Below are 68,607 nucleotides of genomic sequence, written 5' to 3'. Positions count from 1 at the left end.
AATCCATAACCAGTTTTCGGGATAACGGCGTAATATTGGATAATATGGTATTTACAATTACAATGGCGGTGGCCGTGGCCGATTTTTCGGTGACGGTAACTATTTTTAATACCCTCGGCGTTTCGAATATAACAATTGCGGTGCAGATTATTTATCCAAAAATTGCCCATAACCGATGGATTGGGACAAAATTCGAACTAAACGTGCTAAACGACGAAACCAATTTAAAAGGAAAAAAGGTACCCGTCCCGTTCCTTAAAACTAAAGCCCAAATTAGTAAAGCGGGAATTATATTCCGGGTCCTTTTTAAAACCGTAACGCCCCCCAAAACCAAGTATAAAACCGTAACCGCGGCCAAATAGCCCGAATTATTAGGTATTACGATAAGGCCGAAAAATTAAAATACGACGCCCAAACTAATGTAATCGCTTACGGTTCCGTTATTATAAAAGGAAAAAATATACGTCGATTTATTAATAAATACGAGGAAAAAAAGGGATATACCCTAATTTATGGCGAGGAAGGCCGCAAACGCCGACGTGCCGAAATTGCCCTTCCGGAGAATTACAAATAACCAATTCCCTTATATAATCCTACTACTCCCCCTATAGTTTTGGATATTTATAACCCTCCCACTTGTGCTTGGCCTCCTATTAACCGACGATAAGGACCTGGGATTCCACCTGTTTAAGCCCCATTTGTGGAACCTGTTCCGCGGCCGGGACAAATTTTTAAAAGGGGATTAGGTCGTTTGACGAATAAATAAATTAATAATATTATTAAAAAATTTCAAAAAAAAAGTATTAACGATCGAAATGTACAAATTATTTCGAGGAAAATAAAAAAAGCTTTTAAAAAAACCGCGTTTACAAAACAAATAAAAAATAAAGCTATTAGCGGTATTTATAACCATAAGTAAATCGATATTACTAATTTAATGAGGAATACCGAAATTAATGTCAGCATATTGAATCTGGTTAACGCTTTTCCACAAATCCAGGCCGATTTAATGGAAATAATTAAACCCAAAAAAAGGAGAGCAGAAAGGATTAATCATTTAAAGGAAAATGGTAATATATAACTGTTAGTTAAAATGTGCAAATCGTTAAACCTACTGCCTCCTAATCCCAATTTGCCTAATTTAACGCTATTTTTGGATGGAACGACAGCGGTAATAATTTTTCCTGCCGTCGAACAGGGATATAAAATCCCATTAATATTAAAGGAAACCGGATTACCCCATTTATAATATATTAAAACAGGCATTAACGGTAAAGGTCTTTTTTGGGCATTTATCGACAGCGGTTTTACTATCGACATATTCCCTCCGCCCATCGTAATATTGTTGGGATTGGATTTAAAAACAGCAAAACGACCTTGGAAAATTCGAATAGCAGATAACGGTATTGCATTAATCGATAAATTTGCATTGGTTAATGTTAATATTGGATTTTTATTTATTCCCCTCCATATATGGGTATTGGGAGGACTTTCCTCCCACTGTATCTTGCTGGGCCAAAATTGGTTTAAAAGGATTTAGGTTAAACAATTTTGGAAGGATTTAACCTTTATTTTAAATGACCGTAAGGGTAAAAAATGCCAAATAGTTCTAACTAATTTTCCTTTCGATACCCCTCCTGCTATTTTTAACGATGTGGAAACCAAATCCGATAAAAATAAAACGATTTTTAAAAAAAAAAAAATAGTGACATTTAAACAACCTGTTATTTAGGAATCGTCGTTATCCTCCACATCCTTAAAAGATTTAATTTTATTTAAGGGATATAATTCGGATACCGAAAGCCCACTTCCAAAGGGTACCAATACCCAGGTACCGAATACACCCGGACGCCAAAAATTAATGGAAACAGTTAGAAAAATTGCCCGAAATTAAAAACGGCGATTTATAATTTTAAAAGACAGCCGCCCTCCTTTTACCCCTATTGGACCAATTATAATATTGAAAAACCTTATGAGTTAACGACGAATAACCCTGCCGGCGATTTTTGCAAAAATATTACAAAATTGATAAATCGGAACGGGGATTTTGGGGAGGGCGGAAAACCAAATATATATGCAAAAAAAGGGAAGCATTCGTATTTGAGGATTTAACACCAATACCGGACTATTTAAAATATAACCCAAAATACCGATAACGAAATATTTAACCCAAAAACACCCCGAAAAAACGTATTATTATTATTACCAGGAACTGAAACACTACCCGGAATAGATTGGTATCCCAATATGCTTTTATTACCATTATAACAAAACCATTTGGCAGATATATATAATAAAATAGCTAAAAATTATATTGCCGAAGTGAAAAAAATCCCTAACGCGAGAGGAGACCCCAAAAAAGTAAAAAGAAAACTAAAAACTAGGCTTATGTTAACAGACCCCCCAGAAACCGTTAATGTTTGGTTTACCACCCGCAAAATCAAAATCGGACCTGGAGTTCGAACGGAGGAAAAACGGGCGGCCGTTAAAAAATTCTGCTATATATGGCGTAAAATGTGGGTTTAAAGTATTAAAAATATTAAAATGACCGACATCTGCTGGCATAAAATCCACCTGGACCCAACCAAAAAACAAACCAAATTTAAATAATACCGATATACCCTTAAATAAATCCGTTTTTTTACCTTTACCTTCCGAAAAATGTAAAATTTGGGATTTGTAATACCCTGTTAGGGTACGCATGCAATTCCCACCTTAATACCATTAAAGGAGGGAATATTCCTAACGGACGGGACGCAAATTTTCAAAATTGTCCATAATTACCGAGCTGTTAACGATTATACCCTGTTTTAGCAATATCCCATTTACAGTGCTGCTAAGGATATCGATAATATGGTTCGTAATGCGACCGACCGGACTATTTATTCGATATTTAATGCAAGCAATGGATATTAAGGTCTTCCTTTAAAATTAGCCGATTTTTACAAAACAGCAATAGTTGGCCCGACGGGTATATACGCATACACAATATGCCCGCAGGGTATAAAATACTTAATGCAATTATACGCTCGATATTAAAACGTTTTGTTTAAACTATTCCCAAAAACCGAATTGGAAAATATTCGATTATTTGCCTGCCCTGCATTAATGGGAAATAATGTGGCAATTGGGGATTCCTTAGCTATTTATGTGGACGATTATTGCGTCCGGAGCGAGGGTTTTATTTCCCATTTTAATTTCCTTTATTCCAATTATTTTCCCCGAATGGCGATAGGACCGTTCCCGTTATTTAATTATAAAATAAAACTTTTTTTCGATAATGTAAAAATAATAAGATTTTATATTAAATAGGGTAAAATCCAATTTATTAAAAAATTTAGAACTTTATTTGTGAATTTTTTTAATAAATGGGAACAATACCCACCCATTGCATGGGAGGAATTGAAAAAAATGTTATATTTTACGCCATTTTTAAGGGTATTTATCCCGGGCAAAGCATTATTGGTCGAAATTTTAAAAACGGCCTTTTTCCGGCTGGAAAATATTATTACCCCCAAAGGCAGGAAGTCTGTTTAACAGAAATGGGTTGCTTTTGAAAAACGGTAGTGGGAATTGAAATACATAAACGCTTTAAAGGAAATTTGTATTACAATCACCCAAAACGCAATCCACGCCATCGACTTTAAAAAACCAATTTATTTCGCCATTGACGTTTCCGAAACGGGTTTCGGCGTTATAATGTTTTAATTACCAATCGGAAAAACAATGTATTATAAAAAACTGTTTAACGAAATTAAAATTAATATATTCCTCAACTTCCTAATGCAAGGTCCTAAACGACGGTATTTAATACCCAAAACGGAAATAGCTGCAATGGTGAAAACTTTAAAAAAAATTCGTTGGGTGGTATTAAGCTCCCCATTCCCAATTTAAATTTATTTTAATTATTATTCGATCCAATAATTCCTTTCCTAATACGATAACGTGCATAAAAAACTGATAAATTGGTTTAAAAAATTATCGGAATATAATATGGTGGTGTATTACCGTTCCAGGAGTATAAAAATCTTAAATATCGCCGATGGATTATTTAGACTATTTCCTAAATTCCAACACCACCCCATTAACGAAAAAAATATTTTTAAAACTGGAAATTTCCTAATATATGCTAATGCGAAAATATATTTAATGGAAAATTTTAACGTTTACGATATTAGTTTACCGTGGGAAAATAGGCAATTTCTTTCGTTGCAAAAAATGTATACCCGTTTAAAAACCAATGCGGAAAAAAAAGATTTATGGTTTTGGGAAATTTTAAAATTTTTTCGATTGGGGACCGATTTCCTGAAAAACAAACCACCCCAAAAGGTTAAAAAAATTCGGATAAAAGCGATAAAATTTATCGTAATAAACGGAGAGCTATACAAATAAGAATCCGATGGCCGATATTTTCGTTGTATCGAAAAGCACGAAATATATAAAATCCTAAATTGGGTTTATTAGGGATATTTCGCCGTTACACCGACTATAATAAGGTTAAAAAGTTTATTCTGGTGGCCCACGAGGAATAAGGACGTCCACAGGATATATTTATAATATATTTATTATTAATATAACGCTCCAAAACAGTTTAGGCTATATTATGGGAAATTTACCATTTTAAAACCCATGGAAATATTCGGAATGGATTTTACCGGTCCCATTTTCCCGGTGGGATACAACGGGAAATAATACATTTTGGTTGGGTTTAAATATTTTACCGGATTTATTATAACGCAATGTTTTAATAAAACCGATGGCCATAGTATTGCTACCATATATTTAAACATTTTTTTTCCTGTAATTGGATAGCCTGAGGTATTTGTCACCGATAATAATTCCCATTTTGCCAATAAAAGTGTTAAAGCTTTGTTCGAACATTATAGCATTAAAATTTATTACGGTCCCGCAAATCACCCATAAATACAGGGTAAATTGGAAAGGGTGATAAAATTGATAAACAGAATGCTAAGGTAATAGGTAATGGGTGTAAACGAGGTTTGGTGGCCACGTTGGCCAAATTAAATACCTGTTTTCACCAGGCTAATTAACAGTCGATACGTCGAATCCATAAAAATGACCCCTTTTAAGGCTTTAATGGGAATTAACCCTATCCGACAAATATAAAACCTACCCGATATTCCAGACGAGTTTTTCGATTTAAATAAGCCCGAAAATATATTGTACATTTTTAATAAAGCTTAGTTAACCGTAAAAAACCAGCGGGACGAATAACGATGGGGACTGGAAAACGAAAAAATCCGTTAATATTTGAAATTTAATATAACCGATAAAAGGGATTTATATCCCCGTTTCCCAATTGGGATATTGGTAATGGAACGGAAGGACCCCCAAGGAAAAAGGAAATTAAAATTTTTTTCAAATTGGTTGTTACCGGTAGAGGTCGTAAAGCAAAATAAGTTTGGATCCCATATTTGGATCGTGGGACCCAAAAATCGCCCTGCGGGAAAAGCACGAAAGGTATATATTTACGATTTACGAATATGGAAGGAATTTGGATTGAAAATGGATCCCCACGTTAATAAATTTTTCGCCCTGCTTTTGGAAAAATATTTTGCATTTAATTTATCAATTACAAAACGTAACCCCATTATTTTAAGCCATTAAACCGGTAATTTTATAAGCTGCATTTTTCGAATTTAAAATTGTGAATAATTGCAATTATTTTTTTTCTTTTTTTTTTTACCTTTTTTTTCCTTTCAACTCCTTTATTATTTTTCGTTTTATTGAGAAAAAAAGCGGTATAAATTAGAATCCGTTATTGGGTTCCTTATTTTTAAATTATTTAATAATTAACTCAAGCTTTAATAATTTGATAAAAAAGTCGCTAAATTATCACATTTTTTCAACTTTTTTCAAAATTTTTTTCACTTTTACTTTAAATTATTAAATCCCTTTTATTACACAATATAGCGCAAAATGGAACCGCCCATTCCACCCGCTTATTCGATCCATCGAGAATAAAGCAATTATTAAAAGATTTCCAAAAAAACGATCCCATTTTGGTATGGGATTTGGACGATTAATATAATTACGGATCCAAATAACGCGGATAAGACGAATTCCAGGACCAATTTAATATAGTAATTGTTATTTTGTCCAAAATAGAACGGTATTTTCGCGGAATCCCCGGCACCGAAAACGAGGTTTAGAGCTTTAATTTAAAAGCTATAAATGGATTTTAATTTAAAAACCACGTTATAATTGTAACAAACGGAAAAAAGCCTCTACCACCCACAGAATTTTTCGATAAAAACCTCTACCTACGCCCAAAACGATACACCTATCGAAAATGGTTAACGGATATTTTGGCTAATTAAAGCCTGGATTTTTAAAACGGTATATTAAATGCCGATTTAATAATAAATTTATATATATGGAAATTTATATAGCGAAAATTTGACTTAAAAAATGACGCCAGAAAATATATTATGGGAATTTTAGGCCTGTTTTTTTGGGATTTTAATAATCGCATTAACCATCCTAATAAAACCTGGGTAAAAGTTTAACTAATTTTCGGGGAAATGGAAAAGCGTGGATTGAATATTAAATATTTGGTTCGGTTTAAAAACAGGATTATTACCTCGTTTACCGGTAATTTCGACCCCAGGGACCCCAATTTACCAATCCCATTAAAACGTTCAAAATATTTTTGCAAATTTTTACAATGGAAAAGGTATAATTAATATATACCAGGCGGAGGACCACCTATATATTTTAACGAAAAATAAAAATCGAAAAAGACAATTTTCCGGGAAAAAATAAGCGCTTAGGCTTCCGATAAAACATTTTGGGTAATGGATAAAGTCGATTGGGTTTAAAACCCAATAAACCCTTTTGGTTGGACCTGGATTTAAGCAAGCGAAAATAAATTTAAAATCCGAAGCATTTATTTCCTCGAAATTTTGGTAGGCCCCGATTTTCACCCGAATTACAAAATCTTCTTCCCGGGATGGACGGAGGACCATTTCGTTAAAAATATTCGGTAAAGTCTGCGGGATAAGATTTATTTGGATCGTTTGGAAAAAGGAAAACGCGGGAAACTAATTATCGATAAAAAATATGGATATAAAATGGTGCTAGTATTTCCTTACTATACGGATATACCTATTCCATTATTTTTCCCATTTAATCCTGCAATAGCTAATTAACCACCCACCATTTCTAAAATTTAAACCATTAAAAATAAAATCCTAATAATATTTAAAAAACCTTTTTGGGTAATTACCACTTTTAATATAAACGACGAAAACGACGGACCGAAAATTTACGTTTTTAAATTAGGATATACCAGTGAAACGATTTGGAAATAAATGCTATATATAACGAAATCGAATATTGCATTGGGGGATGCTACCAGGGGAATGTTGGAATTGGTAAAACGTCCCGACCCAAAATATAAAATTCTGAAAACAGATTCAGGACTTTTAACGGACTGGAACGTCCTCGTAAAAATTTTCCTTTAAAAGCTTGGGGAATTTAAAACTGATTTATTAGGCCCAATATTTAAACGTGATTGGAATTCCGCTTTAATTTATTTTGCCCATATTTAGAAAAAACCAACTGCCCTATTTTAGCTGGTTAAATCCAAACCTGTTACTCTTTTTAAATAATACGTATTTGAGGTTTTTACATTTAATAAAACAAAGGCGTTTTTTAAACAACTGTTCGGTTTAAAGTTTAACACCCGGTACAATAAGGTTAACCGAATTACCCGCAAACCTCAAATCTATTTTGTCGAATGGCATAAAAACCCTGACTTTATTATTATATATATAATATACATTTTTAGTGGCATTTCCAGCTTAAAAGCAATGAAATGTATTTTAAAGGGTATTCGATTTGTTAAAAACTGGAATAATAAAAATCTCAAAATTCGACCGTCTATATCCCGATATATTTATTTATAACAACTTAATTTAATTGGTACCTATTGGGGACGAATCGCCAAATGGTTCCAAAAAATTAATAAAAAAGTTGAGGAGAAAAAAGCCAAAAAAAAGGGCGATGCGAATATTATTTTTAACCGGGAATATGATGGAAAATTGTTTACAATTTACGACAAACAAATAAAAATTAATAATTATTTTTATCCGTTTTTTGAAAAAAGGTTTAACGAACTTACACTGCTTAAAGACACACTTAAAATTATTGGTATTTTTATTAGGATAATGGCAATTAAATATTTTTACCGAAAGAAACCTCCACCATAATAGGTATACATTTTAAAATTTAAAAATATATGGTTTGTTAACCCGAAATTTAAATCCAAAAACTGGTTAAGCAGATGTTTGTTGAAAAAGTTCGATAAAAAAACCGCTCGGATAATAAAGGAATACATCGCAATTTTCGCCTTTGGAAACGGACGATAATTTGCTTTACCGGAATTAATAACAAATCGTTTTAATGTTAAAAAAAAGGCCAAATTTCTGGTTTTCCCCTTTAAAACCAAGGTATATTTTAGCGAATTTTATTAAAACAAACCATGGAATGTATAAACGAAATAAGGCGTGCAAATTGATTCGGGCTACATTTTTTTACCGATAAAACCGAAAAAAATTGAAAAAACATTAGGAAATAACAAATTTGCAGGTACAGGAAATGAAAAGGTTTTTACCGGGACGGGAAAACTTTAAATATCGTTACCAGCAAATCCGGAAAATTTGGACGTAATTCCCCCCGGCGGGAATGTATAAAATTAATTTATTTTAAAGCGGAAAACTGTGAACGATAATTCGATTAATGGACCCTTTACTGAAAAAAAAGCAAAACATTTATTAAAAGTTTAAAAGATTAACCAAACCCTTTTTTCAACCACTATATAATTAAATTAAACACCCGATAAAGCTAAATTAACCCCAATTCGACAGGTTATTTTCCCATTACTCCCTAAATTTAGAAATTTTAATAAATTTGATTTAGTGTCGACATTTCGCCACGAAATGTATAACTGGTATTTTGAAATGAAAAACGCAGCTGAAATTAAAAACAGGGTTTTATTTATCGTTAGGGATAAAGTGGCACAATTGACAAAAACATTTAAAAAACGGGTGGGACAACCAAAATCCGGAATAAAAATATTGTTTTTAATGCTTTAAATAAATCGAAAAACGAATAAATTTAAACTCCTGCTGGTTAAAAAATTTGACATTAACGCGTTTAAAGATTATAACCATATATGGGACTATAATAACGAAATTGCTTTTAACAATTCCACCGATAACCGAATAAATTTTGGAAATGGATATATAAACGGAACTTTCATTTTTAAAATCCCCAAAGGATAATGGGAAATACCTTCGAAACCAATAGGAAATACATTTTTTAACGATATTAAAATAATGTTAAAATCCTTTATTTTCGAGGAATAAATTGGTTTATTCCTTAACCGATTTAACGTTTTAACCATTTTAATATATATTGCGAGGTTTTTCAATAATTTTATTATTAAATTTTACCACCACGATTAAATTTTTATTAAAAAAAATGGGAAAATATATAGTAGCCCTTTCTATTTTATTATCTTTAATATTTACGGCAAAATATGGATAATACCAGTTCGAATTAACGTTAATTTTCCTAATACAAAGGTCCGTCGTATTTACAGCTCCGATAAATTCGCAAAGGAGCTATCCACCAAAAGCGAGGTTAATATTATTATAGGTTTGGCGATTGCCTTTTCTATTTGGGAAAAGGAGCACCCTCCAATATCGCTGTTTGAAAATATTATATAATAACCCATATATAATATAGCCAATAAAGTTTATCGACGTATGGTAAAACATCGAAAGGAGGAGAATTGAGGTTTTCGGGATTTGGAAATTACCGTAATTATTTGTTTTAAGCGATGGATTTTTTTTTTTCTTTTTTTTTTGGAAAGGTATGCCATAATTTTAACGGGTCGTATTGAAAATTATGGTAGGGGATTCTGTGGGGTTATGGTTATTTTCAGAAAAGGCCACAGGGGATTACGTTTATTTTCACATAACCATTTTAAGGTTTAAAACAGAGTTAAACCTCGGCTTAGGTTCGGTAATTTACGTAGCTCCACGACACGCACTTTTTAGGTACGAATCAGAGCACGATTTACCATTTCTTCTGTGGAGTTGTTTTCCATGGTTTCAGTTTACCGTACAGGACCCACTCTGGGATGCGGCTTGATAGACTTTCATAGTAACGCTGCAAGGTACTGCGGTACGTACCTCGTCCCAATACCTTAGTCATCCTTGAGAGTTTGTTTCCGTACCAAGATTGCTTATGGCAGCTGGCAAGCAGCTGAGCATTTGTCCCACCTCCACCCTAATAGCTCTACCTACTGGAACATAGCAGGCTGCATCCTAGCCGCGTCAAGCATCAGCGCGGGCGGACATACAATCGGATTCATCATCGACAAACGAAGCTCTGAATCGACCGACATTCCACCAACTCACAACTGCAACATCTAAGATACACCCCCATCGATCCTGCATCCGCAACACATCCATACTTCTGCTTTCTCAATATTCAACTACAGCTATCCACTCTGAAATCAGATAACGTACTCTGGGTCGATCCAAACCGAACCCCACTCATCATGAGCGCCGATTCGGTCGCCGACTTCCTTGCCGACCAGCGAGATGAAGCTCCGGAGGAGCTCCAGCCGCTTATTCTCAAGTTTGAGGATTACTGGGAAAGGAAATTATGGCATCAGCTTACCGAGGCCTCCCTTGAGTTCTTCGACCATCCTATAAGCCGCCCAGCAAGGCTCCATTTCTACAAGGTCTTTGTCGCCAAGTTTGCCGATAAGATCAACCAGCTCAAGCTGGTAGACATAGCCCTCAAGGCCGCCACAGCTGCTAAAGGTAATGTGTCTGATGGAGTGAACTGCGTGTGACACAGAGTCCTTGCATCCGTTCAGTTCTGTGCGATGCCGTAGTAATGTGGCTTTGCTAACACATACTCACCTACCTTTTAACTTGCAGATCCGAAAGAGCGACTACAGTTCCTTGAGGCAGTTGCGAAGAAGGTCGACCATGAAGACTCGCAAGACGCCTACGTCTTTGCTCTGATCGCGGTGGCGAGGGTGAAGCTGGATCTCAAAGACCCTGAGGGTACACGGAAAGACCTCGACAAGGCCGAGAGGATACTGGACAGTTTTGACAGCGTCGAGACTGTCGTCAGCGCTGCCTTCTACAGCGCACAGGCCGACTACTACCAGGCTCAGGCCGATTTTGCATCATACTACCGTAATGCCCTCCTATACCTGGCCTGCATCGACGTCTCTGCCCTGACGCCAGAGGAGCGTCGCTCGCGGGCCTACGACTTGGCCATCGCCGCCCTAGCCTCCAACTCCATTTACAACTTTGGTGAGCTCCTGCTGCACCCCATCCTGGACGCCCTGACCCTGAGCGACAAGGATTCGTGGCTACGGGAGCTTCTCTTCGCCTTCAACCGCGGCGACCTGGCCGCCTACGATGTTCTCTCGGGCCACGTCGGCTCGAACCCGCTCCTGGCCAAGCACCGCGGCCAGCTGAGGCAAAAGATCTACCTGGCGGCCCTGACCGAGGCTGTCTTCCGCCGCCCGCCCCACGACCGCGCCATGACCTTCCAGACAATTGCGCGCGAGACCAAGGTGCAGCCTGACGAGATCGAGCACCTCGTCATGAAGGCCCTCAGTCTGGGTCTCCTGCGCGGCAACATCGACCAGGTCGACGAGGTCGCGCACATCAACTGGGTCCAGCCCAAGGTCCTCGACATGAAGCAGATCGACAACATGCGTCTGCGCCTGAAGGATTGGGACTCGAGCGTTAACCAGCTCGGCAACTGGATCGAGGGCGTGGGCCAGGATGTTTGGGCTGTTTGAGAGAGGTTGATATGAGAGTGTGGAGGAGAAACGAAGCTCGGCTCTGCCGGCAGAGCGTCCCAAAGGTGGAAGCGCTCTTCCGACAGGAGATGGCATTGGCGAAAGAAGACTCGCTTCACGATGTGTATCATAGCTAGACGTCATAGAGCCTGAGGATAATGGGAGACATTATGAGGGACGTCACGTCATGAGAAGAATTCAAAAAAAGAATTTCAATACTCATAACCAATAATAGAGTAAGCTCTAGATTGTTGTGGAAATTGCGTAAAATCGCGTCTACATTTACTCGAAAACACATGTACCAGATGGAAAAAAAAAACTATCGTAGCAAGATCTAGCTGCCTAGGATCGTATTATCAGTACATCAAGCCAGGCATCGAAACCAGGCATGTCCACCTTTTCCTTTTTTTTTTTTTTTTTGTTTAAGAAAAAATCTAGCTGAGGAAAGAAACATCATCCCAAACGAACAAAACCCCCACAGGTTAGGCAGTCTTGACCTTAGCAGCCGGCCTTCCAAGTACGACCAGCGAACCAGCAAGCCACGCGGGCCACCAGACGCACCAGACCACGAGGGCGGTGTACATGCCCCAGACATCCCAACCGAAAGCGGCGGCCTGCAAGACCTCGGCGACGTCCAGACGCCAGGCGGCGCAGGCGGCGGCAAAGATGGCGGGCGGCGAGGCGATGTTAAGCAGGGCGAGGTAGGCCCAGCGGAGGGCGGGCGACGTCGGAAATGGCCGGGTGAACGTCAGAGGCGTGGCGACGAGACCGATCCAAAAGGCGAGGGAGAAGTTGAGGATGGCGAGCGACGAGATGAACATGCCCAGTACCAGAAGGTAGAAGCACTTGATGAGCTGATACTGTTGGGCCGTGGGACGGTACAACGTCTCTAGGACTTGTGAGGCGATGGGCGGTAGGAAGATGTTGATTGCTGAGAAGGCGATGAAGGATGGATATAAAAGCTGGTCGGGATATATGAGGTCAGGATTAGATGTTAGGCCACTGGCAAACGAAGTGCAGTCACATCGAGATTGGGGTTGATACTTACACCTGCAGAGAGATGGTTGAAAATGTATAGAGGCACAGCACCGAGGAACAAGCATGTGCCTATCACCGACAGCGGAACCAAAAGCTCGCGCTCAACAACAGGAAGCGGTTCCGATGACACCGAGGCTCCAGTCCTATCAGCGGTCACTTGACCCTCAGACTCCTCTTCGTGTTGCCCACTCTTGAACCACATGAGAATGGACATGATGGTGAAGTTGGCACCTAGAAGCATGGCGCTGGGCAGGTATGTACCTATGCTGACAAAATGCTCCTTGTGCATTAGCAGGTAGAAAAAGAAGCTTTGGTGCAGGTGCTCGAGCAGGTTGTTGAGGCTGCGAAAGGTACCCTCGACGACGCGGCCCAGAGCCATCTCGTCCTGCCACCCGTCGCCGTACGGCACCAGCGTGACGGCATCCACGTGGTACGGCATGAAGCACGAGTGGGCGCCCGTGGCGGCCCCGAGGCCCTGCCGCATCATCCCACGCAGCATGGTCCGCAGCCGATCACGGTAGTCGTTGCGATGGTCCCACATATCTTGGATGGAGACGCCCATGCCCATCTGGCCGCCCGCGACGTGCACGAGGCTGTTGAACAGGTCCAGGTTCGGCAGCTGGCCGTTGACGCCGTCGTAGACCAGGTGCACACTCTCGTATCGGTCCTCGCGGGCGTAGTCCAGCGCCAGTGCGCCCTGTAGCGCGCCCGACTTGAGCGAGAGCGCCGCGACCTTGCGGGGGTCGTGCGCGTCGTGGTAGGCGTCGACCCAGGCCTGGGGTCCGGCCAGCGAGTCCGGCGGCAGCAGGAAGATGATGTCCTTGGACCAGAGGGACCAGCGCCGAAAGTAGCGCGCAAGCGTCAAGGCCAGGGCCACTCCATTTCGGTTCAACTCGCCCTTGGGGTTGCGCCAAGCCGCCACGAGCACGATTGCCTCGGTTGCATCACCGCGAGGCGCCTGGAGGATCGCGTAGATGTTCTCGCCGCTGTGCTGGATGCCGGACGACGAGTAAGTGAAGTTCTGCCGGCCAACCTTGAGGCCTACTCCCTTGAGGATGCTCTCCAGCTTGTCGTTGATCCTGTGGTTTGGGTAGGGGGTTTGGTCAGCGATTTGTGACCAGTTCAATAAGATACTAGGTGAGACAGTCCTAGTCGAAGAGCGAAAAAAGGCTCTGGCTTACTCGACATTGTTCTTGTCAACCAAGCTGTTGACCTCGTGTTTGTAAGCCCGAAAGACATTCTGATCGCTACCGGCAAAGTAGGTATGCACCTGGCCCGGGAGGAGCGCGTTTTCAGATATATAAGTCCTCCTTGTGAAGTTATCGAGAGGGAGAAGCAGGAGAGACACGATGCCGACGACTATGCACAGCACCGAGAGGTAAGGTGGGAGCTTGAGGATCCGGGGATCCCGCCGTAGGCTCAGGACAGTAGCTGTTACAATGTCGGAGCTAAGGGTCAGCAACAATCGGAACCCCACGCGACAGTGGACAGGGATTGCCACAAAAAGTTAAACCAAAGAAAAAAGAATTAATAAGAATGATTGCTAACTCACATAATAAGCGCGGCATTGGAAATTCCCGACGCCTACTCGGGCGTGTTGGGTTGATTCTCAAGCTCCTATCGCCGACGACCCTTTACGGAAAGCAGAGAGGTGTCTGTCTTGGTGACTGCTAGGAGATTGATGATGGCATAGCCCCGCTTTGACAAATAAAATCAGGGGTCCAAGGACCTCTGCGCCAACCCAGATGCTACTGAAGGCAGATATGTGAATTGATGATTTATGACAAAACTACACAATTTGAAAGAAAAACATCATAGATCGATATTTCCTAGAAAGCTGGATCCTCACTCATGCTCGTTGTAATTAATAACGTGTTGCAATTGGACGACCCGAGGCCAAGGTTGACAGGCCTTGGCATTCACGGTGCTGAAGGTCCAAGCAACGCAAAGCAGAAATAAAACTAAAAAAAGTATATACACACAACTGAGAAAATCTTCCCTTTGAGATCAAAGGATATCAGTCCATGATTATTACACAATGATACTTTCCAACAGCTTGCTTTTTCATTCTCTTTCACTACAGATCCTCCATTACACTCCAAGTCTCTGCGTCGACCCAACCAGCCCTATCGCAGGGCTGGCTCCGGGATTCGGACTCGCCGATGGCAGCACTCCGAACCTCCCGTATGTCTTCTGATCTATGCTGACGTAGTGGGGGAGACGGCCCAGGAGGTTGAGCTTAGTCTCGATCCACCGCAGGATCTTCTCCGGCGGCGACAAGAATTTGATGTACCCCAAGCCACCTGGTCAAAGGATTAGTGAATGCAAGCCAGGAACAGTGGGGAGTACGTAGGAGCTACATACTCAGGTAACCAACGGCCAGCCCGCACAAGTGTCCCAGCAGGGTCGTATTTGGGACCAGCGCCGAGACGACTAGGCACAACGCCAGCGGCGTAGTCCAGGTGGGCACATGATGGGTTGCGATGACCAGGTGAGGGTTCGTCTTGTACGTCCTAATGGCCTCCATTCCGAGGAGAAGAAACACCCATATGCTGTTTTTTTTTTTTTTTTTTTTGAGATGAAAAAAGCATCAGCCTGATGCTCTAACATAGACACGGCCATAGAAACAAGTGTGTGCCGTGCGCTTCTTACCTTGCTCCCATTACTGTGTTATTAGCCCGTAGTATCCCCCTCTCAATCAGAACATATGCGATTGCTGGTATGGTTGAGAACGCTACACAGTTGGAGCAAATATCTGAATTAGCACCAGAGAGAACTAATCCAAGTCCAAGGACCTCGTATAAAGCGGCAAAGGGTAGGTGGTATCTCACGGCCAAAGAAAAGCGCCAGCGACGTCAGCGTCCCATATTCTGCCTCGAACCTCTCCAGTAGCGGCACTATTGCGATGACGTTCATGAGGGCATGAAAGAAGTTCACGTGTATGAATGGGTATGTGTTCGTGCGATACACTGTTGAACGGGGGTTGAGACCCTGCATGTCAGCATTCTAAACCCTTGATTTGTTCCCATTTCTAGCAACCATTCACCCTGCTAGTTGGTCAGCCGTCCTCAAAAAGGACACTATGCAAAGGTCACCACTTACTCGTCCCAAGGTTGAGCTTATCCGGCACGAGCGCACCCCACGCCCTGAGGTCCCAAACACTCTGCACGCCCACGACCCAGGCGGCGACAATGATCACCGCCGCAAGTCTCGTGAACAGCGGGAGCCGGAAGGCGTACGACCGGGCCCGCGCTGTGCTGAAGCCAACCATGACTGTCGGCTACCGATATGTATATATCTCTTTTTTTGTTTTCTTCCCCCCGGACTAGAGAGGGTAGGACGGGTAGTCTGAGAACCCCCGCCTTATGGAACGGGACAGCGGCGTCGATACCCAGGGTGAGCAGGGATTTCGGGGCTTCCGGGTTCGAAGGTGAAATGCAGGCGGAACGCAAGGACTACGGATTGCTCCTTTGCGCTTGGGTAGGTCGCCTCGTTTTTTGTGTTGGGTGGACTGGGTGGGCTTTCTACTTGATTTTCTTCCTTCGAAGGCGTTGCGAGGGGAGGAGACCTTGTGTAGGGTACTCGAACAGACTCTGGACAATCGGTTTTCCTAGCAGACGCGCCGTGTCGGGGGCCTTTTGAGACGATCCTCTTGTTGCGACGGATTGCTTTTTGTCGGAGGCTTCGGCGACGCGAACTGGAACTTGGCGAAACCTTTTGGGCTGCGAGTGTTGGTCGAAATGCCGACGTGGCAACGCTTGCCGTCACGAATAATTCTGTTGTTACGCAGTGCAACAGCTGTAACGAGATTAGCCAGGTCGAGGGCGTCACCAGCTGTCAATATCGATAGGACTAGTATTCCAGTTTCGGAAACCTAGCTAAGGTTGGCTAAGAGGTGAGGTTGCGTAGGTAGGCGATCAATCCTTCTGCTATGTTATCTGGCCTTGGAATTCTCCTTATCCACGAACCAGCGGGTCCCGACTCAATTGTTCGGCAGTCCACTACTAAACGAGACCCCGGCCAGGCTTGGCAACAGTACTTCTAACACATCCGGTCCAAGGACGTTCTTTACTTGAACTTTCTAGATTGAATACATTCCTTATTCACACACGAATGGGAACTACTTCATCTCGTTCGGAAGGTTTGGAATATTTTTAAGGGTATTTGAATTGAAAAGTCATAACAAAGTAAAATTGGGTAAAATGCGCCAGTTTTCTTTTATACATAAAAAAAAAGCCCAGTAAAAGCCAGACCACAAAAAAAAAAAAAAACACCCCGGTACAAACGCATAAATCAGTTCTTGTTCGCCTTAGCCATCGTGTTCAATGCGCTTCCATTCTTGAACCACTCAATCTGGCCCTCATTGAAAGTGTGAGCCAAGGGGATGTCGAAGGGCTTGCCGTCCTTGGGGTGAACAGTCATGGTGATGTTCTTGCCGGGAGCGAGCTCAGTGCACTTGATGTCGACCCTGTCGTCGGGCTTGATCTTCTCATAGTCGGCAGGGTCAACAAAGGTAAGCGGGAGCATACCCTGCTTCTTCAGGTTGGTCTCGTGGATACGGGCGAAGCTGCGGGTGACGATGGCAAGGCCACCAAGGTGGCGGGGCTCAAGGGCGGCGTGCTCACGCGACGAACCCTCGCCGTAGTTCCAGTCACCGACGACAACCCACTTGATACCGTTCTTCTTGTAGTCACGAGCTACAGCGGGGACAGCGTCGAACTCGCCAGTGAGTTGGTTCTTGACCTTGTTGGCCTCGCCGTTGGCCTCGTTGATGGCACCAATCAGCATGTTGTTGGAGATGTTGTCCAGGTGTCCACGGTACTTGAGCCACGGGCCGGCCATGCTGATGTGGTCGGTGGTGGTCTTGCCCTTGGCCTTGATGAGGATGGGGAGGTCCTTGGCGTCCTTGCCATCCCAAGGCTCGAAAGGAGAGAGGACCTGGAGACGGTCCGAGGAAGGCGAGACGGCGACCGAGACGGACTCGCGATCCTTGGGGGGAGCCTGGTAAGTGTTCTCACCAGGATCGTAGCCGCGAGCGGGAAGAGCCTCGCCGGTCGGGGGCTTCAGCATGAACTCGTTGCCATCCTTGTCCTTGAGCTTGTCGGTCAAGGGGTTGAAGTGCAGAGAGCCGGCGACGGTCAAGGCGACAACGAGGTCGGGAGAAGTAACGAAGGAGTGGGTGGCAGGGTTGCCATCGTTACGTCCGGTGAAGTTACGGTTGTACGAAGAGACAATCGAGTTTGCCTCGCCCTTCTTGACGTCCTTGCGGTCCCACTGACCAATGCAAGGGCCACAGGCGTTGGCGAGGACCATGCCGCCGTACTCCTCGAAGGTCTTGAGCTGACCATCGCGGGCAATGGTAGCACGAATCTGCTCCGAGCCGGGGGTAATGGTGAAGGCAGTCTTGGACTTGAGACCGTGGTCGAGAGCGTCACGGGCAATGGAGGCACCACGAGACATGTCCTCGTAAGAGGAGTTGGTGCAAGAGCCGATGAGACCGACCTTGAGCTCCGAGGGCCAGCCGTTGGCCTTGACAGCCTCGCTGAACTTGGAGATGGGGGTAGCCAAGTCGGGCGTGAAAGGTCCGTTGATGTGAGGCTCAAGCTCGGACAGGTTGATCTCGATGACCTGGTCGTACTCGGCACCCTCGTCCTCGCGAAGCTCCTTGGCGTAAGCGCGGGCGTAGTCGGCGATGTCCGAACGCTTGGTGGCCTTCAGATAGTCGGCCATGCGCTCCGTGAAACGGAAAACAGACGTGGTAGCACCAATCTCAGCACCCATGTTGCAGACGGTTCCGGCACCGGTGCTGGAGAGGGTGTCGACACCAGGGCCATAGTACTCAACAATGTGACCAGTACCACTGCAAGGAGATTCTGTTAGTTTTCGTTGGCCTTGGGCGCGCCAGGAACGGCTAGAAGCTTTTTAGTAGTGACTTACCCCTTGACGGTCGTGATACCAGCAAGCTTGGTAATGATGTCCTTAGCCGAAGTCCAGCCAGACATCTGGCCAGTCAGGTGGACACCAATGTACTTGGGAGCCTTCAGCTCCCAGGGGAGACCAGCCATAACATCGACGGCATCGGCACCACCAACACCAATGGCAGCCATACCGAGACCACCACCGTTGGGAGTGTGCGAGTCAGTACCGATGAGAAGACCACCGGGAAAAGCGTAGTTCTCGAGGATGATCTGGTGAATGATACCAGATCCGGGCTTCCAGAAACCGATGTTGTACTTGGCGCAGGCAGAGGCAAGGAAGTCGTAGACCTCCTTGTTGATGTTGACGGCGCGCTCCAGATCCTTAGGGCCACCAACCTGGGCCTCAATCAAGTGGTCACAGTGAACCGTGGTGGGGTTCGCAACGGAGGGCATGCCAGCCGACATGAACTGAAGGATGGCCATTTGTGCGGTGGCATCTTGGCAAGCAACACGATCAGGGCGGAGCTTGAGGTATGAAACACCACGCTCGATGTCCTGCTCGTGCGGGTTGTCCAAGTGCGAGTAGAGAATCTTCTCGGCGTATGTAAGGGGACGGTTGAGACGGCTGCGGACAATGGCGAGGTTCTCCGACAGCTTCTTGTAAGGGATGAAGTTGTTCTCCTCCCAGTTGTTTTGCCTGACCTGTGGTTGATGAAGAATTGAATTAGCAACTGAGGGGATGAAATGGACACGGGGCAGGGTTGGTAGCTCCAATGAATCCGCCTTGGGTTAAAATCCTGAAGAACAAACAATTCAACCAGACTGCAAGCTCAGGGAGAGAGAGAGCTGTAAAATCTATCACTCACCTTCCTGTCAAGCGGGCTGTCCGAGACCGTTGCCATGCGGCGACGTGTCACGGCGCTCACGCGGGCCAGCGGCGATGCCGCGGCAGCTCTCCGAAGGGCCAGCATGCTGGGCGTGTGAGGCGTTACTTGCCGACAAAATGGAAGAAGAACAAATCAGATATAATTAATTAGACAAGCGTTTTCCAAAGGAGGAATTGAACTCTTCCTGGTTATTTGAGCCCAAGGAAAACAGTCAGGAGCACCTGGCCGACAAATGTGTGTGAATGAATGGGAAACAAGATAACAAAAGCAGAATTTGCTCGAGAGGTAGCGACCAGCGTGGTTTTTGTTCCAGACACTACTCGGCCACTGCGGCTTAAGATTTTGGAGCTCCCGCCCCCACTGTCTGGGGAATTCGGTTATAAGGAGCACTGCGCAACGAATCAGAGAAAAGGGATTATTCCTGACCTAGCAAGGATTAAGCAACGCGGACGTCACAGCAGACACTGTTAGCCTTGGCCCGTTATTCCCTGCCTCCTGGAATCTTTTTTCGAAGCCAATGAGGGCTGGATAATTATTTCCTGTTGATTCTAGATCAACGTCATGTCATGTACACTCACTCACCTTCCTGCATACAGTCCAACACGCGTCGCACGTCCGTCCATCATTGCACAGTAGAATCAAGCATTCAGCCATCTATCAATCTGTCCTGTGGCTGCTGAACAGCGTCTACCCGTAGAATTAATCTCCTTCCCTTCCCTGTCAATTGAGCTCACAGACACTGTCCGGGGCGCGTCATGCATGGTCTGGTCTCACCCCCGTTGGAGTTGACCTCCATCTTATGCCAAGCCTGAGCGTTTAAACCCTCCAGTTTCTAGTTTTAGACTAGGTCCCTACAGTATACTCTGTACAGATACGGGCTAGTATGTTGAGCATGTGCCATTCTTTTTCATTCTTGCATCGCACCGAATTCTAGAGTGCATCAGTCAATTCTCGTGATCCTTCGACGTTGCCACATTCGTGGTTCTTTTACCCACATGTCTACACTTGCCGTCCCTAGCTCCCTAGACAGCAACGCAACCAGCCTCGCAGACCGAGCTCAAATCCTCGGGTCTCCGCCGCCCCGCTCCGCATCGAACCTATCCACAACCCGTGCGCAAACAGGTCTAGCTGGCCAGGCCGCCGGCCCGATTTTATCATAGACAAACAATATTAAACCCGACCAGAGCTTCAGGGTTCAGACGGTCACTTATAGGTCCTAGACACCAAACAGCAGACCTGCCACTTCCTTTTGTGAAGCTTTCTGGAAGCTTACTGCGCTTGCTGGAATGCATACTATTACTATTCCATAAGCCAGCGTAGGTAATTTCAAATCTGTTCTTTTCAATCTTCACGTGAATGTTCCAGCCTGCAACGACCTGATTCGAGTGTTGCTGTGCAGACCTTTTTTTTTTTTTTTTTTGTCTGGTTCAGCCGACGGCGGGTCACAAACTCCTCGGCGGCGACCGACCAGCCCATCTGGGCCTCGGAGTCAGTAGGTGTTACGAGGAGATAAGCTAAAATGCGAACGGAGATCAAGCTATGGCCCACATTTTTGTTTCAAGGCAAAATTTTGACTGTAACCCGTATGGCAAGGATATAAGTAAACAAGAGAAAAACTTTTTTTTCTCAATATAAGACAGAGGCGAATTGAGGTTTTATGCAGCAATTGTTGGCGATAAGTTTTCATGATTGGAGAAGACTCTTTGCATATCCTTGCATGCATTGCAGTATTACTCTGCTCCGTACGTGACGAAACGAGTGCTTTTACTTTTCTCCAAGGTTCTCCCACATGCAACGACATGTTCAACCTATAATGGGCCCTACCATTAGTAGCTTAACCCTGCCTCCAGGCACATCTCTAAGTGGCTGCGCCAAAAAAAAAAAAAAAAAAAAAAAAAAAAAAAAAAAAAAATGCCCCTCCAAAATTTTCACCTCGAGTGCATATCGAGATCCACTTTTGATCACCGATTGCGCCTCAATCCACTTGAGCAAGATTTGCAAGTGCAAATACGCTGTAGTCTGTCACGGGATTTTCCTGAAAACCTCAGCCTGATTAGACATCACCTGCTTCAGCCTTGCGGTTGGCCTAGAGCCCTGTACTTACCATCGACTTGATACACCTTATCTGTTCAACTGAAATCTCTCAAGATGGGTGTGACAAACAAGAAAACCATAACGAAGACGCGGAGGAAGACACGGTAAGAATATAAGTCTCGATCACCAATCATTCAGGTTTCTCAAACAGTATGCTGATAGTCACTTGACAGGGACGTGGACCAGATCAAGGCGGACTTGCTATCACCAAAGCATCTGGCTCAGTGGAAAGACACCAAAGCATCAGAGGACCTCCCCGGCCTCGGCAGGCACTACTGTATCGAATGCGCCAAGTGGTTCGAGACGGACTACAGTCTTGTAGAGCACCGCAAGGGCAAGCCTCACAAGCGACGGTTAGTCTGCTCATTCCGTCATCTACATGGCGTTCTCAGTCCTGACAGTTGTGAACCTACAGTGTCAAGCAGCTCCAGGAGGAACCTTATACTCAAAAGGAGGCTGAGGCTGCTATCGGTTTGAGGACGGACAACAAGGGTCCTCAGCCAAGAAGCGATGCAGATGTGGATATGGCATGAATTTTATGTTATAGGGGACCTGTCCCTCGCATGAGAGATCTCGCATTTTCCGGGTTTGGAGGCGTTCGGCGTTTGAGCCCATCAGCGGCGGTTTGTTCAGTTTTATAACCCAAAAGCATATAAGGACTTGTCGGTGAATAGATATTTGAGGACAATCATGCATGAACCTCATTGTACTATGTTCGGGGATATTTGTGATGGAACATTCCTTAAGCATTGATACTAACCTCTTCCCATTTTTGTCAGTCATGATAACTTAAACAGGTCCTGCTATCAAAGTTAGGACGGTCTGAGTGACACCGCCACTTTGGGCAGATATGATTGAAGAGGTAGGCTTTATGATTCTATATGGCTACATTATACATGATGCTTGAGGGGTGGGAACAGCTCTTGATATTTTTTTTTGTTTGCTTTTTAAATTCAGCTGAGCCGTTCGCGCCCAACAGACTCTTGAAACCCCCTTCCCACCATTATCCCATCCCACCACTTCTTGCTCGGCAACCTCTCTCGGTGCAACCCTCACAATCCCCATCAAATCCGCGCTGAATACTGAAAATGGAATCGCAGGACGGGAACGATCAGTTGGCCAAAGAGCTCCAGGCGGATCTGGCTAGAAAGTATCGACGACACTCGGCCCGGATACATGATATTTGGCGCTCATTCGATCAGCACCAGCGAGTTAGGTGCTTCAAGTCTACTTTCGCTACTAGAGGATATCTGAAACATGCATTGGATCGGAGTGTTAGCGATAGCTATCTTATTGCTCCTGAAATGAGCCTTGGAGACCTTGCTGCAAGTGGCCCTTACTATTTACTAGACATGCTCAAGCACTGCGCCACTTCGTCCGTCTAAGATCAGTTCTTCAGGGGTCTAGACGGTTCAGCTGGCGATCAATGGGTCATCGGCAACAACATGCGCACCAGAAACATGCAGCGCGCACAGGGGCATGCTTTTAAAAACTGATACTCGGTCTTCCGGGACGAAGAAAAGTACGGCTGGACCATGAAAGTAGAACCAAGCCACAAAGCTGAAGTTCTGGTTGGGCTGAAGAAAGCCATCGACGCTGGCATGCTCATCTGTCAAGACTACGGCGAGCTGGTTCTCATGCGTCAAATTACAATCCTGCAGGTCCTCAATATTCTTGTCGAAGATATATTGGACCAAGGATCGAAGACCAGGGACAGAAAGCAGTTGCCAGACAAGCAGGCCCAGTCAGCTGCGGATACCTTCTCTAAGCTTGCAATCTCGCAGCCACCGGCCAAACTCTCCCTTGAAGATCTGGTAGCCAGCGCCCAGGCCCAGAAGGGTGCATTCCGGGAGTATCAGTCTCTCTTATCATCAGCCCCAGTTGTGTTGGCCCACGCAGTGAACCTGCGGTTCTTCAGCCACCCAGGGCTAGCTCCAGACGAAAAGAGCCGCCGCTTGCCGGCCGATACAGACAAATACATCAGCATTTCGTTTTTCGATGCCGTCCACGATGCCGTCCACGATGCAGTCCGGACCGCCGCCATTTCGAAGTACGTAGACTGTTTACTGGCGCTCCTGGAGAAGGAGTACGGTGACAAAGTCCATCGGCCCATCTTGCTTCAGGAACTCTACAACATCTGTCATCTGGTGTTCGTTCGTACACAGGCCGGCCTTAAGCACGCTATCCAGACAGCCAGTGGTGCCAAACAGTTCAAACGCGTTTCCCTAGGATACGACAAACAAGGAAATAAGCGCGTCAATATGAAGGGCGACCCCAAAGAGTTCTTTCGTCCAGATCCCCAGCTTCACTGTTTACTACGTCTTTGCTAGGCGGGAAGTACTGCACCAAAGGCCGTGGACTGTGTAGTTAAACCGAGCGCACTGCACGTTAGTCATCTCGATGAAGAGGCGAAGATGGAGACCCGCGAGGCTCAAGCACTCGGTGATAAAGTAGTCATCACAGGGTTTATGCGTGACGTCTCGCCTGTCGTCTCGATGCCCCCGCTTTTGCGTAAGAAAGACCAGATGTTTGTTTCGAGGTCACAGGAGCTTGAAGCTGAGCTTAACCGGGTCAAAGGTGACCTGGACCTGCGAGGTTTCGCCAGTTCGGTTGGCAATCTCCTCGAGCCAGGCATGGCCTCAGCTTCTCTAGGGGTTCTAGACAAATTCGTCGTTGAGAACACGGGCACAAACCTCGGGGTCCTGTACGAGGACCTCACCGAGGACAGCCTTGTCGATCTCAATAATCGATACCATGAGGCAGGAGAAACTCCAACCCAACAGCGAGCAGAAATGGCTGCCGCTTCCCGTGTCATAACCGCAGCCCGCGCTAGCGGAGAATGAAGTAACGACTACACCAGTACATCTAGGGCTTTTCGGTGCCAATATTTATTTGCACAGCGCCTGAATCGCATGTACGGCTGGAAGAAGAAGTCGGTTGAGACTGCGTGAGCTGCGAGCAACCGAAAAAAAAAAAAAAATTGTTTGCCGAGCCGTGAGAGAAGTACCTTAGATGGACTACTCTCCAGACATACACACGAATCCGCTGTGTTAGAGACAGATCCGGAGATTCAGTGGTAGCAATGTTGGGAAGGAAATAAGTAAGATAGTTGCAGTATTGTATAATGAGACATCAAGCAACTTGTTATATCAGCTTGAATTTTCTGAACGATAAACCCATGGTCTACACCAATGGGACAAGGGAATATGCAATAAGGGTTGGCTTTCGTCTCCAGGTGTACATACAAATACAGCAAGACAAGACAGCCCAGTACGGCAGGGGGTTTTGGCTCAGCGACATCGGCCCCACTATAAAAACCCACAGCAGTTAGCTTTCAGCGCGCCATTGACGGCGTGATGTAGAGAACTGACCTCATCATCTCGGTCGATACGCCCATTTAATTTCAATTTCCACCAAAGATAAAAATCACACCCACCCACCCGTTCAGAAAAACACAGCCGCCCATGAATGTTGCTTGCTAGGTTCGCACGCGTCTCCCTCTCCCCCCTCTTCAGACGAGCCATGGCGCCTTCAGGCAACGCCCATCCGGCGCATCATGGCTCCGCCTCGGCCGCCGCCGTACTGCGAGCCAATGGGAAACAGCAGCAGCAGCAGCAGCAGCGCACTTATACGCCGACCGCCATGAACCGCTGGTCAGTTCTCAACAAGAAACTACCGCCCGTCGAAGCAATCACCGCAATCCACGTCTACGACTTTGATAACACCTGTTCGTCAAGCCCCTCTCTCGTCTTACTTTCCCAAGAACATGACCGGAAACCTCCCCCCATCGGAAGTCGTGTCTTGACCGCCTGCATGCCGTGCTGACGCTTTTTCATCCTTCCCATCTGTCCTATAGTATTCAAGACACCCTTGCCCAATCCAAAGTTGTGGAACGGACCAACGATCGGCCTGCTGGCAAACCCCGACCTGCTCAATGGCGGCTGGTGGCATGATAGCCGCATCCTTGCCGCGACCGGCAACGGCATACTCAAGGAGGAGCCGCGCGGCTGGGAGGGCTGGTGGAACGAAAAGGTTGTCGAGCTTGTCCAGCTCAGCATGAAACAAAAGGACGCGCTCACGGTGCTGCTCACCGGCCGCTCCGAGTCTGGCTTCGCCGACCTGGTCAAGCGCATGGTCGCCAGCAGGGGGCTCGAATTCGACATGGTCTCGCTCAAGCCGGCCGTCGGCCCGGACGGCCAGCGCTTCGCCAGCACCATGATCTTTAAGCAGGTCTACCTAGAAACCCTGATGGAGACGTACAAGGACGCCAAGGAGATTCGCGTCTACGAGGATCGGCCCAAGCACGTCAAGGGGTTCCGCGATTTCATGAGCGAATACAACGTGCGGCTCAACGAGATGGCAGCCGCCGCCAACCAGGGGGGTCCTGCGCCAAACAGGCAACCAATCACCGCCGAGGTCATCCACGTCGCCGAGCTGGGCACGAATTTGGACCCCGTCGTCGAGGTGGCCGAGGTGCAACACTTGATCAATACACACAATGCTCAGCTGGCGTCGAGGCAAGGAGACCAGAGGCGCGACAAGCTCATGATCAAGAAGACGGTCTTTTACACTGGATACCTGGTAAACCCCGAAGACACCTCCCGGCTCTTGGCCCTTGTCGCCCCTAAGCTCCCACGGGCGTCAGAGTCGGAACTCAAGGTCCACGCCAACAACATCATGATCTGTCCCCGCCCCTGTCCGCATAGCATTCTGGAAAAGGTTGGCGGCATGGGCAGCAAGATGAAGTGGGAGGTGGTTGGGCTCGGGTGCTTCGAGAACAACGTCTGGGCGGCCAGCGTGCGGCCCGTCCCCATCACCGCAAAGTACCACACCGACAACAAGACGCCGCACATTGTGCTCGCACTGAGGAAGGGCGCCAGGCCTATCGACGCCAGCAAGATCCAAAACTGGCAGCCTCTCCCGCCAGACCAGGCCTTCATCTTCGAGACGACCGTAGGCGAGAAGATTCTCTTCCGCATCGAGGCCGAGGACCCCAGTGAGGGCGAGTATGAGAGTCTGTTCGCCAATAAGGCCTCCAAGCGGAAGCACACGGCTGAAGACGAGGCGCCGTCATACTCTCGCGGCGGCGGGAACTTCCAGAATGGCAAGCGCAACTTCCACAGCCAAGCCGGCAACTCCAGGGGCGGGGGCGGCCGTGGCAACGGTAACGGGAACGGCAACGGCAACGGTGGTTTCCGTGGTAACTCGGGCAGAGGCAACCGTGGAAACTCGCGCGGCGGCGGCGGCTTTCGAGCCGGCGGCGGCCGGGGCGGAGGTGGTGGGAGGGGCGGGAAGCACTCATACCACTCGCTGGACGACCCGGGTAAGCAGCGCGACAGCGGCAGTGGCGGGATATCATATGAGGATAGCAGCTATGCGGCCCCGTCGCAGCAGCAGCAACCACCAGCACAAACACAGCAACCATACACTCATTACCAGGCAACCCAGCAGATGGTACCGCCGCCACCGCCCTTAGTCCCCAGTGCGGCCTATTACCCGCAGTTGCCTCAAGCACCGCCCGTCTGGCAACCGCCCGCAGCTGGCCAAGGCTACGGCGGACCGGACGTGGGAAGTTATTACTGATCTTGTTATGATGCGGGACTTGAGTTATTGCCAAACTACCAGCACATTTTAGGTTTATATTTCAGCCGGGGACCGTCGTTGAGCTTTTTCTCAATCTTTTTTTAATTTGTCTTTTATTATGTCAATATGTGGGCGGTGAATATTTCAGCATTGTTTTCACTAGGTCTCCTTTTTCTTCTTCTCGGATATCACGAAATACCCCTCGCTTGTTTACTCAGCATGCTTTGTTCCAAAAAAAACTGAAAAGCCGCCTGCCGCGGAAAGTTGCAATCATCATCTCATAGATTTCAGGGGTACGGGGAGTCATGGGGGTTGTGTTCAAAAGGGCATTCAGACGATGACGGCCATGTATTATCACCTCCAACTATACGAAAAACACACACACAAAGAAAAGAAAAAAAAAAAAAAAAAAGCGATGATTATCAATATAAGAATTGGCTACGCTCCCCCATCGAAACCACTCACTGTCAGAGGTTCAATGTTTTGTTGAGCTGATGGCCTCTTATACATGTCGGTAGATCCAAAGGATATAGGTCCGATGTTTATATGGAGGTGAACAGAGTCAAGACTTAACAAGAGGCATACAGAAAAAGCACATTCTTGCCACAGTATCAGGATAGATAGACATGGATTTCAACAGGTGAATGTTGGGAGTTTGCGTCTTTTGTCTATTTGCAATGACCAGAAATGGCTCTATGCCAACCCAAAAACTGCAAACCACTGACCAGACCATTTCTTTCGTTTTCTACTCGTCGTCGCTATCATCACTGTCATCATCTTCTTGCAGCCAGTCAATCAGGACCTTGCACTTTTCCTTGACCGTGACCATCTTCTCCCCCTGAGCGGCATCTGCCCCTTTCCACCAGGCCAAGATACCCTCCTCCTCGAGCACGTCCAGGTTGTACAGATGCTGTAGCAGCGCCGCTAGCAACGTGCCCGCGCGACCAGTCTCGATGCCCTTGGCGGCCGCAGCCGCCTTCTGGAGCGCGAGCGCAAAAGCTGCCTGATCGGCTGTGTCGTCGCCGCCGACGCCAACCTCCGACACGAACTTGGAAGTGCCCTTCTTGGCCGTCAGGGCGCGCTCGGCTGCCTTGGACGGCTCGAGGGCGCCAGTCAGCTGTTGCATCAGCTCAACGGCAGCCCTCACCAGTGACGTAGCGATAGCGCGGCGTACAGCCGCGTCCGAGGCGTCGGTAGCGAGGCGCAGGCCCATGAACTCGAGCTTAGCACCGTCCATATCCTTGTTGTCTTCGGATCGAAGGGCATCCACCAGACTTGTTACGGCATCGTTGTGGAAGGATGTGCTGGCGTTATCCGAGCCGGCCGATGTTTCCGAGATCATGGATGAATGTCGCTCTCGAGAGCTAGAGCCAGGATCGAGGTGGCCATGTGCACCGCCTCCAAGACCACCGTCGTCGCTCTCGTCATCCGAGTGGTCTGAATTGAATGAAGATATCGTCGAAGTGGAAATATTGAGGTGTGCCGTGGAGTAGATGAGTGTCCTTTGGAGGTTGGCCGGGTCAAACTCGTCATATTCGTCCTCGTCCTCGTATTGGTATACCGACCCCTTGCCTGATGGTCCAAGGAGTTTCGTGTCCGTTTCTGCAAGAAGGCGATCCCGTGTAAAAAGTGATAATGTTGTTGCATCGGGGAGGGAGACTCCGTCGCTTAATTGTACGCCGAATGAGATAAGAGAGCCTGCTGGTATTGTGCAGTCCTTGCCAACAGTTGCAGAGCTAGCCACGACAGACCTCGTTATCCTAGCTCCATCCTCAATGGTGGCGTCGCTCCATATGAAACTGTCGCTTATGTGGACATTGTTTCCAATGTGGCACCTCTCGCCTATCACGCAGTTCATTATAGTGCTGCCCGTCCCTACCGTTGTCTTCATTCCCACCACCGACTTCTCGACGTGGCTGCCAACCTCGAACTTGACGCCCTTTTCGGAGTAGACAAAGTTTCGGCGAAGAGCATAAGATTGTCCTTGAACAAGGTTGTTGTCGGGAACCATGGGGAACGTCCATCTGCTAATCACATCGCGTGTGATGGATTCGTATAGCTGCAGATTGCTCGCACGAGCACCGTATCCCTCGTTCACTATGTTGGTGTAGATGAGCTTACCGTTGAGCTCCCAGTCCTTCAACACGCCATGCAAAAAGTGTTTCCGAGGCGCCTCGTAATCAAAGCTGTCGGACCAAAGGGCCAGCACATCTGGGGTGCAGATGTCGATCTCGCAGTCGATCAGATCAGTGCGCATCTCGACTTCGTCATGCTCGAAAACGGCAGGATCAAGCAAGGTGTAATGGCTGCTCTGTAACGGGTTCGTCTCGTCAAACTGCAAGCACCGACCCTCTTTGGCTTCGATTGTAAAGACGGGTGTGGTACCCCGTGATTTTGTGTGGTGGTCGCCTGGCCCCCCCTCGCGCAAGACCATCGTCATGATGGCGTCCCGGTTTGCTTCTCTGCGCCTTCGGTGAGCGGTCAGGGCATTGTCAAGGGGAATGTTGGCGACCAGGTCGCCATGGACGAGGATAAAGTCGCCAGATATGAGGCCTCGCTTATCAAGATCCCGTAGAAAGTCACCAGGGGACGAGGCATCGTTGACGCGCACAAACTCAAGAAGTGAGAAGGGTGATATGTGGCCGGCAGGACTCCATCGCGGTGAATCTTGTATATATTGCTCAACCTGGTCTGTGTGGTTCCCGCAGTAGATGAAGACCTCATGAATACCGTTCATGGCCAGGTACTCAAGTGTGTACTCGATCAGGGGCGTGTTCGCTAATGGGAGAAGACACTTGGATGACGGTCAGGCAATGGCCATGAGCACAAGAGATAACATGGAGTGCTGGGATATATGCATACTCGTGGCTTTTCTAGGGTGAAGGGCGCAAAGCGGTCTTGAAACGAGTCGGCGAGAACCTGGCATGGACGGAAAGGAGTCTTCTATCAGCATCGCATCATGCCGTGGCAGGTAACCAGACCTGAATCACAAAAGAGCAGCAAAGACTTACAACGGCCTGGACGATATCCTCGGCTTTCTCCTCGGCGCCACCTCCGCCGGACTTTTTGCCCTTGGCTGCGGCCTTGCCGCCTTTATGTTGCGACATTGCTGCTTCGCCGAGCGAGCTGGAAGCCAAAGACTACCAAAGCCCAGCCTCCCCTAGAATCACTGGTCTATGCTCGACTTAAGGTCCGTGCAGCAAGAGACTTGTGAGTTTGTTGATAAATCAATTGACAGCTTACTGAAACGATTTGAATATGGAATGTTGTTACTTGATGTGGATGAATTTTTTGCTCGTTGCTTGGTGGGATGACTCAACCAGGCTAGAGGACTTTTTGCTTGTGACTGCAAGCAGAACGGGAATGGGCTTGCGATTTGCCCCGCATCTCCCTCCCACCATGCCATGACGGAGCTGCTATGGAGCTTCCTCTGCCTTACGCCATGAAAGTAGCTAGTGGCCAGTCCCCACACGAGATGGAAGTCAGCTATCGCCGACGCGCCAGCTCAGACTTGAAGCACAAAAACGACGCGCCGGTTCGACTCTGTTCTCGTCTTAGTCATCGGATGTTAGTACTACCAGCAGCCAAAGAGCAGAATATAATTTTTGTCATCCATGATCACGCCGATTTTTCCTCCTCTTTTTTTTCTTGCACTTAGCTTCACAAGGATACCGAGCAATAGGTAGCATACAGAACTTTGTCACCGTCTCGAAATGGCAAATTCACTTCTTTGTCTTTGGGAAGATTTCCTAATATCGGAGGGTTAAACTACTGTACAATGTTTGCAAAGGATGTAGCCCGAAATATGGTCGCGAGTCTGGCCCTCGTCTTGTGGCTGATTGGATCAGAGACGGAGATGAAGCTGAGCTTTGTTTAACAGTCAATATTTCCACTGCCGACAAACAGACGGTATCTTCCATCTATTTTAGCAACGGTACCTTTGGGTACTTTATTCGCCAGCTGTACTGGAGTTTCCTCGACAACAGATCTCGGAGCACACTCAGCTTATGTGCGTAACATAGAAAGAAGGCAACCCTCGAACGACTTGGCGCACCCCAACATAGATTGTAAAAAGTCAAGAATACTCGATAACAAATCCCATGTGACCATATCAGCCGCTTTCCGCCCGTTCCAGGCCAGTCGAGACCTCTTAGTTCTCGCCGGGGGTCCTGCATAGGCATGCCTGGTGCGTCTGCAGCCAAGGAGATGCGCGACATAAAATTTGGGGTGGGTTCAAATGCCACGAAAAGAAACGTGCCCAAATATCGTTCAGCCTAGCTTGTGTGATTTATTACCCGTTTTCCCTCCATCTTGTTTGTTCATATCGTCATCATCCGACAGCAATACCATCAATGGGCTGTGACCGAAATGAAGACAACCCAACAAATCCTTGGGAGCTCGGCTGGCAGCAATGGCATGACAGGGGGAAGCGACCCTGAACTAAGAGGAAAAAAAGTGCGGATGAAAATCCGGGGAAACTGGATCTTTTTTTTTTTTTTTTTTTTTTTTCAATTCTTTTTCGCTTGAGACTGCTTCCCCCACACAGCGTGTTGTCTTGGCTTGTCTGCTATAATGAACTCCCTTTTGCCTGCCCGTCGTTTAAACCTGATGAAAATCCAACCTCCGCCAACTCATTGGCGTAAAGTAAAAAGCTTGATTCTCTTGGACGGCCTTGTTGTTCAGCCGCGATTACTTTGATAAAAAAAAAAAAAGAAGTTCCGGAGACACTGAGAATATGACATAACTGCACATGTCTGTAGGTATAGAAACCGAATCAGTTACGGAGCTTCGTGGAATTGATAAATCCACTGGGCAACAGCTCCCGGCCATGTAAATACGCTGAGCCGAAGAATGGCTGAACAACATACGCAAGCACCTTTTTGTTTTTCTTTTTTTTTTTCTTTTTTTTTTTTTCAAACCAAACCACTTAACCTGTAAATCAGCACAACGGAGCAAAGAGGTTAGGCAAAGATGTCCAAGCACTCCCCACCATCAACTAGCCGCCAGTCTCACCGGTACCAAGAGACTGGCTAGAATAGCTCCGTAGCTTCTTATCCTGGGGGATCCAGACCAGCATCGGCCCGCCCCAAGGTGTGACACGACAGGAGAAAGTCAGCCCCGGAGCTAATCAACCGAACTTTTTTCTTCCCTTATGACTGATTGGTCGCCATCCTGTTAAATCGGCTGGCTGTTTATATATATTTTCCTCATTTGATCTAGATCTAGACCATATTAGAATCAATCCCGGTATTTTGACGGATTCATTTCATTTCTAATTATTTTCTGCAAACATTCGGGTACTTCTATGATTATCAATCACCTGGTTCTTATCTCAGCTTGAACCTGGGGGCCGAAATCTCGTTTTGAGCTGGGCCTGGGGTCACTCCCACTTGCCGCTTACATGCTCGCCGTACGCTTGCGCCTCGTTACGTTTCATCGCCAGGTGGGATAGGACTTGTAGGATTCGGACCCCTCGTCACATCAATTTAGCTGCAGCCCTGTGATTGCAACGCTTTATACTTTTTCTTTTTTTTTTTTTTTTTCCTTTAAATGGGTGGTCCCGGACTCTCGGGTGCTCCATTGGCGGCGAAATATACATACTATATACAACCGGGTCAGGTACCTGGGCTACCCCCAGAAATAAAAGACGGGGTAACTCCATAAATAAAAAGTGTATACGAGAGAAAGAAAAAAGGGCCTGGACCCATCTACGGTCTGCAACTCCGCGCTACCTCCGGTTACAGCCGTTGTTCTAGACTCGGGACCCTTCCCTAGCTCGTCCAATGTTTTCTACACTTTAATATGACCGAGCCTGCCTCCTGCCCTGAAAGTTCCTTTTGTTTTCTTATATGCCAACCCTATGTGTGTTTGTGGGTTTTTTTTTCTGTCCTCTCCTACCGGCACTTGGCAGTTTTGCATTCTCCAGATGTGATGTTATGTTTCTTTTATCATCCTTCATTCATTTCTTTTTCCAACTTCTGTCTTACACCGTGATGCATCGAATGCCCGCGTAGAGCCTAAACACTTACTACAGAGCCGAAAGACAGTCCACGAAGCTGGCATCCTCGCCTTTTCCCCATCGCCATTTGGATTTTACGAATTCACCACAGCGGGACATAGCAACGTTCATCTGTCATCAATAATGGATCCGGCCTTTATAGATCAGACTGCCGAGTCGCCCCATCATGGCGAGGTGACCTGAAAGCATCCAAACCAACCCAACCCGTATAGAAAACAACACCCCTATCCCGACCCGTTCATGGCATGGAACGCCATAGCCCTGGTATTCAAGAACCAACTCCCGTCAGGTTATATTGGATGACGACCAAAACGCCCCCGAACTCCCGCGACTTTTTGCCACAAAAAGTGTCCACGTCATGCCCAGCCTAAACAAAAGGCGATGGAAACCCAAACCAGAGGAAAAAAAAAGACAAGACAACGGTATAACCCCCAATCTTTGACACGCTCGCGAAAAAAGGCGCTGCACAATGGTATCTTAAATAGGTAGCCACAACATATATAAGGTCGAAAACAACGAACCCCCATCGACGACATCCGCGCTCCAATGCAACAGCCTAATGATTCCCTGACTATCGCCTCGTTTTGAGAGGCGGTAGGCAACAAGACCTAACGGTGATCAAGTTGGAATAATTGGTGACGTTTGAAAGTCGAATCGACAACTCGCCGGCAACTGTGTCTAATGGTAGCTAGTCGAGGCTCCGGCATGTACACGTTGACGTTTGTTGGCTTGGTCATCCTGGTGATCCATCATGCGCCGCATCTGTATGTTGTTTGGTGCCATGTGCTCCGAAAGGCGATGCATGGAATTGGGGCCTAGAGCGGCGTGGCTGCCCCCTGGCACCGCCATCGGTCCTCCTCCTGGCATACCTGCTTGTCCAGACATCGTCATCATGCCGTTGAATGGCGCTGGCGACCTTTGCTGTGTGCCGCTGGTCCCGAGGTTCATGGCCCCGCCACCATTTCCTGCCCCCAAGAAACCAGTGCTGCCGTCCATAGCTGCACCGCTGTGGTTCATCATTGGCGATCCCCAACCGACAGTTCCTACAGACGCAGGGGAATGTGTACTCTCAAACTTGATTGGCGTTGCCGGTATCGTTCCCCCGCTCGTCCCTTCAAACTTGATCTGATGGTGGGGCTGCTGTTGGGCTGCCAGATGTTGCTGCATGCCATGCGCAGGAGGAGTCGCCATTTGCGGTTGCATTTGCACAGACTGAGGCATCATCATTTGAGGGCCTGCCGGAGTGAATGGTGTTGAAGATACCGTGCTTGGTGCCTGTCCAGCCATCTCGCCCGCGAAAGCAGAGTCCTCTTCGTGCGAGTGCGCCGAAAACTTGAGCATGTGGCTCAAGTGTTTCTTGACGATTCTGACCATTCCCTCCTTGGTGAATGGTTTCGCCAGAACATCGTTCATGCCTGATCAACACTGTCAGTCTCCATGGTTTGATGATTTCAGACTCGCAATGGAAATTCCAGAACTTACCGAATTCGAAATATGTTGTTATATCCTCCTGGCGGATGTTGGAGGTCATGGCTATGATTGGGATAACGGCGCCACGTTGACGGATCGAGCTCGTGGCTGACACACCGTCCATTTCAGGCATGATAATATCCATGAATATTAGCGAATATCTGTTGGGGTTACTTGAGAACTTGGAGACGGCATCAAATCCGTTCATCTGACCCATTACAAGTGGTGTTAGCACTCGTCACCACTTCCGGAACCTGAGAGTAAAGTACACTTACGGCAGTCTCAACATCGCAGCCAAAATGGGTAAGGAACTTGGATCCGATGCGCTGGCAGACCTTGTCGTCCTCAACCAGTAATATGCACGGTTTCGTCTCCCATACGGCAGCTGCCATCCCTCCCGTTGGCGGTGGTGTTGCCTGGGCCGGAGCATCGATGGCTCCCAGAGCCGGAGGCTGTGAATAAGGAATATTATTGATATGGTCGGCATGGAAGGGGTCGATTCCTGTGGTCTGTCCTACGGGATATACCATTGGTTTCTGGTCCGTAAATATGTCGACCCCAGTGAATGTCATGTTGAAGGCCTGTTGTTGGGAGAGCAGGGCCGCGGAAGATGTCGTCGAGTCTGGTGGCGAGGCGACGTTGTTATGCTGCTGCTGCGCCAGCCTTTCAAGAGCATTGGAATTGCGGGATGCATCGATGTTCGAGGTTATGCTCTCTAGCACTTCTCGGGCACGTCGTAGTTCTGGCGCTGGCTCATCATCGCTTCCAGGAAGCAAGCTCATACCGCCGGCGGTGAATCCCTGGGCCGATCCCGAAGCACCATTTGCTTGCGTGGTTTTTCGTCTCCGCTCGTCCTGGTTCTCCAAATGGTTCATAATCTCATGAAAGTACTGGGTAAATAGCTTTAACGACTTCTGATGACCCGAAACCTCGTCTGTCAGAATCCTATTGGCCATCGCCAGGTTGTGATTTGCAGTTTGAAGCTCGTGCATCTGTTGGATCACTGCATGAAGAGACTCGTTCATTAACCCGACATGCTGGTTGGTATCAAAGGCAGCCTCCGCAGGAGCTGGTTTCCTGGTTGTCGGAGCTTTCCTTTTGATAATATCAAAGTTGTGACTCTGACCCCTCGCAAACTCGGTATGTCGAAATTCCCACGCCTAAATTGGTGTTGGTCAGGTCATGCATATGGTATGCTATTTACAGTTGTATTATGCATAGAACTTACATTCGGGCCATACTGGGCGTTGTCGTCTGTGTTCCGTACTTTGTGGAAATCATACTTGTTAAGCTGCCTCACAAAGCTGGCGAAATTGCTATGTTTGAAGTGTTGTGGGAGTATCTCTTTGGTGAAGCGATCGTTCTAGAGCGAGTTCCGAGTCAGAGCCCTGGCATTGATGTGTGGGATCAGTGGGTGTAGGAGTTCCTTAATGCTTACATCCTTTACTATAAAACTAGTTCCATCGTCACTCCAGCAGACAATATCTGATTCTGATGGATCTTCCAACATACTACCGAATTGAACGATTAGCAAATTTGTCCCAAGGTTGACACGAGGGTCGCCATCCCTGGGAAGGAATTTACCGATATAGTTTCCGAACCTAAATAATGTAGCAACTGCGTTAGTCATCCATATAGCCTTTGATAGAGTTTTGAACAGGATTATGCAGGCACCACGACCTCCAGGTGTATCGGATATTAGAGCCCATCACATACAAAGTCACTGGAGTTGTTGTTCCCTCCCTGCGACCCCAACTCGCTTTCTTGTGCAGGCGGCATGATTGTGTAAACTTGATGTTGGTGCAGTGTACTTTCAGTCAGAGGGGTGGTCGATGCAGAGGCTGCACAGTTTTTCCGCAGTGATGTACCGTTCGGTCCTTGGGGAGTTGGGCGTTGAAACGAAAACAACAACGTTGCTGCGGTCTTGACTAGACCAAATAGTTGCAGATGAAGGACCTAGAAACGTATTCCACCGAGAATCGGCTCGAGCCAAAAGGCACAGACCAATATCGTATAGGATTTAAAAATGTTTCCTCTCTTCACAGCATCCAGCTGCCTCGACCATGCGCTGTCAGTCAAGATGGCGCACGTCGAGGTACTATAGACCGGACCCTCCTAATTCTTGCGAGAAAGCTGCCAGGGCGCAGCTGATGTCAGTGAAGCCCTGGAAACTATGTTGAAGCGCGCAGAAACCACAGGCTACCACGCGTGGCTGGCGCATGCGCTGTCGCGCACGAGGCGCAAGATTCTTCGAGTAAAGTTTTCGTGATTAAGGGTCTTGGGGAGCGGGAGCCTGTGTTGTTGCGTTGGGCCAGGGGTCGTCAGTACGTCGCGTCACGCACGTTGTTTTTGTTGGTCGAAGCGTCGTGCTTTAGTGTGTGCAGGATATGAGGTGCACTTCTGATGGGAGTCGATGTCGTAAGGGTCAGCCCCAGTCGCAGCCGATGGAAGAGCACCAAGGACGGCGTATATGGTTGGAGAAATTGGGTGCCAACGGGTGTGGTTGTGTAGGCGGATAGGCCTCTAGCCAAGGAGAGGCACAGGACCAGCAATCTTGTCTTTGCTCAAGCGCAAGTAGGGAGGGTTGGGCGAGGTGGGGGGACGGTGTGAGAGACAGTTCGGATCTCGGGTGTCTGCCTGGGTGGTCTTGGTATGCAGGTCTCCAGAAGTTAGATAGGTTGAGCATGCGTGTATTGGCAGCAAGTGAGGTCCTGCGTAAACCTGCTGGTGGTCAATGGCGGGACAGCATGGGTGTGTGAGTGCCGGTGCGTGAGCTACAGTGAAGTTGGAGGCGCGAATCGTAATTACGACATAACATGTGGAATGAATGGTATCGGTGGTAGATCTATCACCTGTCGAAGTTTCGCTCTATCCAGGAATAATTAGATTGAAGAAGGGAAAAAAGAAAAAAAAAAACAAACCAACTAAAACAGTAGACGAAAAAAAAAATGAATGAAAATTATGGATGCTTCTCACTGCAGGGCCTTTCTGATTGACCACAAAAGCCAGCATCCGAGTTTTCCAGCTTGGCCAGCGCTGATGTAAAGCTTGGCCCAGCCGAATGGTGGAAACTTGGGGTGTGTGCAAAATGGGCAAGCAAGCAAGACGACTGGAGAGCCCTGGAAGACCTGACGACATGGCGCTGTGGAGTATTCTCCCGGCGGCCTCGAGGGAGGGAGTTTGTTGAAGCAAGAGTTGGCCCGAACTGGGACAGGGAATCAGATCCAAGTGGGTGGGGCGGGGTGCCCCTGTGAATGGGAATGGGTCCCGCATTCCCGCACACTGTGAGCAAGAGGCATGTTCCTTTTTCAGGGCTGTCCCATCCAACGAACTCGCTGCTCGTTGCGAAACAGCCATATCCTTGCGGTAGTCCGCGCGTCAAGCCCACTCTCCAGTTCCTTTTTCCGGTAGACATTGCTGGGTTTGGTGGTAATCCCAAAAAGCCAAATTCAAATGCTACTCGAGTCCGTGGGCATGGATATATGCCTGCTACATCTAAGTTGGAAATATGGGTTAGGCTGCTTGTTTTAATGTACGTTTACCGGTAGGTATATGCACCACGGGTTTGATTTGGCGGCGGAACGGCTGACGATCAATGGGTGAGTACGAAGTGGGCGGCGCCTTTGTTGTACGCTAACCATTGGCTACAAGCTACCGGTCTCGCTCGTACTCTACGTACTGCGTACAGTACCTCCTCAGGCTCCTATACCAATGCAACCCCTTGTTATGTGAGTAGCCAGTCGGCTGGTCGTTCGCCTAGATCGTCAAATCACACCCTGGGAAGGTAAGGTATTCATTGCCTGGAAATCAGCTAGGCTGCTGAATAGTGCCCTACACGGCCGATTGAATGCGAGAAACATTCTGGCCGAACTTCCAAACGTGCGATAATTTGTGACCGAGGAGATCATCCATTCCACGTCGTCCGAGGAAGAGAGTCGTCCCAGCCTTTTTTTTTTTTTTTTTTTTTTTACTGACCTCGCCGCGTTTGTACCACGAGTTGTTTCCGCGTTGAATTTCCTGATTCCGATTAGCCGGTTGATAACCCTTGCCTTTCTTGCTTACAGTGGATACACAGTACGTCTGCCAAGAGACACGCGCAGACTGACCGCACCTTGCCGTCGGTGCCGATCCTTACCAGATCTCCGCGGCAATCCCTGTTCGCAGGTGCTGGGCTGAACGTAATTGCTATTGGCTATACCCAGCTTTGCCTACGGAGCATACGTGGTATTGCAGGTTCCCCATTGAAGTGATGTATTTTCCTACTTGTTTTTTTTGTTTTGTTTTAATTTGTTTGCAATCTTTTGTTCCCTCTTTCTCGCAACGTGAACATTGATTGCCACGGTGGCTTGAACTAAAACAGTTCATGGAGTACAGTTCAAGAGCCCCATAACCCCTAAACTAGCTAGGTAAGCCTTTGTTAACACCCTGCTTCTCTCAGGGTCTGAGGGGTAGGTATGTACAGTACGTTTGCTGAGATAGTGTGATGTACTGTACATGCACGAGATGCACTAATATCACTTGTGTCCATCAATGATTAAGCGCTCCACCCCTCCTTGGCAGCATGGAGGGAGTGGATTTCACTCAGATTTCAGCGACGACTTGAGCGGTACCAAAGTACTTCCATGTGGAACTTGTAGTTTCGCCGCTTCTCCCTTATTCGACGTACCAGATTTGAGACATCAGCAGGGAGCGTCTTGACTATTGGTACTGGACCCGATCGGTCTCATTCCAGCAACAAGTTCTTGGCTCTCTCCAGTGCCACCGGATAACATACAACACACATACAGGGAGAGACAACTCGCTGCGAGCATTGCATCTGATCATATCTTTTGTAGATCGGAAACCTGCAGACTCATTGCGAGACGGATGCGCCGTTGAACATCGGACCTCATCATCGAATCTGATAATCTTCTCTTTCTGTCCTCAACGATACTGGTTCACCTTTGTCGCAAACGAACCTGGTCAAAGTCTGCTTGCTGGTACCGATTCGGTGCGGCTCTTTGCAGGGGTCACGGCACAACCCAAAAACCACAACCTTATCCATATTCAGTCGGCACCATTCCTGATCCTGTTCGTTTTTGGCCATTCTGGCATTTTGGGTTTTTTAATATCTCGTATTGTTTCTACCATGAGTTTGACCTGAGCTTTTTCCTGACTCTCTATTCGCAAGGCACAAGGTATGTATCGGTTGAGACTGAGAGCAAGAACGCCGGCGTTGGTTCTCTCGCCTTCATTTTTATTTTTTTATTTTTTTATTTTTTTATGTTTTGTTTTCATTTTTATATAAATTCTCCATGGTCTCATGTTCACCCCCACCCATGCTCAATGAATCAAAAGTTAAGAAAATAAAATAAAAACCCATGAATACAGTTGGTAACCCTGGCTGGCGACGGAAAACATTAGTGCCACCTGGGAAGATCTAGGGATATCAAAAGGGGACCTTACCTAGCTAGGAATTAGTCATGCTAGCATGCAGCTCCCCGCTTACCGGTAAGCCGGGGAGGCAATCACCTGTTCATGCCGCCACGCTGTGCGCCCGTAACCACCTAGCACCCCTCCCCAGTAACCCCTCTACTCCGGCAAGCCCGCCGGTTACACGACTGGAAAATCATCGCCAAGGGACCCCCCCCGACTACCGTATCGAGCGTATACTCAACTAGAGTCTAATAATAAGTGTCAACGTCGCGGCTTCCCAGAGTCTTGGGCTCAACAGGAGTCATTCATATGTCTACACTTGATGAATTTAGTATTCGCCGACGCTCTGTTCCTGGTCCGGCTATCTAACCCCAGTTTCTCACGCTAACAGGCTTGAGCCTTGAAGTGGCAGTTGGTTCCCTGGAATCACTACCTGCGTCCAATCTTACCTAGGTCCAACTGCCCGGTAGCGCTCACCTGATCCTGTACTATGTCGAAAAAAAAAAGAAGAGCATGACGGGGTGACTTTTTACTGATGTTTGCCGGCCCTCGATCTTGGCCTCAAGTTTTCCATTTGTAACATTCTTTCAATATTACAGGCCGTCAATTTCCCGCCGTTCCAGTCCAGATCCTCGGGTCATTGTGAGATATTCACATACCATTGTGACATGCCATGGGAACAAAAACACTCCAAGCAACCTTCTAGAAGTAAAGAGTTTAGAGAGACAACTCTTTAATTGTCCCGTCTTGCCAATGATCCGGAACCCGTGTTGCCCAGACCGACGAACCACTGGGGAGAGCCCCGCAGGGAAAGTCTGACTACTGTCCAAACCGCTGGGAAGCCATCGATCTTGGCCGGCGGATGGCAGGGAGGCATGTTGTGGCGCCCCTAAGATTCACCACTGGGAAAGGGACACATATCGGACCCTTTCCCTGCCACCTGTGTTCTGGAACCGTCCTTTGCCAGCGTATCGAATCAACTATTCAGCGGGTTTTCGGATACAAGAATTAACCCGACTGCTCGGACACTACGACTTTCTTTTCGTAGTTCTAAATTCCGGTTTGGCTGATGGCTTGCTCAGAAAAAAAAAAAAAAAAAAAAAAAAAAAAAAAAAAAAAAACAGGAAATTGAGAAAAGGCTGAACAGACGAAGAACAAGAAGCAGAGATGCGGCGAGACATGCAAAGCTAAGGTTAGTGCATGAACCTTGCGTCGGATATGCCGCAACAGTAGCGCCACAGGAAAAGGGTCCGTCTTGCTTGCACAGTTGGTCTGATCTTGGTATTTTGTTTATTATTATAGCGGAAACCCATTGAACGCCGTGCTCATGATGCCACAATAGATAAAGGTCCTTGAATGAGACAGGACAATAATGAGTTGGACATGAGGACAAACTCTCCTACCCAATGACCCATGTTCCACCAGGGTCAGTAAGTAACAAAAAAGGAAAGAGAAAGGAAAAGTAAAAGCAAAAGTAAAAACAAGAATATATCGGCCGGATATAATCAAGATGTGGCTGCATTGGCATATTTATGGCTTTGCCCGACCTATGGGCCACTCGCTCAATGTCCATGCCATTTCCTACGCCTCCATGTGGCTGCTGTCAAGCCAGGATGTTACTGCAACAGCTTCTGCCCGCCGTCTTTGACGTCCACCTGCTGGGTTGAGAAGGCACAGTACTTGTCCTTGATAGCAACCACCTGATATGTACCCTCCTGGCTCGCACGCACAACTTTGCTGTGCTCGAAGCTGACGTCGTGCCTGGTCTCAAGCACCTTGGACTTTTGCCCCTTTCGCGCATTGGTGCTGCGTGTGTACGTAAACTCGAATGGAGGCGTGCCTCCAAACTCGAAGAGGATCTCGACCTCACCACCCTCGTGGATGTCTACCTGTACGTTCTGTCCACGGCTGATGCGCACGCTCGGCATTGGGTGGATGCGCTTGACCAGCTCCACAGCGGCTCGGCACTCGCTCGCCTTGTCGCTGACACTCGTGATGGAGAACTCTCCGGGGCTGTCTGCGATTCGGCGGAAGCTCGTTGTCGGCGAGTTGGCGCTGCGCTTCTGCCCACCAAACGTGTAAGACACCTGGAAGGGAGGTGTTCCGGATAGGGTGTACGCAAGTCGCTCGCCCACACAATAATCTGTGCGAGTCTCCAAGGGGTAAATGGCGGGCGCATCGTAGAGCTGCACCTGGACTGACGAGCCACCAATTTCCGAACGGAACTGGCAGCCACGACTATCACGGACCTCACGGATGCGAACTTGCTGAGGACCGAGGCGAAGCAATTCGCGCGGTAACTGAACGCCGAATTTGTTGGAGTTTATGGAAGGGATACGGTGCACTTGAGGAACACCATTGCTGTGGTGCTTGATTTCAAGCTCCAGGAAGAAGGGCGCGACACCGGTCAAGGTCACAGGAATCTTTTCTTCGTAATCCTGCTCAGACATGCAGAACTTGAAGACTTGTCCAGGCTTGTCGAAAGTGGCCGTTGGCTTAGCATTGACTCGCTGCTGTAGGACAACCGGTGTGAACTGCTTCTTAGTCAGGTCGTAAAGGCTGTCGGCGAGATCCGTGAAGGTGTATGTGTACAGTCCGGGCTTTGCAGTAAGCATAGAGATTGCCGATTTGCTGAGGGCTGCATCAAACTCCTTGCGAGTGCTTGATGCCGGTCCAGATGTGGGTTTATGGTGGATCTGGTATTTGACGTGGTACGGAGGAGAACCTGGAGTGCAATTTGTGGTTAGTTACGTTTGCTTATAAATGGTAGGTCATGGGAGAAATGACGTACCCTTGAGGCTGATCTCAAAGCCGTCAATATCGCCCTCGCAAACATCCTTCTTGACAAACAAATCGCCAGCTTGACTAAGGCTGTCAGACTGCACCAGCGAAAGCTCGGGTCGAGGAAGCCAAGAAACTTCAAAAGTCGACGCCTTAGGGTCGACCGCACCCGGACATTGGCTGTCAGATACCTCAACTAGTTCATACGTTCCAGGGTCCCGAGCCGTTACGACACCGTTACTGTTCTGCACAGTTTGTTGGATGAGAGGAGAGCCTGGCTGGTCGAGATTCTTGTATGTCACTTTCCACGGACCCACACCAGTCAAACGGACCGGCAACTTGTGTTGTGCATCTGGGGACTCGATGTTGAGTGCCTTGCGACGGCCTTCAATCACACCGAACGATGCCCGCGGCCGTTGGCGCCTTACGTTGATCTTTATCTCGTTCTGCAGGGAATTCTTGCAGCCGCGTTTATCCATAACGCTCGTGAGGGCCAGTGTGTACTCGCCACCCTTGCTCAGAGCCGGGGTCCTCAGTGTCTGCTCTCTAGACTGGATGCCGGCAACCTTGTATGGAGTCCTCTTGCCCTCATGAGCTATCTCGTACTCCAGAGTGTAAGGTGGTTCGCCGCCAGAAAAGACTACATCGACATCGACTTCCTGCTCTAAGCAGGCGCTGAGAGCTTTGTTCTCGTACCGACGAGAAATCTCGGCGAAAGCAGCAGGCTTGACATCTTGTTCCAGTGTGTAGCCGGGGCCAGTCAAAGGCACCTGCTTATACAGTGAATCGTCGATGCTGGTAAAGGTGTACTTATGAGTACCCTCCTCTTGAGGAGTGAGCTCCATCTCATGTCTGGTTCCAGAAATGCGCACGACCTTGTGCTCCACGCGTCCGTTGAAAACCTCGTTATAGTGAACAACAAACGGCGGGGTACCGACGAGGTCGAGGTTCACAATGAGGCCGACCGAGTTGCCGGCACACTTGTCTGGTATGTCCCGAGACCTGACCGACAGTTCGGGCTCCAGGGGGTTCAGGACAAGACAGGATGCAGGTTCCTGGACCTCACCCTCACAGCTCCCGGCACTGACAGTCCTTAGGGTGTATAAACCAGGAGCAGAGACTACAGGAGCATCACCTGGCTTCTTGCTCACGTAGGAACCCGGGATCACAACGTCACCAGGGTCGCCGTTCCTTGTGAGGGTGTCGATTGGCGAAAAATCCCAGGTAAGAGCATGGGGCCTTTCGTCTGCCTTTTGACCTGTGGTCTCGAAAACTACGGGCAAAGAAACGCGCTGGCCTCGAGCCACCTTGAGCGGGTTGCGAATGTCACACTTAGTCAAATGCACTTTCGGTCGCTCCCGCACCGAGAAAGTTTTGACGAGCGTTTTTGCTGCCTTCGGCCGGTATTCTGGGTCGTCGGTGGGCGAAGCGTAGCGCACTACATTGCCAAACCCGTCGTGTACTTCGTCGACCGAGTATTGCCACTCCCCACCAGAGTATAGAGACTCGTTCAAGCTCACAGGCACACGCTGCGACCTTGCCCAGGATATGTCTTCGTCCTCGAGGAGAGTGAGGCTAGAACTTGCCACACCGATCAAGGGCGACGAGAAACCATCTGGTTGAAGGTTGGGGAAGTGAAAGCTGTGCTCCTTGTTACCATTGATCCTCCGACTGTACACAATCTTGAGCGGAGGTGTACCATCCACATTGAGCACTAGGTCAGACAAGTCCTTGAGACAACGTTCTGAAGGCGGGGACGGACCAATGCTGGCCGAAGGACATCGAACGACAAAGGTGTGGGGGCTTTTGCGCTGAACCTCTAACTTGTGTTCATCAATCACGCGTTTGAGCTTATAAGCTCCTGCCTTCTTGACGCGGTATTCGAACGTGAAGGCGCTTGGGGTGCCATCCGAGGTGAGCTTCTTCGCATGGCTCTGGATGGTGCGAATGTCAGACCTCGAGAGCTTGATCACCTCTTGAATGCTGCCATCGGCGTCCAAATCTGTTCTGATCAACTCAACCTCGCGGGGTATCGTCGAGTTGAAGTGAATCGGTATCAAGGCAGTGGTGATGTCACCGCCTATGCAGAATGGTGTTCCAGCGGGGTTGAGAACGGCGAACCTAGTGTAGCTGCGTCAGTACTGTCCTGCTGAGGAGTGTTGAATAGCGTCACGTATTAACACTATGCACTTACCCCTCTGGAAGGATGTTGATGATTTGACGACCCTGGATCAGTGATGAGTTGTGCAGAATCTGAGAGGTTTTGACGTAGTTATCGGATATTGAGAGTTCAGAGTCAAAATAGAATGCTTTGACGTATACAAATAGTACACTCAGTAATGGAACCTGCACAGACAAGTCAGTCACATGCAGCTGGCGCAGGTAAACGAACCAAGGCGGTATTAGACGGTTCGTATCTGGCGTGATCTCTTACCGGAATATGGTTCATGATCAGCAAGGTAAATATTGCATGTGTAACCAAGAGAAATATGGCCACTGGCTGCGAGAGCTCAAGCCATGGTATTCTAAGCTCAGGAAGGCCTAGTATGTAGACGCCGTCTATAGCGATCCATTTGAGTGAAAGCCATAATGACTGGGCACTATCATCGTCCAGCATTTGCGACCAGTCGTAGAGCTTCCATGCTTGCACAGCACCATATATACCGAGGGCGAACAGCCGCTGAGTGGGTGCGTCTATAGCCCGGAGGGGTATTCTTGGCTCTGCAGCCGACTTGGCTACGGTCTTTTGGGGGGCTGGAGGCAAGCTCCGTCGCGGCGCCGATAATGATTGACGAGCTGAAGGAGTCGGAGACGGTGTGGGAGGGGCGCCTTTGTGCGCTGGGGTTTGGGGGAAAGCCCCGTTGGAGATGCGCGGTGTTGCTGGCATCGCATCCCCTTCGCCACGTTTGGGCGATATATAGGATGTTTACGTTGCACGACTGTAGTGGCAGCTCTGGTCAAAATTATGGAGTTACAGCAGGGCTAATGGTGGTCGTCGTTCTCGTTGTCGTAGTTCGTGATGGATCAATCGATCCCTGCCTGTATTTAAGTTGATGTCAGTCGCTGAAAAGAAAGGTTTACTGTAGGTAGGTAGACCAGAGCAAAAAATGAAAAAGGGTATGCAACATACATCGAGTACAGAAGTATCTCGACTTCTAGTGTTGTTTTCTCCTTTTCGTGGGTTGGTGGTAGAAGCTTCATATGCTTCTGCCTCCGTCACACCTCGAGAGTTCACCTGTCACGTCAACGACTCTGCAGCAACGTCAGGAACGCGTTTTTTTTTATTTGCTTACACAGGCGGGATGAATGATGCTGGCTGAGCCCCACATAGGCTGGGAAGTGCGAGCAAAGAGCTCATATGATTGGTCATTAGGTTACGGCGTCTCCCATGGTGAGCGGGTGTTTTGAACAGGAGCAACAAAATCTAAGTTCGGGATTGTTGGCATATGTAGTGAATGGTTAGAATGTTTCTGAAATTTGCCTGAAAGTGTACCTGAAACTGAACATATAAGTTAAAGGTAACTATGTGGTATTGACAGCGCAGAAAATGCCCATCTTCGGTAAACTTTATTCTCGACTGAAATGTGCATGCCAAGCTTGCAGTTTGAGGTGATGGTGCTATCCGCTGTTCTGTCAATCAGTACATAGACATCGAACAGGATTCTGGTATCTATGCCTTGTGTGCTTAACATTCTAGTTCTAGCGACGTGCGACGGATGTTCTAAGTCTTTGTTTGAACAGAGGTAAGCTCTGGGCTTTTTTTTTTTTGGCTTTTTTTTTTTGTAAAACCCCATATTCCCGATGATGTCGTCACATGGAAAGTTGCAGTAACTAAAACCAATTCTGTCAGAATTGTTCACCTTTCACACTCAATTGTCCAAATACAATGCGGACATATGTTGGTGTAACATGAACACTTCATAAGAAATCCTCGGCCTGCGACGTTCTCTTGCTAGAACTTAGTTGAGGAGGCTTGCGAATTAGACCGGTTGGCGACCTCTTGTTGCGGCGATTACTTTGATGCCCGTACAGATCCAGTGGCGCTCAACCTACTAAAAGTCATCTACGGTGAACGAACAACCAGCCACAAACTCAAGGCAAACATCACTGCCGCTTCACTGATAAATGACTCAGATTTCCCGGGAGCCGCATAAAATTGCGTAGCGGTAAAAAAAATTCATAAGGACATCAGCTTCTCAACCCGTGGTCAACGAGTATCGGCATCCCGCACTGTGAAGATCTTACAATTACCGAATCGCTCCTAGTCTGCTTTAACTTGGACATTTTTCACATCGGCCAGGCTGATTACTCAGGTATCCAGGGTTATTCTTCATACCATTAACATGTCCGATACCACAACAGCTCAGACCAGTAGCCGTCGATCGGGGCGAGTGCGACCTGAGATCTCGTACAAGGAGCGAGACGACAAGGACAACTATGATGAACTACGACGTGCTCAGGGATACACCGTCAAGAGACAGCGCAAATATTTGCCCAGAAAAGGCCATCAAAATGAAATAAACAACGGTGATGAAGATGCACACGCTATCTGCGCCGACCAAGTTCCAGACCTTCTCGACGATGTACTCAATTTTCCGCCCGAGGAGTTGGAAGCATACGAGGGCTGGGTTGAGCTTGAATCGGATCCGGCAAGTAGAAAGCTCCCAGATTCAGATGTTGCTGATGGCCTACTGTTCCGGTGATGGAGGCGGCCATGCTGACCATTGACCATTATAGGCACATTTCAACTACATACTGCATACACTTGGCGTGTCCAATGTCCGTAGCGAGGAAATTTTCAGCATGGATGAGACAGAGATAGCGGCACTCAGGTAAATTGTTGGCTCTGAGAAGACAAACCTAGTACCAGGACTGACGATATTGCAAGAAAACCAATCTACGGATTTATATTTCTATTTGAATGCGATGGTGTTCCAATCTCGGACGAGATAGTACCACCTCCATCGAATATGTGGTTTGCCGCACAGGTTTGTGATTCCTTCTCTGGCTCGACAGCCGAATTTAGCAAGAGAACTTCTCAACTAAGAACAGTTTGATCAGACTGCCTCCAACTCGTGTGCTACAGTTGCCTTGTTGAATGTTTTGATGAACTGTGATGAAGTAGCTATGGGCGAAAAAGTGCGGAAGTTCAAGGAAGAAACCGCAGACATGGTGCTCTCGCATAGAGGTGCGTATCTGTCCCAGGACAAATTTCTCAGATCAACTCACAACACATTTGCGCGGTGAGTGAATACTGGGGCGTATATCAAGGTCTCTCAGCAACTGCCATTGTAACCTTTGTTAAGAATCTTTTGCTGACTCTACCCGCAGCCGTCTCGATCTCATGGATGCAGACTTGGGGATGATGAACCAATGGGAGGAGCGTAACAAGCGCCAAAACAAGGGAAAGTCCAGCAAGCGGAAGCGCAAGGCTCTTGATCCAGACTCAGCCAAGCATTACGTGGGATATATTCCTCACGATGGTAAGCTGTGGGAGCTCGATGGGCTGGATGGAGGTGTTATTTGCTTGGGTACGGGCCAACGCTCCATATTGTTGTTTGCAGCGTATCCCTGAACTGACTTGGCAGGATGCAGGACCATATGAGGGAGACTGGGCCTGTGCCGTGATACCCCATATCCAGAGAAAGGTTGAAGAACTCGGTCTCCAGGCCAACCTCCTTGCACTCTCTCACAATCCTCTAGCCAGCGTGCGCCAGAAGCTTGCTGTGAACATGGCCTGTTATAAGGCTCTTCAACAAAAATTGGCCGCCAGTCCAACACTGAAGAATATGACGGAGAACGATGAAACTTACATCACATGCAAACAAGAAAACGCCGAGCAGTTGAAAAAAATGGGCTTGACATACGAGGAAGTTGTGGCGACACCAGCACCTCAAGAATTTCTAAACGAATTGAACGGACCGGAAATGATACCCGAGTATGCAGATACAGTCATGAGGAGGCTAAGGGCCGAGCAACGTGATCTGAAATTGGAATATAACGCAGCCCGGGAGAGCGGTAACGAGGATCTCGCTGCTGCGCGTCGCCGATGCCAGGACTACACTCCTTTGGTTCATGGATGGCTGCGTGCCATGGGTGAAGCTGGTGTACTGGAGGCCCTTGCAGATTCGCAATAGGTGGGGGGCCTTGTTTGCTAGGCGCATTTTACATAGAGCTGGTCTCGCGCTGTTGATTGATATAGCCTGTATCGGCGTGACTGGTGGGTGGTATGCTTGCTTCCCGAACCTTTTTGAAAGAGGACTTCCAGAAAGAAGAGTGATATTTGATGAACTTCTTAGTAGTCATAGCACGCATAGCAATCAATCATTTGGTTACTCGATCCGTGGTTTACCTAGAATGATAATACTATGTCAAATACGGCTCGGTGGAGATGCATCAATTAACTGCAGGGTAGGTAGCAGATAGATCAGATAGGCGGGTAAAGGTGGGGCAGTAGATCCACTTGCTGGTCGATGGCGGGTTGACGATGGGGTTCGTCAGCCTCTCAGCCTGCTGCTTGTGCTGTCCATCGGAATACTAACCACCAGACCACGTCAACAATCTATCTCCCGCTGCCAAAGCACCAGAGCTCTCTGAATCAAAACAACAAAAGTTGAAAGCTCAGGAACTCCTCTCACAATTCGTAACGACTCACATCTTGACGGAAAACTCCACACCTTATTCGACTACGTCCGCTATTACGAACCTTGAGTTGTTGGCTGTTGGAACGCGCATAACGCCAGCGAGGATCCCCGGCCGCCCTTTTCCTTTGGAACCCATTTGAACCACATCGCATCCTCCATTCACATCCATACCCGGACTCAACAAGATGGCAGAACGGCAACTACAACAGATTTTGACTCAGCTCAAGTCGCAACAGCTCGCCTATGCAGACGCAGCCAAGCTCCTCTCGAAAGCGAAGCTCCTCCTCCTGCAGCTCGGTGCACTCACACCCAAGACGACGACGACTACACCAAGCCCAACAAGCAGCGGCAAGGGAAAGAGCAGCAACAGCCCATCACCTTCGGCGGCACAGCTCGCTCTAGCCCGGGAGACGTATGAGCAGGGAGCGCTGTACTCGATCCGCGCCAAGAACGCCGACGGCTTTACGCGCTACGTCCAGCAGCTCTCGCCGCTGTACGAGCTCCCCGCCAATGTGCTGCCGCCCAACCTGCCCGAGCGCAACAAGGTGACAGGCCTGTACCTGCTGCTGCTCCTCACCCAGGGCCGCTACGCCGAGTTCCACTCGGAGCTCGAGGCCCTGTCCACTCGCGAGGGCGGCGGCGGCAGCGTCGACGTTGAGGGCGACCGCTACCTTGGCTACCCTATCCGGCTCGAAAGGTGGCTGATGGAGGGCAGCTACGACCGTGTCTGGAAGGCCATGAAGAAGGGCGAGGTGCCCTGTGAGGAGTATGGTGTCTTTTCAGAGGTGAGCCTTTTCTTTTACTTGGACCCAGGAGGCTAACTTCCAACCCCGTTTGCGTCACAATTTTCTGTTTGCTATCAAACCTACACCATGCTAACACGTGACCACCCTGGACATGTAGATTCTGACCATCCAAATACGGGCCGAGATCGCTTCGAGCAGCGAGCGTGCTTACCCGTCTCTGCCCATCTCATCCACCAAGTCTCTTCTGTTTCTGGAGTCGGAGGGTGCGGTTGTCGAGTTTGCCAAGCGTCGCGGCTGGACTGTACGTGACGGCCACATTTACTTCCCCACCGCAGGTGCTGAAGATGGTGAGCCCGAGAAGCCCGTAAGCCTGTCGTTCATCGAGAACACCCTTGGATACGCCCGCGACCTGGAGACTATCGTCTAGAGCATAGCGGGCGGCCTTGCTTGGGCAGGCGTGAGGGGTAGTACAGAGGTGGCCGAGCCTTGGATCATGGACAGCAATATTGGACCGAAATCCATGAACGCGGGTTCTAGCCGGACAGGCTGGTTTCGAAACTTGCTAGCTTGGGGCGTAGGGAAAGTTCAGGTTGGGGCAGTCAGACTTTTAGAGCCTTTGTATTCCGAAGTGTAATAAAGTAACATAGACTCAAGACGTCCCCACGGTTAACCCATACATTCACCAATAAACGGCTCACGTGCGAACATGTTAAAATGGCATGTAAACATTTTCTCTAACATCTCCGACGACTGATCACGCTAAGACAACTAGAAAAAAAAGAAGAAAAAAAAAAGATAAAATAAAAAAGGAACCGTCCTTGACTGCATATATCGACGAGAAAGAAAGGTAAAATCAAGCCCGGCGCTTTTTGGTCCCGTCGAGAAGCTTTTCTTCCAAATGGCCATCTTGCAATCTCAATCCGACTCTATGACAGTCCTTTTCAACAGAATAGTCATTCCGCAGTGGCCAGGGAGCATCACTAGCTCCGAGGCCAAGTAGATTCCCCTCCTATATAAATCACACAGTCGCCATCGACGGCGAACCCGATATCACTCATGCGAAAAGCTTCAACCCACTGCCATGCTTGCCAACTTCGCAAACCTGGCATACAGTGCAGACCGTTCCCTTGTACTTGGTATGGTACTTGGATCCATCAAAAGCACACTCCTCATACGCTGTTCCGCTGTAGATTGGTGTGTGGCTTGCTGCGCAGACCTCAAACTCAGCGAACTGGTCAAACTCGATCTCTACAGCATCGTTAGGGTTTCGCTCGCATTGAGCCTTTGTCTTCTTGGCCTATTATAAAGAATAGTGGTTAGCCTCCCATATGCTTCTCAATCCGTATAGACACTCAAGGCTCGATGGAAACTTACGGTTTCTAATATTTTGCTGGCACCTCCATTTGCCAATATTCTGTTGGCAAAGCTGAGGGCAGAGTTGTAGTTCTTGCTCCTGGCAGCGAGGTTCATCGCATTCAGAAGTGCAAGTTGTCTGTGGGGCACTTCAATCTTGGGGATTGTGAAATATGCTGACAGTTCGAGGCTGCGCTTGAGTAGCTCTGGGTTCTTGGCCACAGCATCGGGCGCGCCGAGCTTCCTCCTCGCCAGCTCAATATCCATCGCAACTGCATACTCCGCGGCAGAGGTGATGAGCTTCTTGGCCTCCGCCACTTCGCCCTCAGAAGAAACAGCGTTGACGAGAACAGCATGAAGGATGTCCCTGAAGACCTTGACTCCCTCCTCCAGCTTGTTGCTCTTCATAGTGCTATAACCCTGCTGCAGATCATTGGTTGCCAGCGATTCAAGATCACGTGGAATAATAGGGAGGACCTTCCTGGGGTCTGTCTCATCCATAGTCCTGCGAACGTAGTTGACCAGTGCTGGAAGACCAGCTGATGCAGGCAGATAAGTCTTGGAAGCCTTGTACACCTCCAAGAACCTGTCCTTCAGCGGCGCAAAGTTGACAGCACCTACTTGGCGGTTCAGCAGCTGCATGGCCGATTCAAAAGAACCACCCGCGACATGGTCAACAGCCAAGGGGGAGTTCCGTGCCCACAGGTCAGCTTCGCTGCTACCGGCACCACCCGTTTCGGCACTCTCCACATTGACGAAATCGCTGTCCACTTCTGGTACGATATCATCTCCCATGTCCCACCCAGCAGCGTCCTCTTCATCATCGACATCTGCAAGGGCACCAGCCTTGGAGCTGGGTTCCTCGCCTTCGTCTGCGTATCCATTCGCAGTGGCTCCAGACTCGTCCTCGAGAGAGAGGCCTTCCATCTGGCCAAGGAGAGCCTTTTCGAATACTGACTGGGATGTCGCCCTTGTTGGCCAGTTGGCTTTGTAGGTAGGAACGACAGCTTTCGGCGGCGTAAGCGGTTCACCAATCTTGGGCATGGTGAGCTGGTCCTCAGTCAGCCCGGTCGCTTCCAGGATGGCTTGACATTCCTCATCGAGGCCATGAGACTTGGCAGTCATGTATGCCATCGGGTCTGAACATTTTGCAGTAAGTTAGCTTTCACTCTCACAGACTCAGGAATTTCTAGGGTCTCTTACAAAGATCAATTTCCTTGAACATCTGGATGCGGTCCTCTACCTCTCCCAAGAACAGTGCGTCTTGGAATCGGGCGGTGAAGTCTCCTCGATGCTCGGCGATCTTAGCCATCCTGGCGAGTTTGGTTGTGTCGCCTGTCGAAAGATACAAGAATGAGAGTTTGTCGAACTGCTTGAGCTTCTGATAGCACATCTCCACGACCTGGTGGTTGCCATGTGCCAGAGCCTCAATGCTCAACCTGGTCCACAGCTTGGGGCGGTCTAACTGCTTAGCCATCTCGACTGCAACTTCAAGATTGCCACACTCGATGGCAAGCTCAAAACGGGTCGTGGGATCCTGGACAAATTGCAGCGCGATCTCCGGGTATCCCTTCTTTTGCAGATATGAGATGATGGACTGGCCAACAAGACTCGAGGTTTTGATGATGTGCAGCATCTCCTCATAATTACGCTTCACCAAAGACAGCTTGAACCTGTACTCGGTAGGGTCAATCAGAAGTACCTTGGGCTTTGCGTTCCTGTCGAGACAGTGGGCATTCCTGCCCTTAACCCGAACAAGGTAAACCGTTTGATCCAGCGTCCGCACGATGCCGTTGTCACCATTGAGCAGCGTGTATTTAACGTGGTTGAGAGTCGAGTAGAGGAGGACGCCGGCATCGTCCCAGGTGGCGCTCTTGATACGGATCGTCTCGTGGAGCGTGCTGACCTGTTCAAGGTTCTTGGTGACAATGGTGACGTTGTGCTTGCTGAGAAGTGCGGCGTAGAGGCCATCATTAGACCACACAACGTACTTGACCCCGTTGACGGCAAGCTGTGCAATGGTCTTCTTCTGCTGGATCTCATAAAGATGAACGGCAGTGGGTGTGATGATCAACAGGTTTCCCGGACCCCCGAAGTAGATATCGGTAGTACCGTGAGGAGGCTTGAATGATCGTGTAGTGTTGTTTGAGAGGTCTTTGATATCGATGGTTTGGGAAGCGACATTGAGAACAGCGAATCGGTTGCGAGCGACGAATATGGCAGAGTTTCCCTGGCCGCGCTTGGACTCGGTAGGCTCTATCGCGCCAGATCCTTCTCTCGGAAGGCTGATCAGCTCGTAGGTGCCATTATCAGCCGACGACGTAACCAAAACTGATCTCTCTGCCGGGTTGTAGGAGAGGGTACGAGGAGGAACCCAAGCAGGGCCAACCTTCTTCAGTGACAGAAGAGTCGGGCTCTCGATGTTCTTTTGGAAGTCATATGACCGCACGTGCTTCTCCTTGTTGATGTAGAAAAGGACGTTTTGGTTGACCGCGGATGCAGGGCGTTCGCGCTCGAGTTTGAAAACCATGACTCCATTGTCATGACCAGCGGCAAACAAGTTGATTTCTGGGTGAGCTGCAATAACCCAGAACCTGTCGTTTTCCCGCTTGAAAGTCTGAACCCCTGTCCTCTTGTTAAGATCCCAAACTCGTATTGTCTTATCCTCGCCTACCGACAAGATGAGATCCTGATGCGGGTGGAATAAACATCCAGAAGCGTTCTGGAAGTGACCCCGGCAGGTATCGACCTCCCAAGCCTTAGTCTCGCTCATGCGCCAAAGCTTCACCAGCCGGTCGTCACCAGCTGAGACTATCAGGGGCATCGTCGGGTGGAATGCGACCCAGTTCACTCCGCGGTCATGGCCCTCGAGGACGAACTTGACAACGGCATCCGTGTTGCCAAACATATCGGTTTGATTCGCATTGTTCCGCGCCATTTGGTCTTCAAAGGAGAGTGAGGATGTGGGCGCAGAGTGCTTCTTGCGCAAGCCAGAAATATCCCATACCCGGACGGACTGATCCAGCGAAGCAGACACGACAAGGTCCTCCTTGGGGTGGAATTGCGCACACATGGCATAGTGATTATGCCCCGTCATCGTACAAACTGTAGTAGTTGTTAGCAATGCTCCAAAGCTCGAATGTTCCCGATCCCCAAAGGTTGGTCTATCTCACTCAAAGATCGGTTCTGCCAATTCCATATCCGAATCGTTTGGTCGTCTGAGGCCGACACAATCCAGGGCAGCTCGTGATGGAAGAAGACTGTACGGACATAGTCCAGGTGGCCGTTCAGAGTGAAGAGGCATCGGCGCGTCTGGTAAGACCATACTTTGATCTTGTAGTCGTCACCGCCCGAGACGAAGAGGGGTTGCGTCTTGTGGAAGTCGATGGCGCGAACAGGACCGTCATGTTCCTCGAAACGGTCAATCAATGTACCCATGCGATAGTCCCATAGTTGAATCGTCGAAGAGTGAAGAGAAACAAGAATCCATGGCCTGGAAACGTCGAAGCGAGGTGTCAGTCGGTTGTATCAGCCAGACAAGCTATGGGCGGGGAGCTGCCAGCTAGCTGCTGCATACGGACCTTTTTGGGTGGAAGGCAATGCCCTTTGCGCGAGAAGACTTGGACTCGAACTGCAAAGATGGACAAGCAATTAGTTAGTACAGCAAACATGTAGCTGAGAAGAGAGCCGGGGCAACACTTCATACCTTGGTGAGCATGCCCGACGACGCCTGCATCTTGAAGGTGGGATGAAGCCTGAGCTTCTGGCTCTCAGAGTGTGAAACAAATCGCCTGCGCCAGAGAATGTTAAACTCGCAAAAAGCTGTCCTTGGTTCGCAATATCTGGAAACAGCCTAATTGTTGTGGTGGTGCAGCGGTTAAGGTGAGCTGCTTGTAGGGAATCTGGGTGTTAGGCCACCTTGCGCGAGCTCTTCTCACAGCATCCCAAGTAAGTCAAGTCGCTGCCGATTTGCTACAGTGGAAGCGTGGCCGGAGCCAAAGTGTGGGAACCACCACAAGCGACACTCGCTCTATGGTTTTTCCCGCCCGGGACAGGGGAATCCAATCCAACCCCACCATTTGTCGACCCCACGGCTCAGCCTCAGGCCCCTTTACCCACTAGGATTCAGAAAGCTTCAGCCACATTGAATTCTCATTGGCTGCAAATTCGAGATCCGGCCAACTGTCCAGATGCACTCAAAAGTTAAAATCTACAAGGAAGGTGTTCCCTGCATGGCGATAGCAGCCATAGGGTTGGTTGGTCAATCATCATGCATATACGTATTCTTCTACAAGTGACGGGGCAGATTTGTACCAAAGCTGGATTGATCAAGAAGTAAGAGTCGCTTGGCAAACAAAAAAAAAAAAAAAAAAAAAAAGTGTACTTTGACAGATCGCATGGTAGGCCTAGCGCGTCTGGCAGCCACCGCTCCAGAAAAGCTGGGTACCTCCCGATCCCTGATCTTGTGTGGAGTACACCACCCCCGGCCTAAACCAGACAGACACCTTGGGGACCTGTCGCCCCTCGACTACGAGGTGTTAAATCGTTGCTCTACAAAGCCTCGTCAACTGGGTTCCGCTGGCGGACGATTAGAAGAGCATCATTCGACATGATACAACTGTCAAGGCTCCCATGGGGCCTTCGGGTTTCCCTGTTGGCTGCGCTCGCCCAGCTGCAGCTCTTCCCACTGGCATCTGGAGCTCCATCGGTTGAGGTGTCTATGCAGGCCTCCTTCCAGTCTCCCCCGTACCTGCTGGAGCTTCTGTAAGGACGCACATAAATTGGCTGCAGCTTGAGGTCATTCTTAAGTCTAGTATCGTACTAACTAAACGGTAATGCAGCGAAACTGCAGCACAAGAAAACGGCACCGCATATTTTCCACTTCTCGATCGCATTGCAAGCGGCCACTTCGCCAAGGCCAACACTGACCGAGAGCTATACGAGAAGTTTCTTCAAGTACTGCAAGAGGATGGGCATATCACTAGCCCTGATGCGCTGTCTACTTTCAAACTGGCGCTGTCCATGCGCTCAGCTGCACCCCGGATTGAGGCCCACTACCAACACTATAGAACTGCGGTCGAACCCAAGCTTCAGGGCAAGGTTGACAATTGCCCGGAATGGATATTGAAATCAGGCGAGATTTTCTGTTCTGTCGACGAGGCGAAAGGAGTGGCCAATATTGTGGGGGATGTGCTGTCAAGAGATATACTTTTTGACCAACAACTAGGGGACAGTTCGGAAGGAGTTGTTCTCTACGCGGATATCACCTCACCGAGCTTTGGTGCCTTCCATGATACGCTGGCAACGGCGGCGCGCAACGGAGGTCCGTCATATAGACTGCGACACAGGAGCATCGCCACTGCCTCGAAACAGCCTCTATACCTCAGCGGGTATGGTGTTGAGTTGGCATTAAAAAGAACCGACTACATTGTTATTGATGACAGAGCAAACGAGAAGACGGCCCAGGATGATTCTGCACAGAAACCACTGGTGGGTGGCTCATCTGAGATTGTCCTCAACGGCGATGAGGAGGTGGCAGATTTGAAGCCGTTATCGGCTTCTGAACTCGAGCAGCTAGGACTGAAGGCAGCGGATTTCATTCTCCGCGGTGAAAAGCCCTTCGAGACACTCTTGAAACTTACACAGGACTTCCCCAAGTATTCAGGATCTGTTTCGGCTCATAACGTATCTGCGGAATTTCGCACAGAACACAATGCCAACCGCATGGTTCTGCAAATACCATCCGGTTCCAACATATTGTGGATGAACGGTGTTCAGCTGATTGAGCGGCAAATTCAGTCATTTGGATTGGTTGACGTTCTACGAAGGGAGCGCCAGCTAATCAACGAAGTTCGGGATTTGGGTCTGTCTGGCCGAGAAGCTGTTGATCTCTTGTCTCATTCAGATGTTGCGTCGTCGAAAGCCAACGATGAGCCCCCTCGTTTCGACTGGCGGGATGAAAAAGAGGACGGCAAGGTTATTGTCTGGCTCAACAACCTCGAAAAGGACAAGCGTTACGAGAGCTACAGCCCACACATAATGACTTTACTGTCTGGTGGAATGCCGGGCCAACTTCCCCCTATTCGTAGAAACATCTTCAACATTGTCCTCCCTGTGGATTTCTCAAAAGCATCCGACCTGGCATTGGCAACCAGTCAACTCATCGGTTTTGTCAAACAACGCATCCCAATCCGATTTGGTTTGGTTCCCCTCGCATTTACCCCCGAGGCAGAAGGGCAGGCCAAAGTCGTCTATCACCTGTTGCAAACGTATGGATTGTCATCTCTCATGGCTTATCTGGAATCATGCCTCGACGGAAGTACAGCGGGTGCCAATCAGGAGGCGTTTGACGCGGCTATCAAAGATCGCGCAGTGCGATCCGATTCGACGGCCTTGTCGCTCAAGGAAGTCCTGGAATCCGATGCTTACACCAATCAAGTGACTCTCGCGAAACAGTGGTCATCGAGGCTTGGTGCTCACTCTGCGGTACCGCCTCTTTTTGTTAACGGCTTTGCGCTTCCTCGGGACTTGGAGAACAGATGGATGGGGATGATGAGCGGCCGAATCTCCAGTGACCTGCGGTCGCTGCAGGAAGGAATCTACTATGGTACCATTAACGACGAAACATCCGTGATTGACATTTTCCTTGAGGGTGCTTCCAGTCGTCGTAACCATTACATCTTCCCGGAAAACAGCAACGGCCTGACAATCCTCGACATAAACAAGGTTTACACCGACCATGATGATCTATTCAGTAAAGCCGTGGTTATCGAATCTAGTCCAGACTCTACCAAGGAGGCGTGGGCTCTCTTGACAGTCTTGGTCGACCTGGACAGCAAGAATGGGCGTGAAATTCTCCTGTCAGCCCTAAAATTCCGCAGAATCAATCCTGGCGTTCGACTTGAAATCGTGCACAATGCTGTGCAGAAGACATCTCATGATATTAACAGCAACCTGAAAGAGCAGAGTGATCGTCTACTTGCGGCTGAGTCTGACGAAGGTCTTGTTGCAATTCTAGACGAAATCCGACATGCACCCCAAACCAACATTGGGCTTGAGTATGCCCAAGCTTTGGAGAGATTCCAGAGAGCAGCGCATTTTGAACCAGGCAATTCCATTTTGATGCTGAATGGGCGTGTCGTTGGCCCAATTGAATCAGCCTCCGAATTTGGCGAGTCTGACTTCCAGACCTTCCTTGAATTCGAACAAAACTCCAGGATTATACCAGTGTACAAGGCACTCGAGGAACTAGGACTCGGGGATAGGCTATCAGATCCAGTGGCGGCGGCTAAGTTGACTTCAATAACCGCCCTGTCCACCATCTCTGATCTCCCAGATGGAGCGTTTGAGAACCCCCCGACCCTTAGGATATCATCCTTCAAGTTATGGAACTCGACGCACACGGGCTTTGAAGTCGGCGATCCCTCGAAGGCTTCGATTTTCTTCACTGCTGTTATCGATCCCGCAAGCGAGCTTGGACAGAAATGGACTCCTCTATTAAAGGTCTTGTCTGAACTGGAGGGTGTGCACTTGAAAGTCTTTATGAACCCAAGGGATCGCCTGGAAGAACTTCCCGTAAAGAGGTTCTATCGCTTCGTCATGGACTCTGCTCCGGCATTTGACGAAGCAGGCAAGCTCAAGGTGCCTTCTGCTTCTTTCAAAGGGTTACCATCAGAAGCTCTGCTAAACCTGGGTATGGACGTCCCACCAGCATGGCTGGTTGCCCCAAAGGTCTCTGTCCATGATCTCGACAACATCAAGCTGAGCTCCGTAACATCTGATGTCACCGCGATCTATGAGTTGGAAAACATTTTGATCGAGGGGCACGCAAGGAGCACCGATTCGGGCACTCCTAGAGGTGTGCAGCTTGTTCTTGGGACGGACTCTAACCCCCGAGTGGCGGACACTATCATCATGGCAAACTTGGGATATCTCCAGTTCAAAGCGAATCCCGGCATTTACGACATCACGCTTGAGAAGGGCCGCAGCTCAGATATCTTCTATGTCGAGAGCATTGGCGCACATGGGTTCTCACCCGTCCCCGGCGACGAGACCACCGAGGTCGCACTTTTGGACTTCCTGGGTACGACACTTTATCCGCGGCTCCGGCGGAACCCAGGCAAAGAGGACATGGACGTACTGGAAGAGAGTGGTGCGGCACCGTCTGGCACTGCCGGTGGTGCAATGGACTTTGTCAACAAGGGACTCAAATTTGCCGAAAGCATTCTGGGCACCGCCAGGGGCAAGGCCAAGGAAAAGTCGCCTTCCGAACTGCAACACGCTGAGATCAATATTTTTTCGGTCGCAAGTGGGCACTTGTACGAACGCATGCTCGACATCATGATGGTCAGCGTAATGCGCAATACGAACCACACAGTCAAGTTCTGGTTCATCGAGCAGTTCCTCTCACCGTCCTTCAAAGACTTTATTCCGCACATGGCAGCCGAGTATGGGTTCAAATACGAGATGGTTACGTACAAGTGGCCACACTGGCTCCGACAGCAGAAGGAGAAGCAGCGCGAGATTTGGGGTTACAAGATCCTTTTCCTGGACGTTCTCTTCCCGCTGACGTTGGACAAGGTCATCTTTGTGGATGCCGATCAGATCGTACGAACTGATATGTATGAGCTTGTGCAGCTCGACCTACAGGGTGCCCCGTACGGTTTCACGCCCATGTGTGACTCGCGAACCGAGATGGAGGGCTTCAGATTCTGGAAACATGGCTATTGGGAGCGTTACTTGAAGGGCCTACCGTACCACATATCAGCCCTGTATGTGGTTGATTTACGACGGTTCCGTGAACTGGCGGCCGGCGATCGTCTGCGCCAAACTTACCACAGTCTGTCAGCGGATCCAAACTCCCTTTCCAACCTCGATCAGGATCTACCGAACCACATGCAGTTCTCGATTCCCATCTTCAGTCTTCCGCAGGAGTGGTTGTGGTGTGAAACCTGGTGCAGCGATGAGACTCAGCCTATGGCCAAGACCATTGACCTCTGCAATAACCCGATGAGTAAGTGTTTCAACTGGGGCATGAGTTGTCTGATGTGGATATGTGCTAACTCCTATGTACAGCCAAGGAACCAAAACTCGACAGAGCACGGAGGCAAGTGCCCGAGTGGAACATATACGATGCCGAGATTGCGGCACTAGACCGCAAGCGCAAGGGCTTACCAGTATCCGGCGATGCTGTCAGCGAAAAGGCAGAAAAGAACCCCAAGAGTCGGACCCTGGCGGTGGAACCGGAGAATACGCACATTGTGGACGAGTTGTGATGCTGCATCTAGAGCACATTAATTACAATAGGGGCATGATATGTAGACAGACTAGAGTTGCGATATTAGAATAGTCGATTTGGACTGTTTACGGGGCCACGGTGGTATATAGCAAGCGTTCTTCCAGATATCGACATTCCGTTATCCATCACCCCTCGTTCTCCTTTCTTCACAGCAACTTATTTGCGGCCAACTGACGATGTACGCCAAATAGTTGTACTTGGTTCAAATTAACAATTAACGGGATGACCATAAGAGGCATTATTAGTCCCTGTAATGGCGCAGTGGGATGGCAAAAAGACCCAGAAATATCAGACAACATCCCATGAACAGCAAAATAGGGGGGAAAAGAAAGGTACTGTGGTTTCGGTCAACCGCCTGAAGACTCTTCAGACCTTGACAAAATAAATCCTCTACTGTGTCACACGCAATGCTGACAAAGAAGACGTGGTTGGTCCATGAAGAATGGACTTGGCATCTCGTTCTTTTGCTTGAACAAAGTCAGTCTGTTAGACATTGTGCCATTCTTTTGGTACGTGTCTTGAACGATCTTGGAGACCTCAGTTAACATTGTTTTATCACGGTCAATCCAGCGTCATCCGATGGCGTGCAGGCCTTGGAGCCTCAGCCTGAGCCGCATGTAGCCCAGTTGCGGTGGCGGGGCGCGAACTCGACGCAACGATGGCGGCGTGGTCATCCTTCTCGGCTGAATGCCTATGGGGAGCCATGCGGTCGGGCACGAGACAGCCGGGGCAGGGAGTCGGGGCACGCGACGACTGGGACAGCACAGACGGTCCGGCCGAGGCGCGGCTCGCTCGATCGGCGTCAATGCTGCTCTCATTGCCGGCCTGCTGCTGAGCCGAGCCCCTTTGGCTTCGGGGCTGCGGTGCATCGGTATTGCCTGGGGTGCCAGTGCCGCGCTCGTCGTTTGACCGCCGAGCTCTCTTGGCGGCACGCGGCTCGTGCAGCTGCTCCAGCTCGTCGTTGGAGAAAACGAAATCTCCGGCCGCCGCTCCGGGGAGCTTGGTGTCGCCGCCGCTGGGAGAGACGCGGGCCGGGTTGCGCGGCTGGTACGATGGCGCGGGCTGGATGCGCGGGTTGCGGGGCGAGACGTAGAAGCCCTGCTCGTTGTACAAGCTCTCGTCGGCCAGGAGGGAGGCATCGTTGTTTTGCTTGCCGTCCTCGGCCGTGCCTGCGGTCGTTGTTCCCCGGAACACAAAGTCCTTGAAGTTGTCATGGGCCAGCGTCGACATCCCGGCCGGCTTGGCCGCCGAGGCAGGGCTGCTGGAAGCGCGGAACGTGCAGCTGTCGTCGCCGTCCTCGGAAGGCGCCACGATGGTGGTCTGAGTGCCTGAGGGGACGACGGTCACGTCGGTCAAGGCGGTGGTCGAGGCCTGGATGCCGCGGTTCTGGTGCTGCTTGGGGTTGAGCGGGGAGATGGTGTCGGTGTCGGACAGCACGGTGGTGGCGCGGGTGCGCCGTACCGCCAGGGGAGGCAGGTCGAGAATGACGCCCGAGCTGGGGTCGCTGCTGCTCTTTGTGGACCAGAGGTTCTTGAGTTCCCAGCCCTTGTGGTCTTCTGCGACTTTTTCGGGGCGGCCACGCCGCTGCAACGGCGTCGGGGCTCGACGGCTGGAATCCTCTCCGTTATTGTCGCTGCGACGACCGCCAAAAGAGAATGTGGATCTGGTGCCCTCCTCGCCGCCGCCGCTGCTGCCGTTTCTGGCGGGTCGGTGCTGGCTCCTCGTCGCGACGATGAAGAGGGTAAGCATGATGAAGACGCCGACGGTGCAGATGACGATGACGGCGATCTTCCAGCCGTCCTCCTGGCGCCTGGCAATGTAGTCATTCTGGGCACTGATCAGGGCGGCGTTGCTGTCTAAAATAACTGTAGGAGAAGCAGTGATGGTTGTGGCCGCCTCGGTCGGAGTGATGGTCACGGTGATGATGTCCAAAGGTGATCCGAGAGATTCAAGGTTGGTGGGCCACGGATCCAGCTGCGCCATGGTGTCGGTTGTGGTCTCAGTCGTGGATGAAGCAGTCGTTTCTGTTGAAATTTCCGAATCAACTGCTCGAGAATGAAGTCCTGGGGTTGTGTCCAGATTCCTCTTGGAGCAGCTTGCGATGGCAGCGAGGGCTGAGATGAACTTCAACTGCCTCATTGTTTTGATGTACGGATAAACACTCTTGGGAACCCGAGATGATGTTGTTTGGTTGGTCTAAAAGATTGGCTGGCCAAAAAAAAAAGAAACGTCAGCTTGAGATATGAGAAAATGGTGATCGCATATCCGGCGGGACGAGAGGTCACACAACTAGCCGGACACTCGAGATGAACTATGCACAAGATCCTTCCCTTTTGTGGGAATGCGAATCGGGTCTGCTGCACTTGTCACACTCGAAGGCTGTCAGGAAAGAGTCCAGCATTAAGTCGAGACATGAAAGTTTTGGAGAGGTGGTGCGAGAGTAGAGTTAAGTCCTTTTAAGAAGAGGACGAGGAAAGACCAATCCTCACTGGTTCTCAGGTTTTGACGAGGGACACGGTCAAACGCGGCGCTCTCAGTTTGAACTCACTTTGGGCTCACTTTTATCTCAGCCCACAGCCCCTTTTCAACCTGTCCCAGGCGCATACTACTGGCCAGCCAAAGAGGTGTTTTCCCGGATGGGGTCATGTTGTAGAAAAGTTTCTGGTCTAATGCGATGGATGTACTAGCCGGGGAAAGTCTGTTGATTATATCTTGATACCATTGTACACCTGGTATCAAGTTGTCATGTGGAAGGTTGTTCTGGCCATGTTCTTTAAGCTGTGTTCTGTATCGTCGTTAAAAAGCAGGCATCATCACTTCCTAGCACTGAACATGAGAATATTGTCATTAGAGGCGACGGCTTGAATTAAAAGACGCCGAAGCTCTCCACGTATTGGTCATCCTTGGTTGGGCATCAAATACTTCCAAAGAAGACTCGGGTTGGCGTTCCCAGGCCTTTATGCTTTGTTTGTGGATGGCACTTGTTATTCGGCACTTTCTTCCCATTCACATGATGAATCACCCCTCAAAACAATCCCCAGCCCAGGCTTGTATCAACTCCTTAAACATTTGACATCTCATATGTATTATCGCTACCAACATGACATGGCCCTTCTAAGCAGAACTGCAAAGATTACAGCCTCTACATCTTGATTAGATAAGCAGTACTGTAGTAGTTTTAGTTCTTCAGAAACAGAAGCGGGTTGCATCGACTTTTCGGAAGAGTTACCGTATCGGCTCATGGGTCGATGCCGTTTACCCCAAGTCAACCAACGTCAGCCAGGTCCGATGGTGATATGCGGGATTTTGGTTTGACCCCGCTGCAAAGACCAAGCAGGTAGGTACAGTAGGATCATCACGGCAAACCAGAAAAAAATGGTGACGGGCTGTTTGTTCTGTAGGACCATGCGGAGAAGTTTGGAGACATGGAAGCGTTCCCCGATCATCCACCCATCATCGGGAAATCGTCGGAAGATGAGTAGAATACGTAGTTACATTTTCCCACTTCACCATGGGATTTCACCGACGGTGATCGACGGGGTGGAGCAGAATTTTACCTTTCTTTGCTCCTCATCTGACCTGCTGTAATGTACCATAGTATGTTGCTACTTACTTTTAGGCGTGATGTTACCCAAAATCCCGTCGCGACGACCTCACCGCCGATCCAGTGTGGGATACAAATTGAAAGTTAATTATGAGAGTGTTAAACCACGTGGGTGGTAATTTTGCAGCTACTACACTGCATGCAACTTAACTTTGATCAAGTCAATAATAATGCTTGTTTACTTTACAATAAAGCAACAACGCAATTGATTGTGCGCGAGATGAAATGGTATACTGGCAGGCAGTCAAGGTACTCTAAGTACTCGGTCGGGTTTGTGACGTCAACCGAACGCGTCGCACCAGCAAAACATTAAAGAAAAAAAAAAAAAAAATTCTCCTCAGGTACCCGTGCGTGGACTCGGGACTTATTGGAGCGGACTGTCAATAGACAAGTTCCAGTCTAGCTAGGTACTTGCATACGCAATTGTGGCAGTCACAGTGAAGAGTAGACCAGGGGCAGATTTCCTGCTAGCGCGTCGAGAGCTCCACCGTGTGGAACTCCGGGACCTGATTCCGGAATGGCATGCGTCCCACAGGTACTATAGCAAGCAGCCAACGATAGAAGGTAGAGTACCTGCCGTTTACCGAGCTTATAAGGAGACAAGCACAGGGATTTAAACAGGACCTGTATGCAGCCCCCAATAGCCTACCTCCATACCTTTTGGTCACCTATCCCCGATCCCGGCCCGGGGGATCACAACCCGAATTGGTGGTGGTGAGGGTTGACGCCTGCTATAAAGAGCAGCAAGGTGTGTCCCCCTCCCGGATTTCGACTGGTCTGTTTCTCACAAGGTCAGCGTGCATTTTGTTTTCTCGCACGAAACAGAGAAGCTGCGCCTGCCCAGAATGCGGTGGTCATCTCCAACGTCGTTGGGTTTGCGCTTCGTCGCACTCCTGCTGGTTGCTCGTGTCGATGCAGCCGAGCGCGCCACTTCCCCTCCGGTGCACCCTTCACGTGAGTGCTTCCATAACCCAAAATATCCAACGTCTCAAGCGGAACCAGTAATCTAGAGTTGTATGCTGTTTGGTGCATGGTACTGACTTGTGTCTCCCCCAATAGCTCCGATGAAGGGTACCGGTGTTTGGGCTGCCGCCTATGCCAGTGCCAAAGAGCTCGTCTCTCAGATGACCCTGGAGGAGATGGTCAATATCACTGGCGGCTTTACGACCACGGGAAATGTCTGCGCCGGGAACTCGGGCTCGGTGCCTCGTTTGGGATGGCCGGGTCTCTGCTTGCACGACGCGGGGAACGGCGTTCGGGCTACGGACCTTGTCAGCGCTTACCCGTCCGGGCTCCATGTCGGCGCCAGTTGGGACAAGAACCTGACATACGAGCGTGGCCTGTACATGGGCAAGGAGTTCAAGGCCAAGGGAGGTGAGTAAAAAGAAGCGAGTCCCTTGTGTAGGCTGGGCGATTTATCATAGCCCATTCGCTGAATTTCTCACATCCTCACGCTTTCAGTCAACGTCCTGCTTGGCCCCAATGCCGGTGCCCTGGGGAGAGTCCCGGTAGGAGGCCGCAACTGGGAAGGCTTCACAGTCGACCCCTATCTCTCTGGCATCCTAAACGCCGAGAGCATTATTGGCCATCAAGAAGCTGGCGTCATTGCGAACACCAAACACTTCATCGGAAACGAACAGGAACTGTATCGCCGGCCTTACTTTGGCGTTGAAGCTGTTTCGTCCAACATAGACGACAAGACGATACATGAGCTATACATGTGGTAGGTTGAGCCGTGCTTTTGTATCCTCCATTCAGATCCATGCATTGCAAAATTGCTCACTCGTCTGTACTCTTCCAATGAAAATATAGGCCATTCATGGACAGCGTCAAAGCTGGAGCCGCCTCCGCCATGTGCTCATACCAACGCGTCAACAACACCTACGCCTGCATGAACAGCAAGCTGATGAACGGTCTGCTCAAGGGCGAACTGGAGTTCCAAGGCTTCATAGTCCTGGACTGGAATGCTGTGCATACCGTGGATAGCGCCGAGGCAGGTCTGGACATGGTCATGCCTCGTGGCAACTGGGGTACGAACCTGACTGCTGCTGTCAACAACGGCACAACTAGCAGGGAGAGACTTGTTGACATGGCTACCAGGATTGTCGCTGCCTGGTACTTTGTGGGCCAGGACGGCGACAAGTTCCCCAAGCCTGGTGTGGGCATGTACAACCTTACCCAGCCTCACACTCCCGTTGAGGCCCGTGTGCCGGAGAGTAAACCCATCATCATGGAGGGCGCCATCGCCGGCCACGTCCTCCTCAAGAATGAGAAGAGCGCCTTGCCACTGAAGAAGCCAAAAATGCTCTCAGTCTATGGGTACGACGCTACAGTGCCACGTACTAAAAACACCGATGTGCTGTTTACCCTCGGCTACTATTCGTCTTCAGAAATGGCACAGGCCGTCTTGGGCACCGAGCAACACTTTAACCAGGCTGCCAAAGGTGGTACCATCATTACAGGAGGCCGAGCAGGTGCCAACGGACCTCCTTATATTAGCGATGTAAGTGCTATCCCATTTGATTCATATGTCTTGACTGTAAATTAGTGGACAATGAATAGGTTAACGGGTCTTTTTTTTTTTTCTTTCTTTATCAGCCCCTAAGTGCTATCCAGCAGAGAGCAGCCGATGATGGCACCTGGGTGAACTGGGACCTGGACAGTGGAAACCCAGATGTCAATTCGGGCTCAGATGCTTGTCTTGTATTTATCAATGCAATTGCCACTGAAGGATGGGACCGTGATGGGCTTCATGACGACTTTAGCGATGGACTTGTACTCAACGTGGCCTCAAAATGCGAAAACACCATCGTCGTCATACACAATGCCGGCGTTCGACTTGTCGACCAGTGGGTTGATCATCCCAATGTGACGGCCCTGGTTATGGCGCACCTGCCAGGTCAGGACAGTGGCGCCGCCCTGGTCAAGCTACTGTACGGCGAGGAGTACTTCTCCGGCAAGCTTCCATATTCCATCCCGCACAACGAGAGCGATTACGGTCACGTCTACCGCTCCTGTGCACATGACCGCGCTCAAGACGATAAAGACCCTCAATGCGACTTCACCGAGGGCGTGTACATCGACTACCGCGATTTCGACGCTCGCAACGTCACTACTCGGTTTGAGTTCGGCTTTGGGCTCGGCTACACAACCTTTGAGTTCTCCGGGCTCTCGGTCGAGACTTCCACGAATCTGACCGCCGGTGTTGGCTCGGGTAGCATCTGGGACCACGTCGCAACCGTTCACGCCACAGTCAAGAACAATGGCTCCGCAGACGGCGCCGAGGTCGCCCAGCTCTATCTTGGCATCCCCAACAGCCCGCCCAAGCAGCTCCGTGGCTTCGAGAAGGTTGCGTTGTCGCCGGGTGCCTCGGCGCCGGTGACATTCGAGCTCACCAGGCGTGACTTTAGCATCTGGGATGTGGTCACGCAGAAGTGGACCGTGCAGGAGGGTAGCTACGCGGTCCATGTGGGGGCCAGCAGCCGTGATATTCGGCTGTCTGATGATATAAAGATCTGACACACGTCGTGCGGTGCTGATGTTGGAAGATCTAGACACTACAAGGTTCGATATCTATGTATGGCGTAGTCGGTTATGTACTTTTACGTGTTGGTAAAGATCAAATCCGAAAAGATGCCCTGATTTTACTGAGATGGTCTAAGCTGTCGAACCGAAGTTATATCCCTATGAACAGGTGGCTGGGGGATATGTGCATGATGTCTGATTTGGGTTATCGAGATTTAGTGTTTTGTCATGCATGTGCCGCCATTCACAGAAGAGGAAGAAGAAGACAAATATTTAAGGCTTCAGTGTGCCCCTGATTTGCCCAAAGATTCGTCTCGGAGAGATGTCTAGACACTGAGCCTCAGCAAACCCAAAAAAAAAAAAAAAAAA

General features: G+C 49.0%; 16 protein-coding genes across 16 annotated transcripts; 9 read left to right on the top strand and 7 right to left on the bottom strand.

Moving 5' to 3' along the window:
* Positions 1-10,594: 10,594 nt before the first annotated feature.
* PpBr36_06662 (uncharacterized protein) lies at positions 10,595-11,863 on the top strand (the record flags this gene model as incomplete). Its single annotated transcript, XM_029893805.1, has 2 exons — positions 10,595-10,862; positions 10,983-11,863. The coding sequence occupies 2 exons, from the start codon at positions 10,595-10,597 to the stop codon at positions 11,861-11,863; spliced, it is 1,149 nt and encodes a 382-aa protein (XP_029746588.1).
* A 482-nt stretch (positions 11,864-12,345) lies between these two features.
* PpBr36_06661 (uncharacterized protein) lies at positions 12,346-16,172 on the bottom strand (the record flags this gene model as incomplete). The annotated part of the gene is made up of 8 exons (XM_029893804.1): positions 12,346-12,825; positions 12,912-13,980; positions 14,083-14,319; positions 15,081-15,204; positions 15,266-15,453; positions 15,554-15,635; positions 15,733-15,870; positions 16,004-16,172. 8 exons carry the CDS (start codon positions 16,170-16,172, stop codon positions 12,346-12,348), a joined length of 2,487 nt encoding a protein of 828 aa, XP_029746587.1.
* A 1,022-nt stretch (positions 16,173-17,194) lies between these two features.
* PpBr36_06660 (uncharacterized protein) lies at positions 17,195-19,790 on the bottom strand (the record flags this gene model as incomplete). Its single annotated transcript, XM_029893803.1, has 3 exons — positions 17,195-18,761; positions 18,839-19,521; positions 19,686-19,790. 3 exons carry the CDS (start codon positions 19,788-19,790, stop codon positions 17,195-17,197), a joined length of 2,355 nt encoding a protein of 784 aa, XP_029746586.1.
* A 2,064-nt stretch (positions 19,791-21,854) lies between these two features.
* On the top strand, positions 21,855-22,333 carry PpBr36_06659 (uncharacterized protein; the record flags this gene model as incomplete). The annotated part of the gene is made up of 3 exons (XM_029893802.1): positions 21,855-21,904; positions 21,974-22,153; positions 22,216-22,333. The coding sequence occupies 3 exons, from the start codon at positions 21,855-21,857 to the stop codon at positions 22,331-22,333; spliced, it is 348 nt and encodes a 115-aa protein (XP_029746008.1).
* A 1,002-nt stretch (positions 22,334-23,335) lies between these two features.
* Positions 23,336-24,643, top strand: PpBr36_06658 (uncharacterized protein; the record flags this gene model as incomplete). The annotated part of the gene is made up of 2 exons (XM_029893801.1): positions 23,336-24,089; positions 24,168-24,643. The coding sequence occupies 2 exons, from the start codon at positions 23,336-23,338 to the stop codon at positions 24,641-24,643; spliced, it is 1,230 nt and encodes a 409-aa protein (XP_029746009.1).
* Positions 24,644-25,268: 625 nt separating this feature from the next.
* Positions 25,269-27,383, top strand: PpBr36_06657 (uncharacterized protein; the record flags this gene model as incomplete). The annotated part of the gene is made up of 2 exons (XM_029893800.1): positions 25,269-25,527; positions 25,657-27,383. 2 exons carry the CDS (start codon positions 25,269-25,271, stop codon positions 27,381-27,383), a joined length of 1,986 nt encoding a protein of 661 aa, XP_029746006.1.
* Positions 27,384-28,128: 745 nt separating this feature from the next.
* On the bottom strand, positions 28,129-30,490 carry PpBr36_06656 (uncharacterized protein; the record flags this gene model as incomplete). The annotated part of the gene is made up of 3 exons (XM_029893799.1): positions 28,129-30,177; positions 30,246-30,302; positions 30,395-30,490. 3 exons carry the CDS (start codon positions 30,488-30,490, stop codon positions 28,129-28,131), a joined length of 2,202 nt encoding a protein of 733 aa, XP_029746007.1.
* Positions 30,491-34,080: 3,590 nt separating this feature from the next.
* Positions 34,081-36,651, bottom strand: PpBr36_06655 (uncharacterized protein; the record flags this gene model as incomplete). Its single annotated transcript, XM_029893798.1, has 7 exons — positions 34,081-34,817; positions 34,885-35,080; positions 35,148-36,032; positions 36,101-36,235; positions 36,311-36,383; positions 36,457-36,473; positions 36,589-36,651. The coding sequence occupies 7 exons, from the start codon at positions 36,649-36,651 to the stop codon at positions 34,081-34,083; spliced, it is 2,106 nt and encodes a 701-aa protein (XP_029746004.1).
* A 247-nt stretch (positions 36,652-36,898) lies between these two features.
* PpBr36_06654 (uncharacterized protein) lies at positions 36,899-37,758 on the top strand (the record flags this gene model as incomplete). Its single annotated transcript, XM_029893797.1, has 4 exons — positions 36,899-36,942; positions 37,071-37,196; positions 37,442-37,627; positions 37,653-37,758. The coding sequence occupies 4 exons, from the start codon at positions 36,899-36,901 to the stop codon at positions 37,756-37,758; spliced, it is 462 nt and encodes a 153-aa protein (XP_029746005.1).
* Positions 37,759-41,903: 4,145 nt separating this feature from the next.
* On the bottom strand, positions 41,904-45,955 carry PpBr36_06653 (uncharacterized protein; the record flags this gene model as incomplete). Its single annotated transcript, XM_029893796.1, has 4 exons — positions 41,904-43,012; positions 43,079-45,189; positions 45,263-45,414; positions 45,503-45,955. The coding sequence occupies 4 exons, from the start codon at positions 45,953-45,955 to the stop codon at positions 41,904-41,906; spliced, it is 3,825 nt and encodes a 1,274-aa protein (XP_029746002.1).
* A 1,456-nt stretch (positions 45,956-47,411) lies between these two features.
* Positions 47,412-49,205, top strand: PpBr36_06652 (uncharacterized protein; the record flags this gene model as incomplete). Its single annotated transcript, XM_029893795.1, has 4 exons — positions 47,412-47,744; positions 47,806-47,900; positions 48,400-48,599; positions 48,664-49,205. 4 exons carry the CDS (start codon positions 47,412-47,414, stop codon positions 49,203-49,205), a joined length of 1,170 nt encoding a protein of 389 aa, XP_029746003.1.
* Positions 49,206-49,897: 692 nt separating this feature from the next.
* Positions 49,898-50,885, top strand: PpBr36_06651 (uncharacterized protein; the record flags this gene model as incomplete). Its single annotated transcript, XM_029893794.1, has 2 exons — positions 49,898-50,497; positions 50,616-50,885. The coding sequence occupies 2 exons, from the start codon at positions 49,898-49,900 to the stop codon at positions 50,883-50,885; spliced, it is 870 nt and encodes a 289-aa protein (XP_029746000.1).
* A 627-nt stretch (positions 50,886-51,512) lies between these two features.
* Positions 51,513-55,547, bottom strand: PpBr36_06650 (uncharacterized protein; the record flags this gene model as incomplete). Its single annotated transcript, XM_029893793.1, has 6 exons — positions 51,513-51,755; positions 51,833-52,950; positions 53,015-54,916; positions 54,985-55,304; positions 55,393-55,442; positions 55,518-55,547. The coding sequence occupies 6 exons, from the start codon at positions 55,545-55,547 to the stop codon at positions 51,513-51,515; spliced, it is 3,663 nt and encodes a 1,220-aa protein (XP_029746001.1).
* Positions 55,548-56,420: 873 nt separating this feature from the next.
* Positions 56,421-61,086, top strand: PpBr36_06649 (uncharacterized protein; the record flags this gene model as incomplete). The annotated part of the gene is made up of 3 exons (XM_029893792.1): positions 56,421-56,575; positions 56,653-60,824; positions 60,887-61,086. 3 exons carry the CDS (start codon positions 56,421-56,423, stop codon positions 61,084-61,086), a joined length of 4,527 nt encoding a protein of 1,508 aa, XP_029746612.1.
* A 584-nt stretch (positions 61,087-61,670) lies between these two features.
* PpBr36_06648 (uncharacterized protein) lies at positions 61,671-63,248 on the bottom strand (the record flags this gene model as incomplete). The annotated part of the gene is made up of 1 exon (XM_029893791.1): positions 61,671-63,248. The coding sequence occupies one exon, from the start codon at positions 63,246-63,248 to the stop codon at positions 61,671-61,673; it is 1,578 nt and encodes a 525-aa protein (XP_029746634.1).
* Positions 63,249-65,558: 2,310 nt separating this feature from the next.
* Positions 65,559-68,232, top strand: PpBr36_06647 (uncharacterized protein; the record flags this gene model as incomplete). Its single annotated transcript, XM_029893790.1, has 5 exons — positions 65,559-65,667; positions 65,773-66,087; positions 66,175-66,436; positions 66,526-67,216; positions 67,312-68,232. 5 exons carry the CDS (start codon positions 65,559-65,561, stop codon positions 68,230-68,232), a joined length of 2,298 nt encoding a protein of 765 aa, XP_029746627.1.
* Between the last annotated feature and the right edge of the window lie 375 nt (positions 68,233-68,607).

The sequence above is a fragment of the Pyricularia pennisetigena genome (genome assembly GCF_004337985.1).
Source record: "Pyricularia pennisetigena strain Br36 chromosome 4 map unlocalized Pyricularia_pennisetigena_Br36_Scf_6, whole genome shotgun sequence".
NCBI classification, from domain to species: domain Eukaryota; kingdom Fungi; phylum Ascomycota; class Sordariomycetes; order Magnaporthales; family Pyriculariaceae; genus Pyricularia; species Pyricularia pennisetigena.
The sequence above is the reverse complement of the archived record's forward strand: the minus strand, read 5'-3'. Positions and strand labels throughout refer to the sequence as shown.